The sequence below is a fragment of the Miscanthus floridulus genome, chromosome 12, assembly GCF_019320115.1.
Source record: "Miscanthus floridulus cultivar M001 chromosome 12, ASM1932011v1, whole genome shotgun sequence".
Taxonomy (NCBI): domain Eukaryota; kingdom Viridiplantae; phylum Streptophyta; class Magnoliopsida; order Poales; family Poaceae; genus Miscanthus; species Miscanthus floridulus.
Genome location: NC_089591.1, coordinates 70603425 through 70675513, shown reverse-complemented (window position 1 = coordinate 70675513; position 72089 = coordinate 70603425). Strand labels below are relative to the sequence as shown.

The 72089-nt window shown below is 46.4% G+C and overlaps 1 protein-coding gene across 1 annotated transcript; it reads left to right on the top strand.

Moving 5' to 3' along the window:
• Positions 1-40562: 40562 nt before the first annotated feature.
• On the top strand, positions 40563-41126 carry LOC136496089 (uncharacterized). The gene is made up of 2 exons (XM_066491807.1): positions 40563-40763; positions 41001-41126. The coding sequence occupies exons 1-2, from the start codon at positions 40563-40565 to the stop codon at positions 41124-41126; spliced, it is 327 nt and encodes a 108-aa protein (XP_066347904.1).
• Positions 41127-72089: the final 30963 nt, after the last annotated feature.

The following is a 72089-nucleotide window of genomic DNA, read 5'->3' as shown; positions in this document are numbered from 1 at the left end:
TTTATAACATTCACAGATGATTATTCGCGTTTTGGCTATATTTATCCAATTAAGGAAGATCGGAAGCATTGAATAAATTTAAGATATTTAAGGCTAAAAAAGAAAATTAGCACAACTTAAAGATTAAGGTAGTAAGGTCAGACCGTGGGGGAGAGTACTACAGTCGACACACCCTATATGGCCAAGTTCCTAGACCCTTTGCAAGGTTCTTATAGGAAAATTGCATAGTAGTCTAGTATTCTACACCGAGCGAGCCTCAGCAGAATGGAGTAGCTGAAAGACGCAACCGTACCTTAATGGATATGGTGAGAAGCATGATAAGTTACTCTATCCTACCGATAAGTTTATGGATGGAGGCGTTAAAAATCGTCATTCATATTTTTAATCGAGTGCCAAGCAAGTCGGTGCCTAAAACACCGTATGAATTATGGACATGAAAGGAACCCTCACTTAACTATTTACGTGTGTGGGGTCAGTCCAGCTGAGGCAAAAGTTTTTAACCCAAACATAAGGAAGCTAGACTCCAAGATAGTCAGTTGTCATTTCATTGGCTATCTAGGAAAGTTCAAAAGGTTATCGCTTCTATTGTCTTAACAGACAAACGAAGTTTGTATAAACAAGACATGATGTCTTCTTGGAGGATGATATGATCAGGGGAGAGCATGGTAGCATGAGAAATTAGTCTTGAAGAGAAGCAGGCATACAGTACCCACTCCTATGGTTTAGGAGCCATTCTTCACGCTACCTGTTGTTGTTGTACCAACAGTGCAAGACACTACAGTAACAACACCTGTTGTTAGTTCTCCTATGTCAACAATGAATGAACATGAGGAACCTGTCCTTCAGGATCCCTAAGAACCCATTGTCACACATGAGGGAGAGCAACAACAGCCTCATATAGAACAAGCATCATCTAATGAGGCCCCTTAGAAGGTCTCAAAGAGTCAGGAGATTAGCCATTCCTAATGATTACGAAGTTTATGAATGTGAGGAATTTCAAATGGAGGGTGATCCCTACCTTCATTTGAAGAAGCCATGAGAAGCGCTCACTCATCCAAGTGGCTTGAAGCCATGAAAGATGAAATGAAATCAACTGAAAATCAACTGGTGTTTGGAACTTAGAAACAATTCCTAAAGGAGCCAAGACAGTAGGCTATAAATGGGTCTATAAAACTAAACATGACTCCAAAGGGAATATAGAAAGGTTTAAAGCATGACTTGTGGCAAAAGGTTTCACGAAAAGAGAAGGCATAGATTATAATGAGACTATTTTCTCCAGTCTCATATAAGGATTCTTTTAGAATCATGATGGCACTTGTAGCACATTACGATTTAGAATTACATCAGATGGATATAAAGACGGTGTTCCTAAATGGGGATCCGGAGGAAAATATTTACATGGCACAACCGAAAGGTTTTGTTGTGGAACGAAAAGAACGTATGGGATACCCCCTGCTGAAATCCATTTATGAATTAAAACAAGCTTCATAATAGTGGTATTTGAAGTTTGATAGTACAATAAGAAAGTTTGGGTCTCAAAAAAATGTAGAGGACAATTGTGTTTATGCAAAGTTCAAGAATGGGAAATACATTTTCCTAGTCTTGTATGTGGATGACTATCTTGCTCGCTAGCAGTGATGTTAATCTACTACTATAAATAAAGAAGTTCTTGTCCTTGAAGTTTGATATGAAGTATCTCGGTGAAGCTTCATTCGTCCTAAGGAATAGAGATTCACCGAGATAGAGAAAAGAGGGTTTTAGGATTATCGCAAAAGGCATACTTAGAAAAGGTTCTAAAGAAATACAGTATGCAAAATTATAAGTATTCACCTGCTCCCATAGTCAAGGGCGATAGATATGGAGAATTTCAATGTCCTAGGAACCAATATGAGATCGATCAAATGAAAGCGGTTCCATATAATTCAGCTAGTCGGAAGTTTACAGTATGCTCAAGTGTGTACTCGCCCTGACTTAGCATTTGTTACCGGATTACTTGACAGATATCAGAGTAATCCAGGAATAGAACACTAAAAATTAGTAAAGAAAGTTTTGCGTTACCTGCAAGGTACGAAGAGTCTCATGCTAACGAACAAAAGATCTGATTCCCTGCACATAGAGGGATATACAGATTTTGATTATGCGGAAAGATGACAGAAAGTTCCACGTTAAGATACATATTCACTCTCGCAGGAGGAGCTATATCGTGGAAAAACTCAAAATAAATTATCACTACATCGTCCATAATGTATGCCGAGTTTGTAGCATGTTATGAGGCTACAGGGCAGGTGAATTGGCTAAAGAAATTTATGCCCGATTTGATGGTGATAGACGACATACATAAACCACTTAAGTTATACTATGATAATAATCTAGCAGTATGTCTCACAATAATAAGTCAAGTGGTGCTGCCAAACACATTAACATAAAGTATTATATTGTGAAAGACAAAGTCTAAGATCATATAATTAGTCTTGAGCATATAAGAACAGAAAAGATGCTCATGGATCCACTTATAAAAGGTTTACCACCCAGCATATTTAGAGAACACTTAGCCGACATGGGTTTAAGAGAAAGCCTATGATTCCTGGACAATAAGGACCTAGTTGAGAATCTGCTTCAAAACAGAGAGGTGCATTGTAGCTGTTTAATCTAATGGCAACCGACCATGATGATGAGGCACGCTTTATGCACTGATATGTGATGGAATGGGAACAAGATAAAGTAAGTTGAGTTTAAGTCATAAGGTGAGATCAAGGGGGAGAATGGTAGATGATCTCCAACCAATTGGCCCAACGGCCAACAGCCAATTAGGCCCTTGGATCCGCGCCCTGATCCGAGGTGCCCAACCCTACATGGTTGGAGGGCTCCCATCACACTACGCAATAAAGAGAGATGGGGGCCAGTGGCTCTCTTCATGAGGTTCACCGTGAGCAGCCACAGTCGTCCTACCGACAAACCCTAGCCCGATCTCAAGAGGGTGCACAGTTAGTGACGGGGAGCTCCACTGGACCACTTCACTGCTGCCTCTATGCCACTGTCTTCACTACACCGACCTCAATGCCTTCACCACTTCACCGTCCGGACACCATCGACCATGGACGACTCTAGCTCCTCCGCCAAACCCTCCGACGGTCGGTGATGTCTCACCTCTCACCCTCTCCTCTCTATTACTCTATTTCTTCATTTACTAGGATGAACTACATCTTTTATCATGAATAGAAAGGCTGTACCCACTAGACATATGCCTAGTTGATCGTACAGTTCTATCAATGGTATCAGTCGACCCAAATCTGGGCGTAGATCTAGGCTTTGTGGTAGAAAAAAAGAAGCAATTAGGAGATAATAATAGTTTTGAAAGTTATCTTTGGGAAAAGATGAAAGATACATCTAGCTCTGGTATGTACGTAGATTTAAGAAGTGAGATTTTTAATTCTTCTCTAAATATTGTAAGCTAATATTAATAATATTTTTGCAGTGCTTCTTCTCTTAATGATTGACTTATCATTGTTGTGGTTATATTGCTAGGTCATACGGAAGTACTTAGAATAAGATAATGGACATATGGCTGTTTACATGAACATTATTTGACATTTTAAGCTTCCCAATATATTTTTCCCATGTTAAGAGATGAAAAGAATCCGCTTGAATCCACTTCATGTCCACTCTTGTTCACTTTTACTCTGTACTTGCAGCTACATTGACATAATTATTTATAGTAATTATGGCACAACATAAATTGAAATTGTCTTAGTTTTATATGCTTTATTATTATTTTTTTCAATTATAGTATAGCAACATTCTTACAATAGCCCTTTGTTTCTATCATTGCAGATTAATATTTTGTCACCTTGTTCCAGAGCTCAAGTATGATGGATGATACTTATTTAGTCTCGAACTCTATGAATTCATATACTATATGTAAATGGTCTACGTGATGGTTCATAGTATTCTTGATATCACCTAAAAAACACACTAAAGGGGGTCTCCAAATCACCTCATTCTTTTGTGAAGGCATTTTTTTTTGAAATTGCCTCAACTATTGTTCTTAGACTAACAAGTTGGTTCTTAGACATTGAAATTCCTTTTTTTAATTTAGACATTTTAGAACATTGGTTATGCTCAATTACGACCTTCTTAATTGCCTACCCGTTCCTACTCTAGTGTCATGTGAAGACCACGATGTGATGGCCTATTAGCTACGAAGACACTCCACACATAATGCGACGTCCTTGCAGCTTAGGAATTGGATGTTCACATGTATATATTTCTTTGTAACACTTCAATGGTAACATTATTTTGTGTTACTATAGGGTGCATATTTGTCACACATTTCATGTGTTCCATTAATGTGTTACAATATAGTACCACTATTGTAACACTTTACTTGTAACATTAATTTTGTGTTACTATAATTGTTGTTAGTAACACATTTTTGTAAAACAAGTCATTTGTGTTACAATCCATATTTGTAACAGATACTTTTGTGTTACTATGAAATTTCTTTGGAATACATCAATGAATATGTTACAAGAATGTGTTACAATATCCTTGTTTTGTAGTACTGGTGACAGTACACTTGAGTTGCCTCTGGTGTCTACGGAGTACCTCCTTGACCTTTCTGCATGTGTGTTTCTAACAATGCAACCGCACGATCATGAGGTTTTTTTATTGCCTCAATGTTTGATTACAAGCCGTAGTATTTGAACTCACGCACTAACTCACACCACACACACACCCCACACCTCTAGTGCGCAAGTTAAACCTACAACCTATATCTAAGACTAAGAAAACACGGCTGAAAGATATGACAGTGGTGGCACTTCCGTACACGGCTGGAAGATATGACAGTGGTGGCACATCTGTACAAGACAACTAGAATTATTAAGGGAAACACTGTTTCGGTGAGACACCCGGTGCCGATGCTAGGCATCGAACCCGAGCAGGTGGCCTGCACACCGGCAGCGCACACCAACTGAGCTAGCACTCAGCTCTCGATCTTGAGGTTATCGAGGCAAATTCGTGGGTGAACGGCGACCTGATCTTTCCGAACCTTTGCCATTTGCTGGTCCATTTCAGAGCGGAGACCCTTCTGAAGTTCTAATTCGTTAGCCAGTTTCACATGCTCTGTTTTTTGGGGGGGGGGGGGGTTACAGGGATGCACTTACGACAAATGAACAGATGATCGAGTAGTACGCAGGCCCGGCTAGCCTAGGCGTCCGGAGCGACCGCCAAGGGCCCAAGCCATCGGGGGGCCCAAAAAATTTCATATATATGTATATGAGTATATGTTATATATGTATATTATGTCGTATATACTTTGTTCAGCAGCAGGAAATGCGGTGCCTCCTTGCAGAGAGCGGTGCGGCGACTTGTCGACACTCTCCCCGAATTGCCGCATAGGTAACACCTCACTACTTCTACGTTTGACCATGATCTGAATTTTGAATTTTTGATCTATCTATCTCGAATTTCTCATCTACTTATATACCATTTGTAACCATGTTAGTGATGTTTCTCTAAAATTCTATCCTATTATTTACTTTATGTCGTAATTTTAGGTCTAAGCGCTATGTGTTGTACTGAGAAGGATGTCTTGGATAACATTGATCTCGACATTGCTCTCAATGATTTTGCATCTAGAAATGCCAGAAGATATTTTTTTTCCAACAAGCCTTGAAGAATTATTTACTTATTTGAGGTAATCATAATAGTCATTTTATTTTTCTTTTAGTTTCTTCTAATGTATAAACATTGTGTTTTATGAACTATATATACATGCCCCTATCTACCTCATACTAGTACTAGTGTATGACTTCTCATGATCATAGAAGTGGGGGAAAAAATTAGCCTTAAGGGCCCTTGCTTTCGAATTGCCCAAGGGCCATAAAATCTATAGAGCCGGCCCTGGTAGTACGTAGTGGTCAGTAACTGTCGTATATAGTGGTGATTTTTTTTTCTTCTAAAAGACTGTCTAGCCCTGCCCTGCCGTCTGTCATAAACTGGTTGGTGGTTGCCTAGCTTTTGGGGGAAGAAAACCTACCATTAATTAAAATATTTATAAATGGTGTTTCGGTCGTAGCTAGGGTGATGATCAGCATCAGTAGATATTGTAATTTACTCGTCGTCGGTGCATGATTGAATATTGCTGGATTATGGAAAACGTGTGATTCCTCTGCACAACTGCCGGCCCACAGACACAAGTAGTACTAATAATATACGAATAGTTTTAACGTGAATAGTCATAGGTAATAATAATGAACAAGCTCATTCATCAACTCATGAAACTACAAGGTCATTGGTGCGCTCTTTCGTTATTTTTGGGTTTCCAATTTGACTTCAATCTCGCGTCAGCATTGGTTTATTGTGGCCTCGCTGTGTCCGTCCTGTCGGAAGAGGCCTTACATTAGTATAAAATATATACAGCTAGCCAAAAAGAAAGAAAACACAATTGATCTTTTGATAGATGAAGAATTTGATTTTTATTTTTATGAGTCAAAGCATAAACGTAGACACGTATACCTATGAACACATTTTGAAAAAACAGTCGATGGCCCATTGTTTATATATACACTAAAAGAATAACACTATAAAATCCTAAAACAAACCTAAAAAATTCGAGCATTCGAATCAAAGCATGCCCATGGCCAAAAGAATAGCATCACTAAATTCTTGAATAAATCTAGTAAAATACGAGCATCTTCATCAAGTCAAGAATTAGGGTGAGCAAGTTCCACCACAAATAATCTAACCAACTAAGCTACACTCGGTTCGCATATTGATTTTTTTTATTTATTCATATATATCCCTGCACAACAAGTTTAGATTTCTCGTCGTTGATCAACTCGTAGATATAAATTGAAGGATGTACGCCGTTGCTAGTTGTACTCTGAATCGGAATAAATATTATACTCGTACGTTTCTTTTGGCGGAGAAGATACAATGTTCACATCGTCCAATCACATACTAATGCCGTGGAGTTGATCATATTAGCCGGTCCACTAATAGTTATAGTTGCATACTTTCTTTTCTAGAAAAGAAAAAGGTCACCAGCTCTCGACAAAAAACTCAAAGCAACATTCTCATATGCCTAATTGTAACGCAGACGTACACTTTTGTGTATTGATCAATCAACATGAATCCAGGCACCAGGTCCTCATGTCACCTGTTTATAGTACAAAACACCCTCTTTCCTAGCTAGTTTTTTTGTTGCCTTAATAAGAAACTTCTTCCTTTTTTGCGAAAATAAGTAGCTTTCCTTTGAGTTGGAACTAGTGACCTAACCCTCTCTCAATTTTCTAGCTAGTTTATGTATGTGTTTAGCTCAATCAAACCAGATGTAATATATTTTATTTTGCTTTATTAATTGACCACTCCAATAATGGATGGAGCTAGCCTCGGATTCAGCCTAATTAACCGGCCGGCTGCCGGGCGGTGCGTGTTCAGTACCAGCCTACTAGGACAGGACGACGTACACCGTACAACGGGTTGGGCAGGCAGGCGTGCGTGCGTGCTACAGCGCACGTACACTATTGGGTGTACAAAAAGTACTCGGCCACGATACAACGGCCCATCCATCCATCTCCACGAACCGTGGTGCGTGGCACAGTATACGTGCTGTACTGACCTGCATGTGCCATGTCGTCGACCAACCGCGACGCACTGCCCCAGGACAATACCGGCGGTTCAAAACACTACATCACTACTGAATTTTAAACTGGCACAACCATATCGACAATGATGAGAATCAGCTATCATTGTCGGCCCTACAAACCGGCAGTGTTCTTCAACTTCACTGTCGGTCCTTTACACAACCTTGCAGAGTTCAGTTCCACCAACACTACCAGTTCATAAGACCATCCGATAGTGTAACCTCGAACATCAGTATCGGTTTGTGTTTTAACTGGCCATGTTGTCATAACCAGCACTGTCGATTTGTGACAAGACCCGGCAGTGATGGCTAAGCCAACGCTGCCGATTTGTGGCTCAAGCCGGTAGTGCCATCATGGCCATCACTGTCTGTTTGTTGCTAACTGACAGTGATGGTTACAATAATACTGTCGGTTTGTACAAGACCCGATAGTGATGGCTAAGACAACGCTGCCTGTTTGTGGCTCAAGCTGACAGTGCCATCTTGACCATCACTGTTGGTTTGGCTCGTTCGTATTTTATTATTTTATAATTTATTTCAATTTATATTTTTCGTGGAATTGAGTTTCGCTTTATATACGCTACATAGACGACAGGTCCATCAATATTAAACATTACAAATGTTACGGTTACAAGTTCAAAATTTTTATCAAGATCTTGATCTCTCAAAATAAAAAAGAAATTATTCGATAAGACGAAGCATGCTTCTCGGACTTCTTACAATAATCTAGCGAGCCGCTCTGGACCATACTGGTCCTTGAACTTCACGGATTTTACAATAAAAATACTTTATCTTTTTCTAATACCTCGGCTAAGATAAATTTTGCCAGCTCCGATTGAGTGCGACGATTTCTATGTCTAACAGTCTTTCGTGGTTATATTTCTTGTATCATCGTTCAAAAAAGATGATATCCAAAGAGGAATCAGTAAATTATTTTATTGAATTATTAACAGACAAATGAAATGAGGATTATACACACCAACTTATCTGCTTCTTCCGATTTTCCGCCGATGTAGCGAAGCATTGCCCACATTATATAAAACCCGCATTCATTGTTTCCCGCCAGCTGTTTTAGGTACTTTCTCTCCATTTCGACAACCTTAAATGGGACCTGCGTCCCACCGATATGTCTTCTTCGGATACTGTGCAATATTAAAAGGAGAAATATTAGAAAGCGATATGCATGATTATAAAATAATATATTATTAGGATCGCTTATTAATTCTGCACTGCCAACAGTGCATCCAGATGATGAAATTATTTTTTCTTCGAGTCCTACACCTCGATCAGATTTTTAGCAATATTGACACAAATGAAGATGAAATAGTTGCTGCAATCACATAATCCTAATTATTGAATAATCTTAACGAAAAAAGAAACATAAAATTAAAAGCCGAGAACACATACTCGTAGTTGTAGGCTAGAAATATGTGGGTTTTGTTCTTCATCTTGAATTCATCGAAAACAGCAATCAATCTCTTTTTCAGGTCTTCCACGTCACATCCATGAAGGCTTAAACATGTCTTCTCATTGACTCGCAAGGGGTCTAAGAAGCCTATGTTATCACATTTGCTTTTTAGTATACAAAATTTTGCTTATACACCTACATAAAATCATAGGAAGTGCTCAAAAGTTAGCAATTTGTGTCTCAAGAGAGTAGTTAATTGTAATATTATGCGTGTAGGGTACTTACATAGTCCACAACATCAACATTTATGAATCGAGAGAGCGTTTCTGGTATAGCTGGAACAAACACTTCCACTCGACATCAGACTTCTCTTCTTTAGAATAATGAAAAACATGTGGCGAATGGATAATAACCTCAATACCAAAGTCCTCCTCTCTCCTTCTCTGTTGCTTGAGCCATGTAATATTCATGCAACTGACACATATATGTTGTCAAATTTTTATACTCAGTCATCTAAAACCAAAAGATTGCCCCTTTCATACTTCATTGCTGGTGTTCCCGTCCCTTATACATCATAATAGATGTTCACGGCCTCTTCATGGTTAATTCAGGGTTGTCTTTGACATACTTCTGTATCTTCCTTAAAATCTTCATTGTGTACTTCTTTGGCTTTTATTGTAGCGTACTGATTCTGTGTTTGCCTTTCAAATTTGGACTTCAATAAACACGGAGGCAGTGAGGCACAGAGATTGAAGAAACTAACACAATCTTTCCCTCGAGATGTGTGCTGTAATTTTTTCTTTCATCAAGTTTGTAACACTACCACTGAATGGCCTTTTTCTTTTTTGTTGGTCCACTTTGGGAGCATTAGCGACCGAATCCAAGGATATTTTCTGCGACTGCGAGGATGCCTTTGATCTTATTTTGAGGTGAGGTGGAGGAGGAGAATGACGACAAGAATTCTTTTTTCTCAGGGCTGATGAAGATGGAGGAGGAGGAGGAGGAGGAGGAGGAGAAGGAGTCTTCTCTTTTCTCGGGGCTGATAAAAATGGAGTCGGACGAGGAGGAATAGAAGGAGACCTCTGTCTTCTCGGGGTAATGGCAAGGGATGAGGAGGGGAGTGATCTCTGTTGGGAGATGGTGAGTGATCATTGCGGATGGGCGAAGACTCACTGTCATCCTCATCATCAGAGGACAATTGGTGGTTAAGCTTAATGAAGCGCTTGCGCCAGGCCACTTGAGAGCCCTTTTTATGACCAAGTTTCAGCCTAGTCTTCCGCTGTGGTGTACTCAATGTATATCTTGTTATACTTCTTATCAAGTATTATATCAATGGTGACATGAGCGTACCCCTATGGAATTGGGTGATCATTAATGGTCCTGTTCCTACAGGCTAGCCCTGGCCAAGCACCACATTGTCCTTTGTTCATTCCTAACGGATGTACAACTTGACATTGACGGGTTTAGTGATGCCGTCCACCGAATGAGGCACATTTACATCTTCTTCGTCGAGCGGGGTCAATCTGCAGCCGCCGCAACCCCTCAATTGTGGGCTAAAGGCAGTAGGAGTAGGGTTTTGTGGTACTTCCTGACCCCTTGGACAGCAAAATTTACTAGACTCGTGCTTCAACAGTTGTCTCAATCTGTGCGTCCATTTTGTCTTCCATCTCTTTTAGTCGCCTCAAACACTATGCCTCCTATTTCGCTCTACCCCTCAAGCAACTCCAGTAAGTGTGAGATTCTTCGGGGAATGCTAGTTTCCAAGAAACAACACCGGTTCCTCTAGTGCGACCTAGGGTGCTCCTTGGTTCCAGTGCTTAGGTGAGCACATCTTTCTCCCTATTAGAAGTGCGAGTCTCTCACGTCACCTCCTTAGTTACCTAGGAGATCCTCTGGATGAGTTCGATCATGGGTGGATTTGTGGAGCTAAAGCTCCCGTTCTCGGAGTGGCTGTATATTCCTCCCCATATAGTATATTACCGATCTTGGCTCTCAATGGGCGGTCTTAACCTGAACGCCTTCCTCAGTAAGGTAATCCATCTTTTCAAGTTATGCTTCAAATTCTAGCATCTTTTTGATGTAGCCACGAGAGCTGAGATGAGCATTCATTGCTTTCTGTGAGTTCTCCTTATTCTTTCTCCTCAGTACTTATTACTCCTTGGATAACCTGTATTCCTTAAAATCCTGCCAGAAGTCCTTCTGCTTGCTAAACTGTCCACCATCGAAATCTAGCTCTTTATTTTGGAGGACAAAATGCTTGTACAATGTCCCATTGAAATTCTTGAAGCATGTCCCCATGATTTTTTTTGCTTTTTTCTTGACTACCTCCTTATCATACTCCGTTGGAAAAGTAAAATACTCTAGGATCTTGATATCCCATATGTAATCCTTCTCACTTTTGGGAACCCTCTATGGGTCATTTTCTTTCCAAATCCACTTCCTGTACCTAATCGGGATAAAGTCCCTTACAAGTAACCCGAGGATAGTCTTGTATTTGGTCAAAGCTATAGGCGGTGAGAGTGGATCCTCGAATTCATCGAACTCAGTAATGTGCCAGTGTGCATTCCTACCAACAGGAATCTTTTACATGCCTCGATTGGATCTAGCCTTTCTACTACCCGAACCCTCTAGCTCCTCGGCCGGTGAAGGCTCCTGCTGAAGACACCAAATAAGCTATGACCCTCTCAATTGATTAGCGTGTGTGGCTACATAGTCACATGATACCAAAGTTACCTAGACATCTTGGTCATTTTGACCTAGCTCGAGCAGGCTAGATGGGGTCCATGGCTGCTCGTTCTCACCGTCCTGATTGACACCGTCACCGTTTGTCAGATCATGTAGCTCTACCGTCCTAGCGATATTAGCCGCTACTTGTTGTCGATCTGTTCTTCGGTGATGGGGTAACAGGCGATGATGAGTCATGGCTATGACACGATCATGGTTAGTTTTGGCTACGGACAACTACTAATAGCATATGTTCATAATATATATATATAATATGTTTAATGCAAAGTCTAATAATAAGTCCACAAACAACAAAGTCTAATAATAGCATATGTTCACCTAGAACAAATTCATTGTTTGATTGACCACATACAATAAAGTCCACCTACTGTTCTACGAAACTAAGCCTAGATCAACATCAAAATAAGAAAAGTAATGACCATAGCTATAAATAAAAGTATGACATCTTTCAAAGACCAAGGAGCAATTCTACTAATCTTCACATCTCCGGTGGGTGGCTTCTTTTCAATCTCCAGTGCCATCGGATGGCCATGGTTTGCATTCATTGGACCATAGTAGGCTGGCTACCCATGGTTTGAAAGGTAGGCCAGATGACTATAGTAGGCCCTCAAAGCTTTAGCTTCTGTGTTGTATTTTTGTGGAAATTTCCAGGGTAGCGATTGCCTTGAGCATAACAATCTTCCTAGGTTCGATAAATCCCAGGCATGTGACCAACATGCACTACATACTATGCCATGGTTGCCTATATATTTAAGTAAATTAGGTTGTCATTCAAACATGATGTATCAGAATATTAAGTTCACATACAGCTAATGAACAAATATTATCTAGATAAAGAGGCATGGAGCGAGCTACATTGTGAGAGGAGGTACTTGTAGCATCTAACAAATTAAATTGTTCTTCATGATTTTAGCATGAAAAAGCTTGTCTAACACCGATTGAGATGGTTTGGACATGTCCAACAAAGACCTCCAGAGGCACCGATGTGTAGTCGAATCCTAAGCCAGGATAGTAACGTGAAGAGAGGCAGAGGAAGACCAAAATTGACTTGGGTAGAGACAATAAAAGGAGACTTGAAATGATGGAATACACCCAAAGACTTAACCTTAGATAGGAGTGCTTGGAAAATAGCTAGTCATGTGCCTAGACCTTGATTGCTTCTGCTGGGTTTCAACTCTAGCCTACCCCAACTTGTTTGGGACTTAAAGGCTTTGTTGTTGTTGTAACAAAGACTTTCTCATCTAAAAAGTTAAAACAGCTGTTTAAAATGCCAGCATTCAACACAGAACATGATTCATGAACATAAGAGTCCACTGTCATAGCAAGTTAGCAACCACTGAAAAAATCAGAGATCATATATGACCAATAATGATTCACCCACCAATATAATTAAGTATGATTTCTAATAATGGAATCATGGTAGGCTACTAAATGCAAGCATAAATGCAGATACCAACATCTGGTTAAGCTCATTCTAATTGCAAGCCTTTATAGGTTGTATACTGATGCACAATACCAAAATTATATAGAAACCATGGAGTGGACCATGCTACCATAGTTCCTAGCAAATATTACACTAAAAGTGGAGTTACCAAATACCAAGCACATACCACTCAACATGGCCAATTTAAACAGTTGCTTCCTAAAAGCTAGATCATGCCATCAAGTTAAGTTGCCAAGCAAAAACTGGCACTCTTAAACATTGCAATACCACAATAAGAATGATGTTTATGTGCAGAGTAATTATGCCATCTTATTGAACCCTCATATCTGAATGATAAATTATACAACATGATTATAAGTATATGACAGTGGATGTACAGAGTTTAACCACATTAGGTACTTTTGCTAGTACTCCTGCAATGGATTGGCCTAACATTTTTCCCCGCTAAGTAACTACAGTTTGAAAGCTCTAGTTTGGTTTTGGTTAATTGATGAAACCCTAAGTACTAACCTAGTTTATCAAGATGATTATGAGATAGGTAGCACTACTCCAAGTGATGAAGCAATGATGAAGATCATGACAATGGTGATGGTCAAATGCTTAAACTTGGAAAAGAAGAAAGAGAAAAACAAAAGGCTCAAGGCAAAGGTATAAAATGTAGGAGCCATTTTGTTTTAGTGATCAAGACACTTAGTAAGTGTGATCACATTTAAGATAGATAGCCGTGCTATTAAGAGGAGTGAAACTCATATCGAAATGCGGTTATCAAAGTGCCACTAGATGCTCTAATTCATTGCATATGCATTTTAGGATCAGTGGAGTGCTAACACCCTTGAAAATATTTGGGAAAAATATGCTAACACATGTGTACAAGGTGATACACTTGGTGGTTAGCACATTTGAGCAAGGGTGAAGAAGACAGAGGAGATGCCAGCGTTGATCAAGTGACCGGATGCTGGATCTGAATGCACCAGATGCTGACTGCCTGTGTTCGGTCGCGCTGACTTGGCGGTACAGTAGCTAGGGTATACCACTAGACGCTGGGCTGTGTCTGGTTAAGGTGGACTGGATGCGTCCGGTCGAGGAAAAACGGATTTGGAATCTTACTGTACTCGACCTGACGCTGTGGCTCTAGGGTCCAGTCAGTTTAGCCGGAGCGTTCGGTTAGCACTTAGCCGTTGTGATCTGATGGTTCAGTTTTAACTCAGAGTGACACGTGGCATAAATCAATGGACCGGACGCTGAGTCCAGGGTCCGGTCAGTATGACCGGAGCGTCCGGTCAGAGCGCGTTTTGCCCAGTGAAGGGGTATAACAGCTCTATTCTATGGGGGCTTCTATAAAAGCCCCTATGGCCAGGTTGTAGCTCCAACCCTTGCACATTTTCATTGATATAGCAATCTTGAGAGCTTAGCAAAAGCTCTCCCACTCATCTCCATCATTGATCCATCATCATTGTGAGATTGGGAGAGAATCCAAGTACATTGCTTGAGTGATTGCATCTAGAGGCACTTGGTATTCATGTTGCGCTGCGGATTTCGCTTGTTACTCTTGGTGGTTGCCACCACCTAGACGGTTGGAGCAGCGGTGGAGGATTGGCACGAGTTGGTGATTGTTCGTGGCCTGCCTTCGGTGATTGTGAGGGGAGTTGTACCTTCCCTGGTGGAGTGCCGAAAGGTAACTTTAGTAAATTGCTCGTGTCATTGAGTTACCTCACTTGTGGGTAGGTTCTTACGGTGTCCAATCATGTGGACAAGGTTTGTGAAACACCTCTTAGCCATCGAACCACCAAGTGTTGGTAAACGCAACGGGGACTAGCGTGTTGGCAAGCATGTGAACCTCGGGAGAAAAATCGGTTGTCTCTTGTCATTTGCATTCTCCCGGTGATTAACTTAATCTTTATCTTGTGATTGGTTCATCCCCTACATGGTGGTATAATCACCCTACTCACCTATTTACATTCTTGCAAACTAGTTGATACAAGCTCTTTAGTGTAATTAGAATTGAGAGCTTGCTTTATTATTTACATTCATCTAGTTGAGTTCTTTAGAGTAGCGAGTTTGAGAGCTCTTAGTGAGTAGTTACATAGCAAGTTTGGGTGCCTAAGTACTCATTGCAACTAGAATTGTTGGATAGGTGGCTTGCAACCCTTGTAGAGCTAGAGCAAGTTTGTATTACGCTATTTGTCATACTAATCAAATTGCTCTAGTTGATTTGTAGATTTTTAAATAGGCTATTCACCCCCCTCTAGCTATATTAGGACCTTTCATAGTTCTTCTTATAAGTTGGTTCTAAAAAAATTAATACTAGCAAAGCAGGCTTAAAGGTATTGATCAAGCTTCTAGATAATTGTATACAGGATTGACATTTCCATACTTTGTAGGACTTTCTAAGCATTTTTTGGCCCCTGCCATTCTAAACTCACTTTTCTAATGCATCCAAATTTACTTCAACTACAAACAGGTTACAGTCGCTACACCACTAGCTAAAGCTACAGTGCTTGTTTAGTAGCTCATTACTAACAAACTAAACAGAGCTAACAAAAAATAGCAATGAGAGTGACATTGCCAAAATTAGAATGATGTACACTGAGGTCAGTAGTACAGATAAACAGATCACACCAGCATGCTCAATTCCACACTAGTAAACCATGATACTATCATTTTGCCTTAAAAACCTCCCAATGCCCACCCCTAAAGTCCTATTGGCCCCAACACACCAAATGTCACACGGATCACAAGTCAATGTAGGAGAGGACCTACCAAATCATAGCCGCCGCCACGCACTCACCATAGGGCATTTCATCAAACACATAGTGGGCAGTGAGCCACGCACTCACCATGGGGGGTGGGGAAGCAGTTGTCCATGCGCTCCTGAAGGCCTCGGCGGTGGGAGTGCAGGCAGTAGAGGAGGAGGGGCATGATCAACGTCGTGGACGAGGAATGAGGACACATATGGCATGGTGCTCCGACAGTGGGGCGGTGGACAGCGTCACTGGTGCTGGCGTGGGACTAACAAGGATGCATCGAGGGGATGCACGGGCATCGATGTCAAATAAGAGGAGCACAGAGCTAGGAACGGTGGCGCGGGGGCGATGGACGGGTGCGCGGGGGGCGGTGGTGCCCGTCGGCTGTGGGGTGGTGCTCCGACGGCACGGGAGGAAGGGTTGGCGCGGGGTTGAAATGACTTTGAAAAATTTCATCCTAGCGCCTTACTTTTATCCCAATGGTTCATCACTATCGGTTGTAAGGTCTAAACCGACAGTGATGAGGCAACATCACTGTCGGGCCATTCCTAGACCCGATAGTGATGGAGGTGTAGCAGGTTACGGGTTAAGTAGCATATCTTTTCGCTTTCTTTCGAAATCCACCGACTGGCTCAATGGTTAAGATCGCACAATATAGCACCCGAGACTCGTGTTTGAGTCCCAGGCAACCCAATTTTTTTGGTTTAATTTTATAAATTATTAAGCGCTCTAAAAGATTAAAAACAAAAAATAAAATTAGCATTGACACACCGCCTCTACTAGCGTAGCGTTTAAGATTCAGAACTCTGCTCCTCGAGACCCGAGCTCGAACCCGAGGGTTGGACATAATTTTTTTAATTTTTTTAGAAATCACTGGCCATTTTCAAAATGAACCTGACATTGATAAACAACATCACTATCGATTTTGTCTCATCACTGTCGGTTTTTTGAAACCGATAGTGATGTTTATATATATTAAAAAATTCCTTTTATATGCTGAATAACTAGAAGCATATGTTTTCCTATGTCGAAATGGCTTAAAATTTTTTTGGCAAACATGTACACCCAAATTAAGACCCCACACAGGATCTTAGGTTTTTCTGATCAGTTTTTTTATTTATTATATTTTCTGTGTGTTGAATGAGACAAAAGAGGGTGAATTTCATCTTGGACCCAATAGATTTTTTTCATCGACCTCCACAAAATTCTTATCCCTAGAACACATGAGAGTCTGTGTAAAAGTTTGGCACCATTTTGAATCTTTTTGTGGGTAGACTCCGTTCAACCTATAATTAATCGATGACGTCGCGCGAAAATTCAATTAAACCTCAGAAAGTAGCAAACCATCTCTAGAAAATCCCAAACTTGCTATTTTCTTCACCTATGGAATGTGTAAGCCTAAGAGAAAGTTTGAGACCAATACGACACCAGAATGCATATAAACCACAAAAACCTTGATAACATATGTGTATAGTCATGTTTTGATTAAAGGGCTCATGTACCTCTGTGAAGCATGTATACTTCGCCTATGTCAAAATTATTTGTAATTTTTTGACAAGCATGTATACCCATATTAAGGCCCCACACAAGATATTAGGTTTTTCTGATCATTTTTTTATTTATTATATTTTTATGTGTGCTGAATAAGACAAAAGAGGGTGAATTACTATCTTGGACCCAATAGATTTTTTCATCGACCTCCACAAAATTATTATCCCTAAGGGCACATGAGAGTTTGTGTAAAAGTTTGGCACAATTATAGATCTTTTCATGGGTAGACTCCATTCAACCTACAATTAATTCGGTGACGTCGCACAGAAATTCAATTAAACCTTAGAAAGTAGCAAACCATCTCTGAAAAATCCCTAAATTGGTGTTTCCTTCACCCATGGCATGTGCAAGCCTAAGAAAAAGTTTGAGATCAATATGACACCGGAATGCATATGAACCATAGAAACCTTGGTAATCTATGTGTATACTCATGGTTCGATAAAGGGCTCATATACCTTCTGTGAAGCATGTATACTCCGCCTATGTCGAAATGGCTTGAAATTTTTTTAGCAAGCATGTATACCCAAATTAAGGCCCCACACAAGATCTTAGGTTTATCGGACCATTTTTTATTAATATATTTTTCTCAGTGTTGAATGAGACAAAAGAGCGTGAATTACATCTTGGACCCAATAGATTTTTTCATCGACCTCCACAAAATTCTTATCCCTAGGGTACATTAGAGCCAGTGTAAAAGTTTGGCACCATTCCAGATCTTTTTATGGGTAGACTCAGTTCAACCTATAATTAATCGGTGTCGTCGCGTAGAAATTCAATTAAATCTTAGAAAGTAGCAAACCATCTCTGGAAAATCCCAAACTTGGTGTTTCCTTCACCTGTGTCATATGCAAGCTTGAGAATAATATTGAGACCAACAAGACACCAGAATGTATATTTCTAGTTGCGCAACAAATGTTACACGAATTACATGCATGACAATAATTAAACACGCAAGCCGTACAAATTAAAATTAGAACCCAATTAAACTACAACCTTGCAAACCTAGCTAAATAAATATTAATTACTATCAGAATCACTATCAGGATCGATCAGGCAACGCACACTAACATGCCTCTATAGCCATATGTAGGTAATTGATGTCAAGGATTATGTATCCGCTTGTATCGATGAAGGTCAATGTCCGTATGAGTGCACTCTCTCGTGCCTCATAATACCGAAAGAATGGTCGGCCATAGATGTAACCTACTGAACGACCATTGCCCCTGTTAGTAATCCTTATACAGTACTAGCATCCTTCTATAATGAGCAGGCCGAGGTTTCCATTGCAAAAGTCCCAATCGTACCCAAGTTGCTCCGTAGCTTGGTCTAGAACGACCCACAAGCCACATGCAGCATAGGTAAGGTCCTAGAGCATAATATGCATGCGGAGAAAAAGAAAAAAAATAGAGAATGTTATTACAATAATAAACAACAAATAACCACGACTCAGGTATAAGTGACCATTTTACCACATCTGCACAATTATAGTTCGCAAACCATTCGCTTGCTTGTGGGACGGGGATATCACCAGCATTCAAAGCAAGTGTCTTGAAGTGCGAGATATTAGGCACATCATAGAAAATACGTTGAAGTGCCTCTAAACAGAAGCGCATGGCACTAAATTGGGCGCTTATCACGTCTGGGCTCTGTCTTCCTGTCTCGTGGATATGGTTTCGATGATTTGCACCCCTCAAAGGGATAGAAAAACTGAGTTCACACGTCCATAGCCGACCACTTCCATTAGATATCGTGTTCTCAATGATGTCCAAGATAAAGAACCAGCTAAGTGATGTTCGCCACTAATCTATTAGGGATATAGTCTGCGACATATATTTATGCAACAATGATATTAAACTAATTACACTTATTTGTTAGCATAAAAAACAAAAGATGTTGGAAATTATTTCATACAATAGCTGGAACAAGAAATCGCGGAATGGCCACATTAGGAGCGAATGGCTCATCACCATGGTGGAAACCTGGTTCTTGTGGTGGGGGAGGTCCGTTGTTCATACCACCTGATCGATAAAATACAAAAAAAATATGAATATAAAATATATGCACAAAAAAATTCTTCCAAGTAAAATGTGGCAACATAATTAAATATAGATCGAATGCAAGGAATAAGAATATATATAAATGTAGAATGCAAAGAAACATGAATATAAATATAGATCAAATGAATATAGATAGAATATTGGAGAAGACAACATAATAATACCAATAAAAATGCAGGAGCCGATGACCAAATTACGTAGAAAGAGAGTAAATTTCTTGATAAGTGAGAGTGAAACGTGAAAAATAAGACTGTGAGAGTTCGAGGGTAGGTGGGATCGATGTATGTGGCTGGTGGTTTATTTTATATTGGGGGCTTGGACAACACTGTCGGTTTTCAGTTACAACCGACAGTGAAAGTGAATATCACTGTTGGTTTTTAAATAGAACCGACAGTGAAGGTACATATATGTAAAGGACCATGGGAAAGTTTTAATAACAACGATATATTCATTTAGACAGAGTACATAAATACATAAAAATAACAAAAATATTAGAAATAAATTATATATATGATAACAAAGGCCTTACACTAAAATTCCATATAGATAACAAAGACCTATTTGCATACAGGTTAATGTTATAATTAATGTGTATCAACGCATTATAATTTAACCACTTTAGTAGCATTCTTCTAGCACCAACTAGGATCAAACTAGTAGCAGTCGAGGTGGTCTACAAGCTATACCGGTTGAAGATGAGAAGGTGGTATCGATGAATCCATGCCTCTATTGTACATGGTCTTTTTCTCGGTACAGTCTAGAGCGCACTGTAGTGGATGGCTCTGTGAACCTCGTGGCGTCTCCAATCTTCGGTGTTGCTCTATCTTCAGTAGCATTCTTCTAGTACCTCTTGTGTGCACCATTTTGGTGGACTACGACGCATAATGATATTTGTACGTGGAGGGCTTTCTCCCATAAAGAGGCCATGTATGTGAAAACAACAAACAAACAGACAGTCTGTTCACTGGTTGGTTTTTTGGCTGATAAACTCGGCGGGTGCTGATTTGTTGTTAGAGGAAAATACTGTATCATGGCTGATAAGCCATAACTAAAACCAATAAGCCATGGAGAGGCTCCCTAGCAGGGCGCCATTTTATAGGCTAGTTGTCATGGTAGGTGGGAGCAGTGCTCCTACTGTGGTGATCAGCGGGAGCACTGCTGGCCCATGGAGGGAATATTCTTATCATTGTCGGTTTTGATAAAAAACCGACAGTGATAGGGATCATTAGTGCCAGTTTTTAGAACCGACAGTGATTCCATATATCACTGTTGGTTTGTATGAAAAAACCTGGCAGTGATAGGCCTAGCAAACTGTTGCCACAGGCGCTCAGCTTTTATTTTTTTGAAATCAGAGCCACTACCGCGGGCTCTGGATAAAAAAAATAAAAAAAATTGTCCCGCCTGGGTTTCGAACCGAGGGAGCGACAAAGAGGGATTAGTGGCTTAACCGCTATGTTAAAGGAGGATTTATGTTAGAAAAGTTTTATTATCATTTTTATAGTTTAAGTTGAGGTTCATTTAATTATGTAAAAATATAAAAAAAAAAGTTTGTCGCACATAGGATTCGAACCAAGGGCACGCTTTTCTTCCTTCTTCAATGTCCATGACGCAACCGAAAGTTTGAACTAGCCATTCTCTAGCTCTATGGGATGCAGCTTCTTCCTGATTCCCATGTGTTGCATGTCCAGGCGTGTGGCTAGTGAATTCTTCGATGTCCCCCGGTGTCCATCAAGGTGTTAAGCGTGTTAGCGCACATGTTTTTAGTGATGTGCATGGGATGAAGACAGTGGCATACACTCCGAAATGTTCAGTAAGGTAGTTTCCAGAAAACCATTTTTTCTTCCAAACGCTCCCATCAGGCGCTGCTACTACATTGTCCCACTTCCCAAGGACAACCTCCAGTTTATTGAGTTCTCGATATATTTAGAGCTAAGCGTTTCTTAATAGTACCATTGAAATCTTTTTTGTTCCTACGATAAGGGTGATCCTTAGGTAGGAACTTATGGTATCCCATATAAACTATCTTTGAGTTATTTGGCAGATTTACTATATCGGTGTCGTCCAAGCACTCGACACATCTAGTATAGCCTTTTATCTTCTCTCTAAACAACAAACCTCGACCTGGCAGGTTAGTGATTGTAGTGATAAATACTCCATTGATCGTGATATGTTCCTTTTTATACTCATGCCAAACATTCGGCATACCCTTTTCAAACATCTTGATTAGTTCATCGATCACTGGTTCCAGAAACACATCGATGTCATTCCTAGGTTGTATTGGCCCTTGGATCAGTAGTGGCATCTAGATGTATGATCGCTTCATACAGACCTAAGGTGGAAGGTTGTATATACAGAGCATCACTGGTCAGGTGCTATGATTGCTTCTAACCTGGTCGAAAGGATTCATCCCATCTATGCTCAAAGCAAACCAAAGGTGCCTTATCTCTCCATCGATGTCCTTATAGAACATAGTATTGATAGTCCTCCAGTCATGCCCATCGATGGGGTGCCTCATCATTGTATCTTTCTTACGTTCTTCACCATGCCTGCGCAATACCTTGGCTGACTTTACACATGCAAACAACACATGCACCTAGGGAAGCTATAGGAAAATTCTAAACGACCTTTGCGGGACCTCCTCTGGTCTTGGTACCCTCATCTAACGACTCTTTCTTGTATCGTGCAGCTTCACACTTGGGGCACTTATCCAAATCTTTGTATTTTTTTCCACGGTACAATATGTAATCATTGGAACACGCGTGGATTTTTTCAACCTCGAGGTCGATAGGACAGATCATTTGCTTGGCCAAGTATGTCTTTTCTGGCAACTCGTTTTTAGGAGCATTTTCCTTATTATACCTAACAACTGATCGAAGCCTTTATCGCTCAATCCATTTATCGATTTGAACTCTAACAGCATGATATCGGCTTTCAGTTTGCTCATTAGGACAATTCTTATACAATGGTGTTTGACCATCTTGTCTCATTTTCTCTAGCTTTCTCAGTTGTCTTTCACTAAGACATCCAGTCTCTACATTACGTAGCAACTGAGAAATACCATCGTTATCCTTAGTGTCATCAGCTGCGTGTTCCTAAACACATTATTAAATGTGGCCATAGGTTCTGTGTTGACACCGAGTTTCTCGTCAACATCGTGGATGGCTATGTCAGGCATGTCCACATCATCATCGTTTTCTTGCGGAACATTCACACCAACCTCGACATGCATAGTCCATATCGTATAGTTTGACATGAACCCCCCGGTAATCAAGTACGATCGTATAGACTCAATTTGATGAAAGTTTCGTTGAGTCTTGCAATCTTTGCATAGGACAGAAGATAGGGTTCCCATTCTCAGCATAGGCTTTGGCATCGGTGATAAACTGGCTGATGCCATGTATGTATCGCTTGTCCATTCAGGACAAGTGCATCCACTCTCGATCTATCTCTGCACAAAAAATATTGAGACGGTAATTACAAAGAATTAATAAGAAATCGAGCTTCATGAACAACAATTGTAGCTCCAAAGTACCATTTTTGGAAAACATTATTATACACTAATTATTGGAAAATTGAAATTGGTAGCCCTGGTCCTGTATATTGAAAATTATAGTAAAAAAACAATTATTGCACAATAATGAAGAACAACTATTCTATTCTACTTCTAGGAACTAATTATAGCATCACATACTAACAATGATGATCTTGACCACCATGGAATAATTAGCTAAGAATTTAAATATGTTCATAGACACCAACCTTTTGGATGATGGATTCACCATAATTTGAGCCTTGCACAAATATCCAATTGAAAAAGTGCTCTCTAAAATGGAGAAATAATTAGAATAAGAATCAGGCAATGTAGCCATCAAAACAAAGCTAATTAAGCAACAAAATCAAAGGAGTGGATGTTTATTACTAACCTTAAAGCAAAAACATCAAGCCATTCTTCAAAATCCAAGTGCTAGCTTCATGATGAAGAGCAGCCGCAACAATGGAGGGAAGGGCCCAAACGCGCGTCTCTGTTCTCGGGATGGAAGAGATGAGGAAGGAGAGGACGGCTGCAATATTTTTGTGATGTAGGCCTATCACCGTCGGTTCTTGCTAGAACCGATAATGATAGAGTCCAATCACTGTCGGCTCTTGGCTTGAACTGGTGGTGATAAGTGGCCACCAAAACACTATCGGTGCAAGCCACAAACCGGCAAGTGATGTGGTCCTTCACTGTCGGTTTTTGCCCAGCTCCAATTATTTTCTTATTTTCAAGCTCAAAACCGACAGTGAAGGTACATCACTGCCGGTTCTCATAAAACTGACAGTGATATCCAAATCTTACAGTAATGATCTAAGAGGTTGGGATCGACAAAGTCACCATAAACAGTCGAGGACCCATTGTTTATATATACACTAAAAAAAATAACACTATTAAATCCTAAAACAAACCTAAAAATTCGAGCATTCGAATCAAAGCATGCCCATCGCCAATAGAATAGCATCACTGAATTCTTGAATGAATCTAGTAAAATACGAGCATCTTCATCAAGTCAAGAATTAGGGTGAGCAAGCTTCCACCACAAATAATCTAACCAACTAAGCTACACTCGGTTCGCATATTGATTTTTATTTATTTATTCATATATATCCCGCACAACAAGTTTAGATTTCTCGTCGTTGATCAACTCGTAGATATAAATTGAAGGATGTACGCCGTTGCTAGTTGTACTCTGAATCGGAATAAATATTATACTCGTACGTTTCTTTTGGCGGAGAAGATACAATGTTCACATCGTCCAATCACATACTAATGCCGCGGAGTTGATCATATTAGCCGGTCCACTAATAGTTATAGTTGCATACTTTCTTTTCTAGAAAAGAAAAAGGTCACCAGCTCTCGACAAAAAACTCAAAGCAACATTCTCATATGCCTAATTGTAACGCAGACGTACACTTTTGTGTATTGATCAATCAACATGAATCCACGGCACCAGGTCCTCATGTCACCTGTTTATAGTACAAAGCACCCTCTTTCCTAGCTAGTTTTTTTGTTGCCTTAATAAGAAACTTGCTTCCTTTTTTTGCGAAAATAAGTAGCTTTCCTTTGAGTTGGAACTAGTGACCTAACCCTCTCTCAATTTTCTAGCTAGTTTATATGTATGTGTTTAGCTCAATCAAACCAGATGTAATATATTTTATTTTGCTTTATTAATTGACCACTCCTACAATGGATGGAGCTAGCCTCGGATTCAGCCTAATTAACCGGCCGGCTGCCGGCCGGTGCGTGTTCAGTACCACCCTACTAGGACAGGACGACGTACACGGTACAACGGGTTGGGCAGGCAGGCGTGCGTGCGTGCTACAGCGCAAGTACACTATTGGGTGTACAAAAAGTACTCGGCCACGATACAACGGCCCATCCATCCATCTCCACGAACCGTGGTGCGTGGCACAGTATACGTGCTGTACTGACCTGCATGTGCCATGTCGTCGACCAACCGCGACGCACTACCCAGGACAATACTGCCGGTTTAAAACACCACGTCACTATCAAATTTTAAACCGGCACAACCATACTAATAATGATGAGGAATAGCTATTACTTTCAGTTCCTATAAACCGGTAGTATTCTTTAACTTTACTATCGGTCATTTACACAACCCTACAGAGTTCAGTTCCATCAACACTGTCGGTTCATAAGACCACCCAACAGTGTAACCTTGAACATCAATGTCGATTTGTGTTTTAACTGGCCATATTGTCGTAACTAGCACTGTCGATTTGTGACAAGACTCGACAGTAATAGCTAAGCCAACACTGCCAGTTTGTGGCTTAAGCCGGTAGTGCCATCATGGTCATCACTGTCTGTTTGTTGATAACCGACAGTGATGGTTACGACAATAGTGCCTGTTTGTACAAGACCCGATAGTGATGGCTAAGACAACGCTGTCAGTTTGTGGCTCAAGCCGGTACTGCCATCTTGACCATCACTGATGGTTTGACTCGTTCACATTTTATTATTTTATAATTTATTTTAATTTATATTTTTTCGTAGAATCGGGTTTCGCTTTATATACGCTATGTAGACGATAGGTCCATCAATATTAAACATTACAAATGTTACGGTTACAGTTCAAATTTCTTATCAAGATCTCGATCCCTCAAAATAAAAAAAAATTATTCGATAAGATGAAGCACGTTTTTTGGACTTCTTACAATAATCTAGCGAGTCGCTTTGGACCATACTGGTCCTTAAACTTCACGAATTTTGCAATAAAAAATACTTCATCTTTTTTCAATACCTCGGCTAAGATGAATTTTGTCGACTCCGATTGAGTGCGACGATTTCTATGTCTAACAGTCTTTCGTGGTTATATTTCTTACGTCATCATTCAAAAAAGATGATATCTAAAGAGGAATCAGTAAATCATTTTATTGAATTATTAACAGACAAATGAAATGGAGATTATACACACCAACTTATCTACTTCTTCTGATTTTCCGCCGATGTAGCGAAGCATTGCCCACATTACATAAAACCCGCATTCATTGTTTCCCGCCAGCTGTTTTAGGTACTTTCTCTCCATTTCGACAACTTTAAATGGGACCTGCGTCCCACCGATATGTCTTCTTCGGACACTGTGCAATATTAAAAGGAGAAATATTAGAAAGCGATATATATGATTAGAAAATAATATATTATTAGGAATCGCTTTGTAATTCTGCACTACCAACAGTGCATCCAGATGATAAAATTGTTTTTTCTTCGAGTCCCACACCTCGATCAGATTTATAGCAAGATTGACACAAATAAAGACAAAATGGTTGCTGCAATCACAAAATCCTAATTATCGAATAATCTTAACGAAAAAAGAAACATAAAATTAAAAGTCGAGAACACATACTCGTAATTGTAGGCTAGAAATATATGGGTTTTGTTCTTCATCTTGAATTCATCGAAAACAGCAATCAATCTCTCGTTTAGGTCTTCCATGTCATATCCATGGAGGCCTAAACATGTCTTCTTATTGACTCGCAAGGGGTCCAAGAAGCCTATGTTATCCCATTTACTCTTTAGTATGCAAAATTTTGCTATACACCTACATAAAATCATGGAAAGTGCTCAAAAGTTAATAATTTGTGTCTCAAGAGAGTAGTTAATTGTAATATCATGTGTGTAGGGTACTTATATAGTTCACAATGTCAACATTTGTGAATTGAGAGAGCATTTCTAGTATAGCTGGAACAAGCACTCCCTACTCGATATCAGACTTCTCTTCTTTAGGATAATGAAAAATATGTGGCGAATAGGATAATAACCTCAAAACCAAAGTCCTACATCTCTGTTGCTTGAGCCATGTGACATTCATGCAACTGACACATATATGTTGTGAAATTTTTATACCCGTCATCTAGAACCAAAAGATTGCACCTTTCATACTTTATTGCTGGTGTTCCCGTCCCTTGTACATCATAATAGATGTTCGTGGCCTCTTCCATGGTTAATTCGGGGTTGTCTTCGACGTACTTCTGTATCTTCCTTAAATCTGCATTGTGTATGTCTTCGGCTCTTATTGTAGCATACTGATTCTGTGTTTGCCTTTCAAATTCAGACTTCAACAAACACGGAGGCAGTGAGGCACAGAGATTGAAGAAACTAACACAATCTTCCTTCGAGATGTGTGCTGTAATTTTTTCTTTCATCAAGTTTGTAAAGCTGCCACTGAACGACCTTTTTCTTTTTTGTTGGTCCACTTTGGGAGCATTAGCGACCGAATTTAAGGATATTTTCTGTGACTGCAAGGATGCATTTGATCTTGTTTCGGGCTGAGGTGGAGGAGGAGGAGGATGACGACGAGAATTCTTTTTTCTCAGGGCTGATGAAGATGGAGGAGGAGGAGGAGGAGTCTTCTCTTTTCTCAGGTCTGATAAAGATGGAGTCATACGAGAAGGAATAGAAGAAGACCTCTATCTTCTCGAGGTGATGGCAAGGGATGAGGAGGAGAGTGATCTCTATTAGGAGATGGTGAGTGATCATCGTGGATGGGCGAGGACTCATAGTCATCCTCATCATCAAAGGACAATTGGTGGTCAAGCTTAATGAAGCGCTTGTGCCAGGCCACTTGAGAGCCCTTGTTATGACCAAGTTTCAACCTGTCTTCCGCTACGGGGTACTCAATGTATATCTTGTTATACTTCTTATCAAGTATTCTATCAATAGTGACACGAGCGTACCCCTATGGAATTGGGCGGTCATTAATGGACCCATCTCCTACAGGCCAGCCCTGGCCGAGCACCACAGTGTGCTTTGTTCATTCCTGACGGATATACAACTTGACATTGACGGGGTCAGTGATGCCGTCCACCGGATGAGGCACATTCACATCTTCTTCATCGAACAGGGGTCAATCTACAGCTGCTGCGACCCCTCAATTATGGGCAAAAGGCAGTAGGAGTAGGGTTTGTGGTACTCCTGACCCCTTGGACAATAAAATTTGTTGGACTCGTGCTTCAACAGTTGTCTCAATCCGTGCATCCATTCTGTCTTCCATCTCTTTTAGTTGCCTCAAATGATATGCCTCCTATTCCGCTCTACCCCTCGAGTAGCTCGAGTAAGTGTGAGATTCTTTGGGGAATGCTAGTGTCTAAGGAACAACACAGGTTCCTCTAGTGCGACTAAGGGTGCTCCTTGGTTCTAAGTGCTTGGGTGATCACATCTTTCTCCTTATTAGAAGTGCGAGTCCCTTGCGTCACCTCCTTAGTTACCTAGGAGATCCTCTGGATGAGTTTGATCATGGGTGGATTTGTGGAGCTAAAGCTCCCATTCTCAGCGTGGCATACATTCCTTCCTATATAGTATATTACTGGTCTTGGCTCCCAATGGATGGTCTCAACCTAAACACCTTTCTTAGCAAGGTGATCCATCTTTTCAAGTTCTGCTTCAAATTCTGGCATCTTTTTGATGTAGCCACAAGAGCCGAGATGAGGATTCATCGCTTTTTGTGGATTCTCCTTATTCTTCCTCCTTAGTTCTAATTACTCCTTGGATAACCTGTATTCTTTGAAATCCTGTCAGAAGTCCTTCTGCTTGCTAAACTATCCACCATTGAAATATGACTCTTTATTTTGGAGGACAAAATGCTTGTACAATGTCCCATTGAAATTCTTGAAGCATGTCCCTATGATTTTTTTGCTTTTTTCTTGACTACCTCCTTGTCATACTCCATTGTGAAAGTAAAATACTCTAGGATCTTGATATCCCATATGTAATCCTTCTCACTTTAGGGAACCCTCCATGGGTCATTTTCTTTCCCAATTCACTTCCTGTACCTAATCAGGATGAAGTCCCTTACAAGTATCCTGAGGATAGTCTTGTATTTGGTCAAAGCTATAGGCGATGAGAGTGGATCCCTAAATTCATCGAACTCAGTGATGTGCCAGTGTGCATTCCTACCAACAGGAATCTTTGACATGCCTTGCTTGGATCTTGCCTTTCTACTACCCGAACCCTCTGGCTCCTCGGTTGGCGAATGCTCCTGCCGGAGACACCAAGTAAGTTATGACCCTCTCAATTGATTAGCGTGTGTGGCTATATAGTCACATGATACTAAAGTTACCTAGACATCTTAGTCATTTTGACCCAGCTCGAGCAGGCTGGACGGGGTCCATGGCTGCTCGTTCTCACCATCCTGATTGACACCATCACCGTTTGTCAGATCATGCGGCTCTCCCGTCACAGCAATATCAGCCGCTTCTTGTTGTCGATTTGTTCTTTGGTGATGGGGTAACAGGCGATGACGAGTCATGACTATGACACGATCATGGTTAGTTTTGGCTACGGACAACTACTAATAGCATATGTTCATAATATATATATAATATGTTTAATGCAAAGTCTAATAATAAGTCCACATACAACAAACTCTAATAATAGCATATGTTCACCTAGAACAAATTCATTGTTTGATTGACCACATACAATAAAGTCCACCAACTGTTCTACAAAACTAAGCCTACATCAACATCAAAATAAAAAAGTAATGACCATAGCCATAAATAAAAGTATGGCATCTTTCAAAGACCAAGGAGCAATTCTCCTAATCTTCACATCTCCGGTGGGTGGCTTCTCTTCAATCTCCAGTGCTGGCGGATAGCCATGGTTTGCATTCATTGGACCATAGTAGGCCGGTTACCCATGGTTTGCAAGGTAGGCTAGATGACTATAGTAGGCCCTCAAAGCTTCAGCTTCTATGTTGTATTTTTGTGCAAATTACCAGAATAGCGATTGACTTAAGCATAGCAATCTTCCTAGGTTCGATAAATCCCAGGCACGTGACCAACATGCACTACATACCATGCCATGGTTGCCTATACATTTAAGTAAATTAGGTTGTCATTCAAATATGATGTATCAGAATATTAAGTTCACATATAGCTAATGAACAAATATTATCTAGATAAAGAGGCATGGAGCAAGCTACATTGTGAGAGGAGGTACTTGTAGCATCTAACAAATTAAATTGTTCTTCATGATTTTAGCATGAAAAAGCTTGTCCAACACCGGTTGAGATGGTTTGGACATGTCCAACAAAGACCTCTAGAGGCATCGGTGCATAGTAGAATCCAAAGCCAGGATAGTAATATGAGGAGAGGCAGAGGAAGACCGAAATTGACTTGGGTAGAGGCAATAAAAGGAGACTTGAAAGGATAGAATACACCCAAAGACTTAGCCTTAGATAGGAGTGCTTGGAAAATAGCTAGTCACATGCCTGAACCTTGATTGCTTCTACTGGGTTTCAACTCTAGCCTACCCCAACTTGTTTGGGACTTAAATGCTTTGTTGTTGTTGTTGTAACAAAGACTTTCTCGTCTAAAAAGTTAAAACAGTTGTTTAAAATGCCAACATTCAACACAGAACATGATTCATGAACATAAGAGTCCACTGTTGTAGCAAGTTAGCAACCACTGAAAAAATTAGAGATCATATATGACCAATAATGATTCACCCACCAATATAATTAAGTATGATTTCTAACAATGGAATCATGGTAGGCTACTAAATGCAAGCATAAATGCAGATACCAACATCTGGTTAAGCTCATTCTAATTGTAAGCCTTTATAGGTTGTATACTGATGCACAATACCAAAATTATATAGGAACCATGGAGTGGACCATGCTACCATAGTTCCAGTAAATATCACACTAAAAGTGGAGTTACCAAATACCAAACACATACCACTCAACATGGCCAATTTAAATAGTTGCTTCCTAAAGGCTAGATCACACCATCAAGTTATGTTGCCAAGCAAAAACTAGCACTCTTAAACATTGCAATACCACAATAAGAACGATGTTTATGTGCATAGTAATTATGCCATCTTATTGAACCCTCATATCTGAATGATAAATTATACAACATGATTATAAGTATATGACAGTGGATGTACAGAGTTTAACCACATTGGGTACTTTTGTTAGTACTCCTGCATTGGATTGGCCTAACATTTTTCCCCGCTAAATAACTGCAGTTCTTCTCATAAGTTGGCTCTCAAAAAAATTTAATACTAGCAAAGCAGGCTTAAAGGTATTGATCAAGCTTCCAGATAATTTTATACAAGATTGACATTTCCATACTTTGTAGGACTTTCTAAGCATTTTTTGGCCCCTGCCGTTCTAAACTCAAACTTTTCTAATGCATCCAAATTTACTTCAACTACAAACAGGTTACAGTCGCTACACCACTAGCTATAGCTATAGTGCTCGTTCAGTAGCTCATTACTAACAAACTAAACAGAGCTAACAAAAAATAGCAATGAGAGTGACATTGCCAAAATTATAACGATGTATACTGAGGTCAGTAGTACAGATAAATAGATCACACCGGCATGCTCAATTCCACACTAGTAAACCATGATACTATCATTTTGCCTTAAAAACCTCCCAATGCCCACCCCTAAAGTCCCATTGGCCCCAACACGCCAAATGCCACATGGATCACAAGTCAATGTAGGAGAGGACCTACCAAACCTGGCCGCCGCCACCACACACTCACCATGGGGCATTTCATCGAACACATAGCGGGCAGTAAGCCACGCACTCACCATGGGGGGTGGGGAAGCAGCTGTCCATGCGCTCTTGAAGGCCTCGGCGGTGGGAGTGTAGGTGTGGAGGAGGAGGGGCATGATCGGTGTCGTGGACGAGGAATGAGGGCACGGACAGCACGGTGCTCCGACATGGGACGATGGACAGCGTTGTGGGCGCTGGCGCATGTAACACCCCTAGTGTTACGAGCTTGTTTAGCACCGCAATTTAGGCCTAAGAAAAAAATTCTAAAATGATTTTTCTCGGATTTTAAAATTTGACTTATGTGGGTCTGATAGCAAATAAAGGGTGAATGGCTTGTTTATTTGATTAAGCGTGAAAAACAATTTTTATAAACAAATCGTTGTTCAAATCCGCGTCGCTAGATATCGCCGACGGAGCCATACCGTAGTCTGCCTCCGTTGTCTCGTCGCGTTATTGTCTTTGTCGCCATGCCGTGGTCTGCCTTCGCGTCCTGCCAGGTTGAGTCTTCTTGGTCTGCGCTGTGTTCTAGCTATCCCTCCCTCATGCTGCTTCCCATGCCTTCTTTTCTACCGCCATGTAGGAGGCGTCTCAACTCCGGTCTATCCATTCGGCCATGTCTTGCCGTGTCATCCCGTCCTGCTCCCCTCGTCGTGTTTGAAATGTTTAGCATCCTACGTGTCTCCTTGTTTTTCCTATGGCCTCTGTATGCCTCTGCCCTACTTATTTTTGTGGGCCGAGTCATGTCATGCCTAACCTATCTCTGATTGCCTGCCTCGGCTTGTCACTGCGCTGCCCTACTGCGTCTCATCTAGTCACATTGTTTTTCCCCTCCTTTTTCTACTGCTGTGGGAAGAAGCGCCCCTGCTCCTATGTTTTCCTCCCCGCCCGATGCTAGCCATTCCCCCACACGTGCCCCTCGGTCCGCTACTATCGCGCCCCGGGTGCCATAGCACCAGCTAGGGCCGTGTCATCGTTCTCCTCCCTCTTCCGAACCCTCGCGTGGCTCTGCACCACCTCACCTCACACACGGTAGGACGCAACCCGCTCGTTGCCCTGCAGCAACCGCCTAGGGCCATACCCATCGTGGAGTCGCACTACAGCATCACCCTCCTCTTCCTTCCCGTGTGGACCCATAGCTCCTCCACGCACCGAGCCATAGCGTGGCTCTTCGCTCCCTCTCCCGCATGGGTGCTGTAGCCCGCAGCGCTAGGCCATGGTGCCGGGCCTGCTCGGTGCCGAAGGTGGGTCCTACCTGTTGCCAGCCATCGCGCGCAGGTGTGCCCGGTGCTCGCGCCATGTCTCGTCGTGGTCACGCCCGCAGTTGCAGCGTCTCGCACCTGCTGTCGCTGCATCTCCACTGGCCACCGCCGATGTCATAGCCCGGCATGCCCACAGCCACCCAGAGGCGCTCGGGGTCACGCCATGTGCCGTACGCCCTCCTTCCTAGGTACCCGTAGCACCTTGCCACCCGCCTGGTTGGCACCGCCACAGCTGGTGTGCCCACCTCCTTGGTTTGTGCGGGCTAGCTTCCGGGGGCCAGCTCAGCTCTTGCCGCGGCCAACCCGGGGACGAGCGGGTCCTCATGCGGCTCACCGGCGGGTGGTCCACCGCCGTCGTGCCTTCTCCGGCCCCATCATGCCGCTCCCATCGTCGATCGGTGCTTGCTCTGGTTTGGAGGATGAAGACAAGCGTATGAGTCCAAGAAGATGTTTTATACAGGGTCTTTACTGCGAAATACGTGTCTCATTTAAATAGTGCCTGTCGATCTTGAGTGGAATAGAGGTAAACGTAGGGATGTTTTTGCATAATCGCTGGCTGGTTTGGGCAGGCAACGCGCTGGGCTGGCCTGTTGCTAGCTACCATGCCTTGCTGGGCTGCCCGTGCTATTGTCGAGATTTGATGGGCCGTCGTCTGCTCCGCTGGCCGTTCGCCACCGCTTGGGCCGGCCTGGTGCCACCCATGTCTGGGCTATTCGTGCCACGGTGGGCCATGTCCATTACTACATCACGTTTGGGCCACAGCGTGTGCACTGGTAGGCCGCCGGCCTGGATACCTGTGCCGCGCGTGCCTGGGCCTTTTGGCTGCCCACGTGGGCTGCGCTGCCCGAAGTCGGCCCAAGTGCCTCTTTTCTTTTTCTAGTTTTGTTTAAAATGGCTGCAACTTGTGAAAGCAATATAAATATGAGTAGTTGTCCAAAAACTATGTAACTAGTTTTGTTGAGTCTTTAAAATCATGATCTACCTGTTAGTATATTTTGTTCACATAGTTTGATAATATTCTTGAAAGCTATATAATTAATTTAGGGTACTTAATATTGTAAAAAGATAACTTATGGGAATTGTTATGGTAAATTGGTAATAGTGTTGGATCTGAAATTTATACATTACGCTCCTAGCAATATTAGGTCCTCACTGTAATTTTTGTAGCTCTAGAATAATTAGTTTGCTAAATAGATAATGATGTCCTATTGCGAATAAAGATTAAATTGATAGAATAAAATAAAGAAATAACCTTGGTTTATACAACTAAAATAATTATTGGGAAATAACGCCTTATCCGATAATGTGTATATGTAGCCTAAGTATGGACATCGTTAGAACTAGCTCGTTAGCTTAGTGCGGCATGATCGGGTTTCTAAGTATTCGGCTATCGTTGATTATTTATATCTATGCATTTGCGTCAATGCATATCATATAGGTACGATGATGGATCAATGGATCAATTGAAGGATGATCGGGAATCTGCAGATGGTATTCTATCCAGGATATGATGCAATGGGCTTTCTATTCAATTGATGGTGGATGATCTGACGATGCAGATATTAACTTTTTAATATATATCTTACCTAGGAAAGCCCCGGTACATAACCCCTACTTTTCTGCAGTTCAAATTATATTTGTGCATTAAGTTTTAAGGACTTGAATGAAACCCACTTGCATATATATATATCTTTATCCTATGAGTCTTACTAGTATGACAGGATCGTGTAGATTGCTATGCTACAGGACTCCAGTAGAAGTCGAGTGATTGCCTGTCACTCGTGAGAGATAGAAAATATATTATTGTGTTATTATCACTTGGAAAATATAAATGGTGGGAAGGAAAAATAGTGATCGAGCAGGGATATGGTTTAGGTATTGGTGGGTGTAAGAGGTTATGTCACTGTGGACACAGGGCATGGCTTGGTTATATTGTTTTCCCTATCTGTGTTGGTTAAGGACCGGTCGTTGCATAAGCCATCGAGGCAAGTCATATACTTATTATCCCAAGCACATACTTGGGTATGGGCGCTTAGAAGACTTGTTGCTCTCTTGTCGTAGATCTGGCTCTTTCTGGACTGACTATCATGGTTTTATTTTGGTGGAGGAGGTCCTTGCACCGCCCTGAGTCCGGGACTCAAGGGCGGGAGCTTGAAGTCCCAATTTGGAAGGGACCTAGACACCCAGGATAGGAGAGTGATGGGTTGGTCCTGCTTGTGCCTTGGGTACAAGCAGGGCGTGTGTTTTTGGGGTACCTAGCTAAGGGCATTGATTTGCAAATCGTCGGGCAATCCGGTACGTCTTGTCTTATGTCTAGCACCATAGTAAGAACTGAAAGATGAAAGATGGAAAAAGGACGTCTTATTGCTTACCACCTGCTTGAAAGTAGCACAGGTGCTTACATAGAATGGTTAGTTAATGAACCAATGCAGCTATTAATAAAAATTGAATATAAGGACGCACGCTTAGTAATGCTTCCTGCAAATGCAATAAACGCACAAGCCAGATAGCCTTGCATATCATTAGAGTCTTTTCTTTCCTCCTATCAGGTAAGTCTTGCTGAGTACAATTTAGTACTCAGGGTTTTATTCCCCCTATTGTAGATGACAGGTGGATGCTAGAGCTGACCCTTGTGTGTGGATACCTCCTAGAGGGCTCAGCAAGGATTTCTTTACGCTGCGATCATAGTTGTTATTTATAACTCTCACCAAATACTTTTATAAATAAAAGTTTCATAATCTGTTGCCATAGGTTATATATCAATATTTCATCATGTCATGATTAGATATTCATTTCTGCTGTAATTCTGATCACATGTTTATATTCCACTGTTCAATTAAATTATTCATAACTCTAATAATATGATTTTATTCTGCTGTTATAGTAATAAATAGTATACTCGGATGTTGTATTAAAAGTGATGTAAGAAATGGTTAAGAATGATGTAAGCTTTATTCTCTCATTTGTGATCCTGATGACAAAAATGTGGATTTTCATGTTCTCCCCTAGGGTGTGCCCGACGGAACTGAGTAATTTAGTGTTCTTCTTTGGGTGCTTAGCGTCTAATGGAAGACAAGCACTCCTGGAAGGTATTAGATTAGGTGGTTCTGCCATAGCGCGGGACTAATGGTGTCAGATACCGTGAGAAGGGGTACCCTAAGCAAGATCCAAAAAACGACTGCTTAGACTTCATAAAGATCGAAACCAGCTAAACGCTGCTGGCCTCGGCCAATTGTCCGACTCGCCCGAGGCCCCATCGCCGCGAGCCTCGGTCGACCCTCCGCTTCGCCCGAGGCCCCTCACCACGGGCCTCGGCCGATTCCCCGTCAAAGGCCTCGGCCGGGCCACCGACCCTCTGTCTCGCGCAAGGCGGACTCGGCAGCACTCCGCCACCTCTTCCTTCTCCCGTCCCTCTGGCAAAACGTCGTGTCACGACAACTCAGCCAACTGCTGCCCCTGACAATAGCCGCACGCCCGGCACAGTACAGCAGAATGGCCAATGGGACAGGAGGCAGGACTGGGCAGGGGTTACCCGCCACTATACTAACCACCGAGACGCCCATGCCTCACTATGCTGCCAACTCCTGCACCGAGGACAATGCAGCGTGGGGAGCCACATCTGGGCTACTGTAGCCTCGGAATCAGTACCCAAGGCCAATAACTCCCCCCAAGGACCTCGACAGTTTGCTTCACGGGCTCGGCAGCCTGAGGGTCCACGACCACCGAGCCCCTCGCGATGGCTCGGCCTCGGTATAGCCGCCGCCCCCTACGACGTCATTACACGGCAACCCGCACGTCGCCCGCCATGTCCTGCATCAAGCCGTACTGGAGCCCCACAACGCACAAGACCGAGTACGACCAGCATGTCACTGACCAGACGTCCGTCACGTCAGCACCCTGCCATCCACGACGGGACTGTGCAAAGGTTACCGGCTACTGTGCTGCCTAAACTCCTGCACCAAGGACGGACACGACGTGGGGAGTCAGAACCGGGTTCCTGTGACCTCGGGGCCAGCGAACCGACCGCTCCGCCCCGCTCGAGACCCCCGATGAGCCTCGGATTCCGCCTCGCCCGAGACTCCCGGTAGGGCCTCGGGCGAACTGGCCATGCTCCGCCTCGCCCGAGGCTGGGCTCGTCCCGCAATCTCGTCACCTCCACCTCAAAAGTCACTCTGGCAGGCTATCGCATCCAATTAATGCACCCAGCTGCCCTCACTACGAAAGCCACGATCGGCAGTATGCCGCGACAGGACAACGGTCAGATCGCCTTTTTACCATCCCTTACTGACGATACAGGGCACCGTATCCTGTAGACGCATGTTCGGCACTGTTCCGCCCAAATCAACTATCGACGATGGCCGCCCAGACCTCACATTGCCACCCGCTAAAGGCCTCGGCACAGCAGGCCTCAGCACAGTGGGTCTCGGCCTCAGCGCGATAGGTCTCGACACAGCCTACTACAGCAGCCACCAGGCCTCGGCATTTCACCAAGTCAACAAAAGTACAAGAGCGCAGCATGTCGTCAGCCTTGAAGACCATACCGACTAGACATCGACTGGAACTCCCACGACGCCATACTGCTTCAGGGAGCGGAATACGTCAGCAAATAGTAGCCTTCTCATGTACCTCTCGCTTCCTCCTTGTAACTATAAAAGGAGGTAGCCAGGGCCATTTCTGGGGGGGGCAAGGAAAAACACACCGATAGAATCACGCACTTCCACGCTGCTTGGGAGCAACGTCCCAAGCAGTTTGCACCACCCTCGCCGAGACCTGGGGCTAGCTCCCTCTCTCACTCAGCTTGTAACCCCCTACCACGAGCACTCCGGTGCAAGGAATACAAGATCAATCTCCCAGACTGGACATAGGGCCTCGACTGCCCGAACCAGTATAAACCTTGTGTCTCTTTGCATCACCACCCGGGATTAGGGACACGCAGTACAAATTCACTCGTTGGTTGAGGGACCCCCGGTTCCAAAACACCGACAGTTGGCACGCCAGGTAGGGGCCTCTACGTGTCAGCTTCGTCATCCTAGCAAGTTCCGGATGGCAGACCACATACGACCATTGCGCCTCGGCACCATAGTTTGGTTCGGGAGCCTAGAGTTCATGTCTCTAGGGCATGAGTACGACATGGTGCTCCTCGCTCCTCGAACCCCACCGTCCGACGACGAAGTCACGCCCCAGCAGCCCAGGCGTAGGCGGCGTCCGGGCGGCCGCTCTCGCCACGCTCGCCGGGCACGGCGTGAGCAAGGCCACCCCGACGCTACGCGAGCCCGGGGCAGCACGACACTCCCCGCCGATATCCTGCGACCAGCTGTTGGTACGGGGTCCCTGACTGGGGACCTGTCTGACCTGAGCCTGGACAAAGGAAAATCGCCGGGGGCTTACGACGATGCCCAGTCATCTAACCCCGCTCCGCCACTCCCTGAAGAACCGACCCCGGCGGGGCAGAATCTAGAGACGGCCCCGTTCCCATACCCCTTTGGGTTGAGAAATGCCGCCACCTCCTACGCCTACGCTTACGCTGCCGCTCACGAGCACCCCTCGGAACGCCGCCAGCGCTTCGCTCTCGACCTGAGCACCCACTCCGACCCCCCGGACGAGGACGAGGCGTGGCCCGGGGTGGATTTCTCCGAACTCCACAACCCTGGGGCTTTACGCCAATTCTTGGCCGCAAGCGACTACTGCCTCGGCTATTCTGACTCCGACGACGAAGGGACTTACGATCCATCCCGTGAGTGCTTCCACGTCGGGCTCGGGATGCCAACGGTGGGCGAAGAGGAAGAAGGGACAGGCACTCGTTCACCGCCCCGGGCGGGGACGGGTGGTGCCACGCCTCCGCGTCTCGCAGCCCCGGCAGCACGGAACGAGAATCTCGTCCACGGGGGGCATCGTCGCCCAGACCTGGAGCAGCTCCGCGAGCTTCAGGCCAAGGTCGAACAGGACCGACTCCTTCTGCAACAGCTCCGGGACACTCTCGAGCAGGAGCAGCGAGGGCGCGGTGAGGGCGGAGGAGCCTGAGGGCGGGCCCGCGACGTTCATCACCGCATCAACGACAACGAGGGCGGAGAGCCACCCCCAATCTTTAACCGCGCTAGCCAGAATGTCGCAGCTGCTGCGATGCTGATCCGAGCGATGCCCGAGCCCTCCACCACTGAAGGGCGACGGGTCCGCGGAGAGCTCCGCGACCTCCTCGAGACCGCAGCAGTGCAGCAGGCCGAAAGTTCCACCTCACGCCGGCGCGGAGGCACTTCGGAGCAACCCACGGCACGACCTCGCCAAGGCCAGGATGCCTCGATCCGTCCCGAGCCCGCTCGCGCGCCGACGGTCAACAGGGCCCCCTCGGTGCGCGACCGACCTGGACACCAACGCGAGGTACAAGGCGACCACGAGGTAGTTGGCAGGCGACAGCGCCACGACGACGGAGCCGCCCAAGGCTACCACCCGCACCGAGGCGGTCGCTACGACAGTGGTGAGGACCGCAGCCCCTCCCCTGAGCCGCCAGGACCTCGGGTCTTCAGCAGGGCCATCCGCGTTGCTCCTTTCCCCGCCCGGTTCCGACAGCCGGCCAACCTCACCAAGTATAGTGGCGAGACGAACCCTGAGCTATGGCTAGCCGATTATCGCCTGGCTTGTCAGCTGGGTGGCGCGGACGATGATCTGCTCATCATCCGCAATCTCCCTTTACTCTTGACGGACTCGGCGCGAGCCTGGCTTGAGCATCTCCCCCCCTCGCAAATCCACGACTGGCGCGACTTGGTTAGGATCTTCGTCGGGAACTTCCAGGGCACTTACGTGCGCCCTGGGAATTCCTGGGATCTCAAGAACTGCCGCCAGAAGCCGGACGAGTCTCTCCGAGACTTCATCCGGCGCTTCTCCAAACAGTGCACCGAGCTACCCAGCGTCGGTGACTCGGAGATCGTCCAGGCTTTCCTCTCCGGCACCACTTGTCGGGACTTGGTCCGAGAGTTAGGGCGCAACGTCCCGCGCTCTGCCGCCGCGCTCCTCGACATCGCCACCAACTTCGCCTCGGGCGAAGAGGCGGTGGGGGCCATCTTCCCCAACAACGACGCCAGGGGGAAGCAGAAGGACGAGGCCCCCGAGGCCTCGCCCACCCGCGTCCCTAAGAGAAAGAAGAAGGGCCGCCCGGGGAAGCAGGAGGTCCTCGAGGCCGTTCACGTCGCCACAACAGATCGCAGGAATCCCCGAGGCCCCCGCGGCCCCGGGCTATTTGACGACATGCTAAAGAAGCCCTGTCCTTACCATCAAGGCCCGGTGAAGCATGCCCTCGAGGAATGCACCATGCTCCGGCGTTACTACGCCAGGCTCGGGCTCCCCGACGACGATGAGGCCAGGAAAAGGGGCGCCGGCGAAAGGGACGGTGATAAAGATGATGGGTTTCCTGAGGTACGCAACGCTTTCATGATCTTTGGCGGACCCTCGGCATGCCTCACGGCGCGCCAGCGAAAGAGGGAACGCCGGGAGGTCTTCTCGGTCAGGGTAGCCACCCCCCGGTACCTCGATTGGTCTCGGGAAGCAATCACCTTTGACCGGGATGACCACCCTGATTACGTTCCAAACCCTGGGCAGTACCCGCTGGTCGTCGACCCGATCATCGGCAACACCCGGCTCACCAAAGTACTCATGGACGGAGGCAGCGGCCTCAACATCCTCTACGCCAACACTCTGGAGCTCCTGGAGCTCGACCAATCACGGCTTCGGGGTGGTTCCGCGCCCTTCCACGGCGTCGTGCCAGGGAAGCGCACACGACCCCTCGGACGCATCGACTTACCCGTCTGCTTTGGCACCCCATCGAACTACCGTAAGGAAGCCCTCACCTTCGAGGTAGTTGAATTCAAGGGGGCTTACCACGCCATCCTAGGGCGCCCGTGCTACGCCAAGTTCATGGCGATCCCCAACTACACCTACCTCAAGCTCAAGATGCCAGGCCCCAACGGCATCATCACCATCGAGTCCACATACGAGCACGCATACGACTGCGACGTCGAGTGCATCGAGTACGCCGAGGCCATCGTGGAGGCTGAGACCCTCATCGCCGATCTCGTCCAGCTTGGTGGCGAGGTTCCCGACGCCAAGCGGCGCGCCGGGGCCTTCGAGCCCGCGGAGGCTGTCAAGCTCGTCCCCGTCGACCCCGCCGTCCCTGACGGCCGAGGACTGAAGATCAGCGCCACCCTCGACAGCAAATAGGAGGCCATGCTCGTCGACTTTCTCCGTGCGAACGTCGATATGTTCGCATGGAGTCCCTCGGACATGCCAGGCATACCAAGGGAGGTCGCCGAGCACGCCTTAGATATCCGGCCAGGCTCCAGGCCGGCAAAGCAGCGCCTGCGCCGGTTTGACGAGGAGAAGCGCAGGGCCATCGGCGAAGAAGTACAGAAGCTCGTGGCAGCCGGGTTCATCAAGGAAGTATCCCATCCAGAGTGGTTGGCTAACCCTGTACTAGTCAGGAAGAAAAGTGGCAAGTGGAGGATGTGCGTGGACTACACTGGTCTAAATAAAGCATGCCCGAAAGTCCCATTCCCACTACCACGAATTGACCAAATCATCGACTCCACTGCAGGATGCGAAACCCTCTCCTTCCTTGATGCGTATTCCGGTTACCACCAAATCAAGATGAAAGAGTCCGACCAGCTCGCGACTTCTTTCATCACTCCATTCGGCATGTACTGCTACGTAACCATGCCGTTTGGCCTCAGGAACATAGGGGCCACTTACCAACGGTGCATGATCCAAGTCTTTGGCGAACATATCGGACGAACCGTTGAGGCCTATGTGGATGACATCGTAGTCAAGTCCAGGAAGGCCGGCGATCTCGTCGGCGACCTGGAGGTTGCCTTCACATGTCTCAGAAAGAAGGACATCAAGCTCAACCCCGAGAAGTGTGTCTTCGGGGTCCCCCGAGGCATGCTCTTAGGATTCATAGTCTCGGAACGTGGGATCGAGGCCAACCCGGAGAAGGTCTCGGCCGTGACCAACATGGGCCCGATCCGAGACCTCAAAGGCGTGCAGAGGGTCATGGGATGCCTTGCGGCCCTGAGCCGCTTCATCTCCCGCCTCGGCGAAAAAGGCCTGCCCCTGTACCGCCTTTTGAGAAAGGCCGAGCGCTTTTCTTGGACCGCCGAGGCCGAGGAAGCCCTCGCCAGGCTCAAAGCACTGCTCACCAACCCCCCCGTCCTGGTTCCGCCCACCGAGGGCGAACACCTCTTACTCTACGTCGCCGCGACGACCCAAGTGGTCAGCGCGGCCGTAGTCGTCGAGAGGCAGGAGAAGGGACACGCTCTGCCCATCCAGCGACCTGTCTACTTCATCAGCGAAGTGCTCTCCGAGACTAAGACACGTTACCCGCACATCCAGAAGTTAGTTTACGCCATAGTCTTGGCTCGACGCAAGCTGCGTCACTACTTCGAGTCCCACCCGGTGGCTGTGGTGTCGTCTTTTCCTCTGGGAGAGATAATCCAAAACCGGGAGGCCTCGGGTAGAATAGCCAAATGGGCTGTCGAACTCATGGGGGAGACCTTGTCTTTCGCGCCTCGGAAAGCGATCAAATCATAGGTCCTGGCCGACTTTGTAGCCGAGTGGACCGACACACAGCTGCCACCCGTTCAAATCCAATCAGAATGCTGGACCATGTACTTCGACGGGTCTCTGATGAAGACTAGGGCCGGCGCGGGCCTGCTCCTGGTCTCGCCCCTCGGAATACACATGCGCTACATGATCCGGCTTCACTTCGCCGCCTCCAACAATGTCGCCGAATACGAGGCCCTCGTCAACGGCCTGCAAATCGCCATTGAACTTGGAGTACGACGTCTCGACGTACGGGGTGATTCGCAGCTCGTCGTCGATCAGGTGATGAAAGAGTCAAGCTGCCACGACCCCAAAATGAAGGCGTACTGCGCGATGGTACGTCGTCTGGAGAACAAGTTCGACGGTCTCGAACTCAACCACGTTGCACGAAAGTTCAACGAGGCCGTGGACGAACTGGCAAAGATGGCGTCGGCACGGACCCCGGCCCCTCCGAACGTCTTCGCCAGAGACCTCCACAAGCCGTCCGTCGACTACGCCTCGGCGACGGAAGAGGACCCATCGGCCGAGCCCACCGCAGGGCTCGAGGCCCCCTCTGCTGCCGAGACCCCGCCAGCCGAGCCCGAGGCGATGGCGATTAACGAAGAGCCTCCCAAGATCGACCAAGGAACGGACTGGCGAGTCCCTCTCCTTGATCGCCTCGTCCGAGGAGAGCTTCCTGCTGACAGAACCGAAGCCCGACGGCTTGCGCGACGCGCCAAGACTTACGTCCTCTGCAACGGCGAGTCATATAGGCGCAGCCCATCTGGTATTCTCCAACGATGCATCACCACCGAGGCTGGCCAATCCTTACTTCAGGACTTACACGCGGGAGTCTGCGGGCACCACGCGGCGCCTCGGACGCTCGTAGGTAACGCCTTCCGCCAAGGTTTCTATTGGCCAACAGCGGTGGCCGACGCCACAAAGCTAGTACGCACCTGCGAGGGATGCCAGTACTATGCTCGACAGACGCACCTCCCGGCCCAAGCCCTCCAAACCATCCCCATCACATGGCCATTCGCTGTGTGGGGACTGGACCTGGTTGGGCCTCTGCAGAAGGCACCCGGGGGCTATACCCATCTGCTGGTAGCTATCGACAAATTCTCTAAATGGATCAAGGCTCGTCCGATCGCTCAGATCAAATCCGAGCAAGCGGTGCTGTTCTTTACGGATATCATCCACAGGTTCGGGGTTCCTAACACCATCATCACTGACAATGGGACACAATTCACCGGGCGCAAGTTCCTAACGTTTTGCGACGACCACCACATCCGGGTGGCCTGGGCGGCCGTAGGGCACCCAAGGACGAATGGCCAAGTAGAGCGTGCCAACGGCATGATCCTACAAGGCCTTAAGCCAAGAATATTCAACCAGTTGAAGAAGTTTGGCAAGAAATGGCTTGCCGAACTCCCGTCAGTCATCTGGAGCCTAAGAAATACCCCGAGCCGAGCCACGGGATTCACACCGTTCTTCCTGGTCTATGGAGCCGAGGCCATCCTCCCCACTGACTTAGAATACGGCTCCCCGAGGCTACAGGCGTACAACGAGCAAAGCAACCGCACTGCCCGCGAAGACGCCCTCGACCAACTGGAGGAAGCCCGCGACGTCGCGCTACTACACTCAGCCAGGTATCAGCAAGCCCTACGACGCTACCAAGCCCGGCGCGTCCCAAGCCGGGACCTGAAGGTGGGCGACCTAGTGCTGAGACTGAGGCAGAGCAACAAGGGCCGCCACAAGCTGACCCCACCCTGGGAGGGGCCGTATATCGTCGCTCAAGTGCTGAAGCCCGGGACCTACAAGTTAGCCAACGAGAAGGGCGAAATCTTCACCAACGCTTGGAACATAGAACAGCTACGTCGTTTCTTCCCTTAAATTTCCAAACGTTGTTTACATTGTTCCTCGAAATAAATAAAGAAGCGTTCTTTAATTGTTATAATCTTTCGAGGAACCCCCTTATAGACAAATCGGCTGTATAGAACCCAAGGACCGAAAGATCGTCTCAAGGGCGAAAAGGCCGGCCGAGTCGTGAGAACGGCCTATGCCTCTGGGCTACGGCAGCTCCCTCACCACCGTTTCGCCCAAAGGACAGCTTAGGTTCCGAGGAAGTTCTTTGCAGAGAGGTTGTCTATCGATAGGGGCTCGACGTCACTATAACGCAATAAGGGAGACTCGGCTCTGCCTCTGCAAAGTCGAGCCTCCCTCGGGGGCTAAAAAGGGGGAACCCCCCTAAGTCCCGGACACCATTTCTCAACCGTTTTTCCGAAAATTTCCACGCCAAACTCTCTCGCGCTCCGACGGGACCTTCGCAAGAAACCCAAAGACCGAAAGCCTGTCTGGAGGCCAAAGGGCCGGCCGGGTCGTGAGAACGGCCTACGCCTCTGGGCTACGGCAGCTCCCTCACCACCCTTCGCCGAAGGACGGCTTAGGTTCCGAGGGATTTCTTCGCGATCGAGACAGAGGGCACGAACTTAGAAATAGAATGGAAAACGGTTAAGAAGCACACATACGCAAATACTTTAAGGGCCTCGACGGCCACAAAAAACGTCACGATTCGGCAACTAACTCGATCCGGTTACATGGCCCCTTTTGGCCCAGGTCAAAGCTCAAGGATCGGCGGCTGGCGCGGGAGGGACCACCTCTTCTTCGAACAGCTTGGCCAACGCGGTGCCAGGTGCCTCGGCCGCCTCCAACAGCCTCACGACCTCTGCATCAGCCTCCTCGTCATCTTCTGGCAACACGTAGCCGTCGCTGACAGCCTCGAGGTTGATGGCGTAGTGCGAGGAGACGACGGCCAGGGCGCGCTTGACACCCGTGTGCAACGCCCCTCGGAGTCTCTCGCGGACGTGGCCGCTCAACGCGATGAGGCGGCTCCCAAGGGAGCTAGCTGATTGGACCTCCTCGACGTCCAGAGCCTCGCAGGCAGACCGGACAGCGCTGCGCAGCGCCTCGTGCTCCCGGACCTCGACATCCAGCGCTGCTTGCGCCGCGACGGAGGCCTCAGCCGCCTAGGAGGCCTCTTTCTCCAGATCTACGTCGCAACAAGGGGTCAGGAGTCAAGCGCGAACCAGGACAAAAAGAGCAAATGGAACGAGGAACATGGTTCAGCGGAACTTACCCTCGGCCTTGCCCTTCCAGGCTGAGACCTCGACCCGAGAGGCCTCGACCGCCTTGGTAGCCTCTGCCAGGGCGACTTTTGTCGCCTGATGCTCGCTCTGCTCCACACCCAGCTGCCCGGCTGTAGCCTTCGCAGAGGCCGTCGCTTCTTGGGCCCGAAGCCTGAAGGAGTCTCGCTCCTCCTCCAGTTCCTTGATCTTGGCCACCAGAGGGGCGGACTGCTCCTTAGCCATGGCCAACTCCGCCTGAATGTCAGCACAACGAAGGCGGAGGTCCTCCACTTCCGCACTCCGCGCCGACAATAGTCCCTGGGCATCGGCAAGCCAGCCCTTCTGGCGCCGGAGCTAGTCCCAGATATCCCTCTCATTTCACAGGAACACCGATTTCCCAAGGGATCGGGTCTCGAGCTCCTAAGGAGGCAAAACAAAAAACACACGTCAAAACACTGCGAGCGGGCTCGGAGAGAAAACAACGCGGCACGAGAGGGGAAAGTACTTACCCGCGTGACACCGGGCAAGTCCTGACCCATAATGGTCATCGCTGTCTGCAGCGACCGCACTGCCAATTGGCGATACTCCTCGAGGGTATCCCAACGCCCCCCCTCGGCGACGTCCTCAAGGGCGAACACAGGCTCCCCCTCGGGATCAGCCTGGTCCCGCCAGAAAACACGCGGGAAGTTCCACCCGCGAGGCTCGGGCCGTAGCCGGACAAGAGCCGAACTCCCCTCGGCGGGATCTGGGACTGGTTGCTCCGCGGTACTGGCCGCCTCGACGTCCGCCGCCTCCTTCCCTCGGGAGGAATCATCAGACGAGATTGTCTGAACCAGGGGCGGCGCCAAAATTTGCCCCGTCTCCACCTCCATCACCTCGGTCTCGACGGACCCGAGGGCTCTGGCCTCCGCCATCTCTACCTTGATGGCCTCGGCGTCCACCGCCCTGACGTCGGAGGTCTTGGGGGCTCCGGCCTCGCCCTCAGTGGCCTCGGCAATGGCAGACGCCCCAGCCTCCTTCGCGGCCGCCTCGGCCCCCTGTTCCTGGGCAGCCTCCTCCTCCACTCGCTCCGCGGCCGCCTCGGCCCCCTGTTCCTGGGTAGCCTCCTCCTCCACTCGCTCCGCGGCCGCCTCGGCCCCCTGTTCCTGGGCAGCCGCCTCCTCCGAAACGGCCTCACCCGACGCCGCACCGCGTCGCACGCCTGCCTGCGCCTCCGCTGCCTGATGGGCGGAAGAGCTAACGTTCACCTTGAGCGCCTTACGGGGCGCCAAGGGAGGGTCTCCCACCAGAAGCGTCTGGCTGCAAGAAAAGACACTCCCAAGGTCAGCATGCAACCAAGGGGCAAACAAGAAGCGGACTCCGCCAGGAAAGACGCTTACCGCGAACGGGGATGCAACCGCTTCGACACCGTCCGCCTCCTCTGCAACGGCGGCGGTGGTGGCAGCAGCGCGGCCTCGGTGTCCACCAGCGCCAGCTGGTCCCCGTCGGACCCCGGCACCTCCTCGACCCTTCGCGGAGATAATGGGGTCGCCCCCACCGTCACCCGCTCAACCTCCACCGTCGAACCCATCGGGCCGACGGCACGCTCCTCCGACACCCGCGCCTCGGGTGTGCCGGCCTCGGTGCCGGGACGGGCCACCACTGGCCCCAGGACACCTCCTCCTCCTCCTAGGGGCGTCAGGCTCCTTGCCGGCGCCCCGGGAACCATCTCCCTGATGTCGGGGAGGTGTTCCAGGCAGGCCGTCCCCACCTCGCGCCCACCGCCGTCGCTCGAAGAATCTGACACCGACGACGAGGGAGACGGCTCCAAAGGGAGACCGTCGAGCCTCTGGCGCCGGCGACGGGCGTCCAGCTTTTCACGCGCGAGGATCTTCTTCGTGCGCTTCGCCTCCTGGGCATCTTTCTTCTTCTCCTCCTCCTCGGCACGCGCCCTGTTCACGGATCGCCGCCGGGCGTCCTCAGGAACGGGCGGCGGGGAGCCTCGCACGTCTCTTATCCCCTGTGAGAACGACGAAGTAAGACAACAGACCAAAAAGGCGAAAAACAAGAAGGACGCGAAAGCCTCGACAACATCCAACTTACCAGCGAGACATACCCCCGCGACGGGCGCATCGGGAACGGCATCAAGTCATCGAGCCTCGGCTTCCCGTCTACCGCCTCCCTCACCCGACGCAGGGTCTCGTCATCGGTAAGGGCGAAGGCGGACATCTTGATACCGGCAACCGGGTCGCTCGGCGTCATCTCGAACAGCCGCCGCCGCCGGGCCGTTAGCGGCAACACCCTCCGGCGGTGAAAGGCCGCCACGACCACGGCCGCCGAAAGGCCGCAGTCACGCAGCTTCCCCAAGGCCCTCAAGAGCGGTTCCAGCCTAGGCTGGTCGACCTTGATGACGCCGTACCCCCATTTCTCCGGTTGACTCTCTACAACCCGCCCGGTATAAGGGGGAAGTCCTCCGCCGTCGTTGCGGAGGTAGAACCAGCCGTCATACCAACGACGGTTGGACGTTGACAGCTGGGCCGGGATGTAGAGGGACTGCCGGTCTTGGCGCACGTGGAGGGTGCAGCCGCCGGCCCTCTGCGCCTTCCGAGCCCCCCTCGTTCCCCCCGGCTTGGAGGTGAACGTCGCTCGGAACAAATGGAGCCACAACTCCCAGTGGGGAGCGATCCCCAGATACCCCTCGCAGACGGCGACGAAGATGGCCGCCTGCGCGATGGAGTTGGGGCTGAAATTGTGCAGCTCCACGCCATAGTAGTGCGGGAGTGCCCGCATGAAGCTATCCGCCGGCGACCCGAAGCCTCGCTCGTGGAAGACGACGAAGCTCACCACGTAACCGTCGCGCGGCCTCGGCTCCGACTCGTCCCCCGGAGCAATCCACTCCGGCTCGTCGGGGTCGGTGATCGGGCGAAGAAGACCGGCCTCCACGAGCGACTGCAGCTTCTCCTCGGTGACGTCGGACCGCTCCCAGGGATCCGCCGGGAGGATGACGGGACCACCAGCCATTGCGCGGCGGAGGACGCTGCTACGGCGGTAATCTCTCTCCCTCTCTCTTTCGATCTCTCGCCCTCGCACTTCTCTTCCCCGGTGCTCTATGCTCTCAGCGACGGCACGGAGGCAGCAAAAGCGAACGCGGAAAAGGTAAGGAGGGAGAGGGCGAGGCTGTTTGCGTATTTATGCAGGGACGAATCGAAACCACCGGGCGACGAAATCGGGGAAGTTTCCCCCAGGAAATCCGGCGCGGTTATCTAGATCCGGTCTTACCGCCCACTCCCTCCTCATTAATTGCACGTGCAGTTACGTCCCGTCGACTGACGCCACGTCACGCCCAACCGCAGCAGCAGCAGGCGCCGTTCCACCTCCCCGAAAAAGCTGCCTCAAAAGGCGCGCCTGCCGTTGCTAACCGCAGGGAGAGAGGTAACCCCCACCCGATTCCTTTCAGGCAAAGGAACCAGGCACCGAGCCCGTTACGGTCCAGGGGTTCGAAGGCTGGGCCCTCAGGGGTTTCGACAGCCGCCCCAGGACAACAGAGTCAGGGGCGACTACGGGCGAGCCTATGCGAGGCCGAGGCCCAAGCAAGCGAGACACTTGGGATGCCCTGTGTCGTGTCCGAGACCGGCAGGGAAGTCTCCGAATGGGATCCCACCGTAGGGAGGCACCGAGCCACCGAGGCCCAGCGAACGGCCTCGGCACCCACTAGAGAAACCCTCCGGTACTCTTGGAGCACGTCTCCGGACCGCTAGCCGACCCCCAGCGAACGGGGTACGGGCCTCCACTCGGACTTACCCGATAATAGCTCACCGGAAATGCCGTCGCTCGCGCCCACCGAGGGTAGCGTGGCATCTTCCACCCCTCCTTCCGAGCGAAAAGGAAGCGCGAGGGTCGAACAAAAAGTCAGGAGAATCCCTGACGGCCCTCTCGCCCCGCGCAGAGGCTAAGGGACTCTTCCTGCAAAACATTGCCGAGTCCCAGCGACTTGGGCTCGCACACGAGGGGACTCGGCAATACAAACCCTCCTTCCGAGCGAAAAGGAAGCGCGAGGGTCGAACAAAAAGTCAGGAGAATCCCTGACGGCCCTCTTGCTCCGTGCAGAGGCTAAGGGACTCTTCCTGCGACACATTGCCGAATCCCAGCGACTTGGGCTCGCACACGAGGGGGCTCGGCAATACAAACCCTCCTTCCAAGCGAAAAGGAAGCGCGAGGGTCGTTCAAAAAGCCAGAAGAACTCCTGACGGCCCTCTTGCTCCGTGCAGAGGCTAGGGAGCTCCTTCTGCAAAAAGACGCCGAGACCCCGCGACCTAGGCTCGCACCTAAGGGGGGCTCGGCAGTCAGACCCTCACACGCGAGGGGCGAACCAAAAGCCAGGGGACCTCTGACCGCTCTCTCGCTCCGCGCGAGAGACTCGGGGGCCCTCCTGCAACTTTGCCGAGACCCAGCAGCTCAGGCTCGCACACGAGTGGGCTCGGCAAACAGCCCCCCCCCGTCCGAGCAAAAAGGACGGGCGGGGGACGGGCAAAAAAGACGGGAGGACCCCTGACCGCCCTCTCGCTCCGTGCGGAGGCTCGGGGGCTCTTCCTGCACCCGAGATAAAGACAAGCGACCCAAGCCCGTTACGGTCCAGGGGTTCGAAGGCTGGGCCCTCAGGGGTTTCGACAGCCGCCCCAGGACAACAGAGTCAGGGGCGACTACGGGCGAGCCTATGCGAGGCCGAGGCCCAAGCAAGCGAGACGCTTGGGATGCCCTGTGTCGTGTCCGAGACCGGCAGGGAAGTCTCCGAATGGGATCCCACCGTAGGGAGGCACCGAGCCACCGAGGCCCAGCGAACGGCCTCGGCACCCACTAGAGAAACCCTCCGATACTCTTGGAGCGCGTCTCCGGACCGCTAGCCGACCCCCAGCGAACGGGGTACGGGCCTCCACTCGGACTTACCCGATAACAGCTCACCGGAAATGCCGTCGCTCGCGCCCACCGAGGGTAGCGTGGCATCTTCCACCCCTCCTTCCGAGCGAAAAGGAAGCGCGAGGGTCGAACAAAAAGTCAGGAGAATCCCTGACGGCCCTCTTGCTCCGTGCAGAGGCTAAGGGACTCTTCCTGCGACACATTGCCGAATCCCAGCGACTTGGGCTCGCACACGAGGGGGCTTGGCAATACAAACCCTCCTTCCGAGCGAAAAGGAAGCGCGAGGGTCGAACAAAAAGTCAGGAGAATCCCTGACGGCCCTCTTGCTCCGTGCAGAGGCTAAGGGACTCTTCCTGCGACACATTGCCGAATCCCAGCGACTTGGGCTCGCACACGAGGGGGCTCGGCAATACAAACCCTCCTTCCAAGCGAAAAGGAAGCGCGAGGGTCGTTCAAAAAGCCGGGTGAACCCCTGACGGCCCTCTCGCTCTAGGCGGAGGCTAAGGGGCTCTTCCCGCAGCATCGTCGAGGCCCTACGATCCGAACTCGCACCCACGGGCCCGGCAAACACAATGTAACTCCCCACTCGAAAGAGAAAAAAGCCCCTGGAGAAGTGAAATCACTCCTCCAGGGCCTCGGGGGCTACACCCGGCGGGTGCGCTCGCGCGCACCCACCGAAACCTCGAAGACAAAACACCATCCCGACAGGAACTATCAAGAGCCAATTCTCGTCAGAACCTCAGGGGGAGTGCCTCCACTCCCCCCAAGGCTCGGGGGCTACTGTCAGATACCGTGAGAAGGGGTACCCTAAGCAAGATCCAAAAAACGACTGCTTAGACTTCATAAAGATCGAAACCAGCTAAACGCTGCTGGCCTCGGCCAATTGTCCGACTCACCCGAGGCCCCATCGCCGCGAGCCTCGGTCGACCCTCCGCTTCGCCCGAGGCCCCTCACCACGGGCCTCGGCCGATTCCCCGTCAAAGGCCTCGGCCGGGCCACCGACCCTCTGTCTCGCGCAAGGCGGACTCGGCAGCACTCCGCCACCTCTTCCTTCTCCCGTCCCTCTGGCAAAACGTCGTGTCACGACAACTCAGCCAACTGCTGCCCCTGACAACAGCCGCACGCCCGGCACAGTACAGCAGAATGGCCGATGGGACAGGAGGCAGGACTGGGCAGGGGTTACCCACCACTGTACTAACCACCGAGACGCCCATGCCTCACTATGCTGCCAACTCCTGCACCGAGGACAATGCAGCGTGGGGAGCCACATCTGGGCTACTGTAGCCTCGGAATTAGTACCCAAGGCCAATAACTCCCCCCAAGGACCTCGACAGTTTGCTTCACGGGCTCGGCAGCCTGAGGGTCCACGACCACCGAGCCCCCCGCGATGGCTTGGCCTCGGTATAGCCGCCGCCCCCTACGACGTCATTACACGGCAACCCGCACGTCGCCCGCCATGTCCTGCATCAAGCCGTACTAGAGCCCCACGACGCACAAGACCGAGTACGACCAGCATGTCACTGACCAGATGTCCGTCACGTCAGCACCCTGCCATCCATGACGGGACTGTGCAAAGGTTACCGGCTACTGTGCTGCCTAAACTCCTGCACCAAGGACGGACACGACGTGGGGAGTCAGAACCGGGTTCCTGTGACCTCGGGGCCAGCGAACCGACCGCTCCGCCCCGCTCGAGACCCCCGATGAGCCTCGGATTCCGCCTCGCCCGAGACTCCCGGTAGGGCCTCGGGCGAACTGGCCATGCTCCGCCTCGCCCGAGGCTGGGCTCGTCCCGCAATCTCGTCACCTCCACCTCAAAAGTCACTCTGGCAGGCTATCGCATCCAATTAATGCACCCAGCTGCCCTCACTACGAAAGCCACGATCGGCAGTATGCCGCGACAGGACAACGGTCAGATCGCCTTTTTACCATCCCTTACTGACGATACAGGGCACCGTATCCTGTAGACGCATGTTCGGCACTGTTCCGCCCAAATCAACTATCGACGATGGCCGCCCAGACCTCACATTGCCACCCGCTAAAGGCCTCGGCACAGCAGGCCTCAGCACAGTGGGTCTCGGCCTCAGCGCGATAGGTCTCGACACAGCCTACTACAGCAGCCACCAGGCCTCGGCATTTCACCAAGTCAACAAAAGTACAAGAGCGCAGCATGTCGTCAGCCTTGAAGACCATACCGACTAGACATCGACTGGAACTCCCACGACGCCATACTGCTTCAGGGAGCGGAATACGTCAGCAAATAGTAGCCTTCTCATGTACCTCTCGCTTCCTCCTTGTAACTATAAAAGGAGGTAGCCAGGGCCATTTCTGGGGGGGGCAAGGAAAAACACACCGATAGAATCACGCACTTCCACGCTGCTTGGGAGCAACGTCCCAAGCAGTTCGCACCACCCTCGCCGAGACCTGGGGCTAGCTCCCTCTCTCACTCAGCTTGTAACCCCCTACCACGAGCACTCCGGTGCAAGGAATACAAGATCAATCTCCCAGACTGGACGTAGGGCCTCGACTGCCCGAACCAGTATAAACCTTGTGTCTCTTTGCATCACCACCCGGGATTAGGGACACGCAGTACAAATTCACTCGTTGGTTGAGGGACCCCCGGTTCCAAAACACCGACAAATGGGGACACATTGAGGGGATGCACGGGCGTCGACATCCAATAAGAGGAGCACAGAGCTAGGAACGGTGGCGTAGGCGCGGTGGACAGGTGCGTGGGGGGCGGTGGTGCCAGTCAGCGTGGGGCGGTGCTCCGGTGGCGCAGGAGGAGGGGTTGGCATGGGGTTGAAATGACTTTAATAAATTTCATCCCACGCCTTACTTTTATCCTAATGGTTCATCACTGTCGGTTGTAAGGTCCAAACCGACAATGATAAATAGCATCACTATCAATTTTATCTCATCACTACTTGTTTTTTAAAACCGACCGTGATGTTTATATATATTAAAAAATTTCCTTTTATATGCTGAATAAATAGAAGCATATGTTTTCCTATGTCGAAATGGCTTAAAAAATTTTTGGCAAGCATGTACCCCAAATTAAGACCCCACACAGGATCTTAGGTTTTTTCTGATCAGTTTTTTTATTTATTATATTTTTTGTGTGCTGAATGAGATAAAAGAGGGTGAATTTCATCCTGGACCTAATAGTTTTTTCATCGACATCTATAAAATTCTTATCCCTAGGGCACATGAGAGTCTGTGTAAAAGTTTGGCACCATTCCGAATCTTTTCGTGGGTAGAATCCGTTCAACCTATAATTAATCGGTGACGTCGCGTGAAAATTCAGTTAAACCTCAGAAAGTAGCAAACCATCTCCGGAAAATTCCAAACTTGCTGTTTTCTTCACTTGTGGAATGTGCAAGCCTAAGAAAAAGTTTGAGACCAATACTACACCAAAATGCATATAAACTACAGAAACCTTGATAACATATGTGTATTGTTATGGTTCGATTAAAGGGCTCATGTACCTCTGTGAAGCATGTATACTTCGCCTATGTCAAGATTTTTTGAAATTTTTTTGGCAAGCATGTATACCCATATTAAGGCCCCACACTAAGATACTAGGTTTTTCTTATCATTTTTTTATTTATTATATTTTTCTGTGTGCTAAATGAGACAAAAGAGGGTGAATTACATCTTGGACCCGATAGATTTTTTCATCGACCTTCATAAAATTCTTATCCCTAGGGCACATGAAAGTTTGTGTAAAAGTTTGGCACAATTATAGATCTTTTCATGGGCAAACTCCATTCAACCTATAATTAATCGGTGATGTCGCACGAAAATTCAATTAAACCTCAAAACGTAGCAAACCATCTCCAAAAAATCCCAAAATTGGTGTTTTCTTCACCCATTGCATGTGCAAGCCTAAGAAAAAGTTTAAGACCAATACGACACCAGAAATGCATATAAACCATAGAAACCTTGATAATCTATGTGTATAGTCATGGTTGGATAAAGGACTCATGTAACTCTGTGAAGCATGTATACTAAACGCCTATGTCAAAATGGCTTGAAATTTTTTTGGCAAGCATGTATACCCCAATTAAGGCCCCACACAAGATATTAGGTTTTTCTGATCATTTTTTATTTATTATATTTTTCTATGTGCTAAATGAGACAAAAGAGGGTGAATTACAACCCTATTTGGTTCAACGCATCTGAGTCTCGCTTATAAGATGAGTAGGATTATCTACTAATTTGCGATACGTAAAATATAAGCTGAGCATTTGGCTGGCTCGATTATTTTGAGATAGACATTTTGCACTAGGAATCTTGACTTTTCTCAAACTATGTAGCACTGTTTACTACTATTCCTATGAGTCTATAGCCTTACAACTAGACCCAAATAAAAGTTCCTATTTACATCTAGGTCCTTCTTTGAGGGGGAGAAGCTACTGGCTGTGGGCTCTGAGGAGGAGGAGCTCCAGGCAAGGAGGAGCTCTGACGACCAGCGGATCTACGGGTGGGCGGGGCAGGTGGAGCTACTGGCGGTAGGGGAAGAAGCGAGCAGGCAGATCCGTTGGCAGAGCTGCGGGCAGGCGGATCCACCGACGAAGCTACGGGTGGGCGTCATGGGCCGATAGTGTCAACCTCTGGCGCTAGCGGATTTGAGGGTGTGCGGGCGTGTAGAGCTACGAGCAGGCGGATCTAGCGCGGCGATGTGGTAGCCCATGAGAAAACAATAGGAGGGAGGGCGAGCGCTCAGGAACGCGGCTCATGTTTTCCAAATTGCAGCCCTTCCATCATGTTTCCAATCGCCGTTGCGGGGAGGAAATCAAACGTGAACGCCATGTTTGCGATGGAGACCGTCGTGAGCCATTTGGCGAGATTCCCATCGTGAATGCGCATATGAGCGGAACCAAACAGGGCCTACATCTTGGACCCAATAGATTTTTTCATCGACCTCTACAAAATTGTTATCCCTATGACACATGAGAGTCTATGTAAAAGTTTGGCACCATTCTAGATCTTTTCAGTAGCTAGAATTCATTCAACCTATAATTAATCGGTGGGTCATGTGGAAATCCAATTAAACCTCAGAAAGTAGCAAACCATCTCTAGAAAATCCCAAATTTGGTGTTTCCTTCACCCGTGGCATGTGCAAGCCTAAGAAAAAGTTTGAGACCAATACGACATCGGAATGCATATGAACCACCGAAACATTGATAACCTATGTGTATAGTCATGGTTTGATGAAAGGGCTCATATACCTCTGTGAAGCATGTATACTCCACCTATGTCGAATGGATTGAAATTTTTTTGCAAGCATGTATACCCAAATTAAGGCCCCACACAAGATCTTAGGTTTCTCTGATCATTTTTTATTAATATATTTTTCTCAGTGCTGAATAAGACAAAAGAGGGTGAATTTGGACCTAAAAGATTTTTTCATCGACCTCCACAAAATTCTTATCCCTAGGGCACATTAGAGCCTATGTAAAAGTTTGGCACCATTCTAGATCTTTTTGTGAGTAGACTCAATTCAACCTATAATTAATTGGTGTCGTCGCATGGAATTTCAATTAAACCTCAGAAAGTAGCAAGCCATCTCTGGAAAATCCCAAACTTAGTGTTTCCTTCACCTATGTCATGTGCAAGCGTGAGAATAATATTGAGACCAATGCGACACCAGAATGTGTATTTCTAATTGCCCAACAAATGTTACACTGAAATACATGCATAACAATAATTAAACACACAAGCCATACAAATTAAAATTAGAACCCAATTAAACTACAACCTTACAAACATAGCTAAATAAACATATATTACTATCGGAATCACTGTCGAGATCGATCAGGCCACATACACTAACATGCCTCTATAGCCATATGTGGTAATTGATGTCAAGGATTATGTATCTGCTTGTATCGATGAAGGTCAATGTCTGTATGAGTGTACTCTCTCGTGCCTCTCAATACCGAAAGAATGGTTGGCCATAGACGTAACCTACCTGAACGACCACTGCCTCTATTAGTAATCCTTATACAGTACTAGCATCCTTCTATAGTGAGCCAGGTCGAGGTTTCCATTGTTGAAGTCCCAATCATACCCAAGTTGCTCCGTAGCTTGGTCTAGAACGACCCACAAGCCACATGCAGCATAGGTAAGGTCCTAGAGCGCAATCCGCATGCGGAGAAAAAGAAAAAAAAATGTAGAATGTTATTACAATAATAAACAACAAATAACCATGACTTAGGTATAAGTGACCATTTTACCACATCTGCATGATTATAGCTCGCAAACCATTCGCTTGCTTGCGGGATGGGGATATCACCAGCATTCAAAGCAAGTGCCTTGAAATGCGAGATATCAGGCACATCATAGCAAACACGTTGAAGTGCCTCTAAACAGAAGCACATGGCACTAAATTGGGCGCTTATCATGTCCGGGTTCTGTCTTCCTATCTCATGGATATGGTTCCAATGATTTGCACCCCTCAAAGGGATGGAAAAATTGAGTTCACACTGTCCATAACCGACTACTTCCATTAGATGTCGTGTTCTCGACGATGTCCGAGATAAAGAACCAGCTAAGTGATGTTCGCCACCAATCTATTAGGGATATAGTCTGCGACATATATGTATGCAACAATGATATTAAACTAATTACAATTATTTGTTAGCATAAAAAAACAAAAGATGTTGGAAATTATTTCATACAATAGCTAGAACATGGAATCACGGAATGGCCACATTAGGAGCGAATGGCTCATCGTCAGGGTGGAAACCTGGTTCTTGTGGTGGGGGAGGTCCGTTGTTCATACCACCTGATTGATAAAATGCAAAAAAAATATAAACATAAAATATATGCACAAAAAAATTCTTCCAAGTAAAATGTGGCAACATAATTAAATATAGATCGAATGCAAGGAATAAGAATATATATAAATATAGAATGCAAAGAAATATGAATATAAATATAGATCAAATGAATATAGATAGAATATTGGAGAAGACAACATAATAACACCAATGAAAAATGCAGGAGCCATGACCAAATTACGTAGAAAGAGAGTTGATTTCTTGAGAAGTGAGAGTGAAACGTGAGAAATAAGACTGTGAGAGTTTGTGGGTAGGTGGGATCGATGTATGTGGCCGGTGGTTCATTTTATATAGGGGGCATGGACATCACTATCGGTTTTCAGTTACAACCGACAGTGAAAATGAATATCACTACCGGTTTTTAAATAGAACCGACAGTGAAGGTACATATATGTAAAGGACTGTGAGAAAGTTTTAACAACAACGATATATTTATTTAGACAGAGTACATAAATACATCAAAAAACAACAAAAATATTAGAAATAAATTACATATATGATAACAAAGGCCTTACACTAAAATTCCATATATATAACAAAGACCTATTTGCATACAGGTCAATGTTACAATTAATGTGTATCAACACATTATAATTTAACCACTTTAGTAGCATTCTTCTAGCACCAACTAGGGTCAAACATCAGCGTCGAGGTGGTCTACAAGCTATACCGGTTGGAGACGACAAGGTGGCATCGATAAATCCATGCCTCTGCTGTACATGGTCTTTTTCTTGGTACAGTCTAGAGTGCACCACAGCGGATGGCTCTATGAACCTCTTGGCGTCTCTAATCTTTAGTGTTGCTCTATCTTCAGTAGCAATCTTCTAGTACCTCTTGTGTGCACCATTTTGGTGGACTATGACGCATAATGATATCTATACATGGAGGGCTTTCTCCCATAGAGAGGCCATGTATGTGAAAACAGCAAACAAACAGACATCCTGTTCGCTAGTTAGTTTTTTGGCTGATAAGCCCTGACTAGTGCCGATTTATTATGAGAGGAAAATACTATATCATGGCTAATAAGCCATGACTGAAACCAACAAGTCATGGAGAGGCTCCCTAGCAGGGCGCCATTTTATAGGCTAGTTGTCATGGTAGGTGGAAGCAGTGCTCCTACTGTGGTGATCAGCGTGAGCACTGCTAGCCCGTGGAGGGAATATTCTTATCACCGTCGGTTTTGATAAAAAACCGGCATAGATAGGGGTCATTAGCGCTGGTTTTTAGAACCGACAGTGATTCCATATATCACTGTTGGTTTTTATGAAAAACTGATAGTGATAGGCCTAGCAAATTGTTGCCGCAGGCGCTCAACTTTTATTGTTTTGAAATCAGAGCCACTGTCGCGGGCTCTAGATAAAAAAAATAAAAAAATTGTCCTACATGGGTTTCGAACCGAGGGAGCGACAAAGAGGGATTAGTGGCTTAACCGCTATGTTAAAGGAGGGTTTATGTTAGAAAAGTTTTGTTATCATTTTTATAGTTTAAGTTGAGGTTCATTTAATTATGTAAAAATATAAAAAAAAAGTTTGCCGCACCTAGGATTCGAACCAAGGGCACGTTTTTCTTCCTTCTTCAATGTCCATGATGCAACCGGAAGTTTGAACTAGCCATTCTCTAGCTCTATGGGATGCAGCTCCTTCCTGATTCCCAAGTGTTGCATGTCCAGGCATGTGGCTAGTGAATCCTTTGATGTCCTCCCTATGCCCATCAAGGTGTTAAGCGTGTTAGCACACACGTTTTTAGTGATGTGCATGAGATCAAGACAGTGGCGTACACTCTAAAATGTCCAGTAAGGTAGTTTCTAGAAAACCAATTTTTCTTCTATACGCTCCCATCAGGCACTGCTACTACATTGTCCCACTTCCCAAGGACAACCTCTAGTTTGTTAAGTTCTTGAAGTATCGCATGCCCGTCTCGATATTTTAGAGCTAAGCGTTTCTCAATAGTACCATTGAAATCTTTTCTGTTCCTGCGGTAAGGATGATCCTTAGGTAGAAACCTACGGTGTCCCATATAAACCATCTTTGAGTTATTTGGCAGATTTACAGCATCGGTGTCGTCCAAGCACTCGACACATCCAGTATAGCCTTTTATCTTCTCTTTGAACAACAAACCTTGACCTAGCAGGTCAGTGATTGTAGTGATAAGTACTCCATTGATCGTGACATGTTCCTTTTTATACTTATGCCAAACATCCGACACACCCTTTTCAAACATCTCGATTAGTTCATCGATCACTGGTTCCAGAAACACATCGATGTCATTCCTAGGTTGTCTTGGCCCTTGGATCAGTAGTGGCATCTAGATGTACGATCGCTTCATACAGACCCAAGGTGGAAGGTTATATATACAGAGCGTCACTGGTCAGGTGCTATGATTGCTTTTAACCTGGTCGAAAGGATTCATTCTATCTGTGCTCAAAGCAAACCAAAGGTGCCTTACCTCTCCATCGATGTCCTTATAGAACATAGTATTGACAATCCTTCAGTCATGCCCATCGGTGGGGTGCCTTATCATTGTATCTTTCTTACGTTCTTCACCATGTCCGCGCAATACCTTGGCTGATTTTGCACATGCAAACAGCCTATGCACCCGGATGCTATAGGAAAATTCCAAACGACCTTTGCAGGACCTCGTCTGGTCTTGGTACCCTCATCTAACGGCCCTTCCTTGTACCGTGGAGCTTCACACTTGGGGCACTTGTCCAAGTCTTTGTATTTTTCTCCACGGTACAATATGCAATCAATGGATCACGCGTGGATTTTTTCAACCTCGAGGTCAATGGGACAGATCATTTGCTTGGCCAAGTATGTCTTTTCTAGCAACTCATTTTTTCTAGGAGCATTTTCCTTATTATACCTAACAACTGACCGAAGCCTTTATCACTCAATCCATTTGTCGATTTGAACTCTAACAACATGATGTCGGCTTCCAGTTTGCTCATTGGACAATTCTTATACAATGGTGTTTTGCCATCTTGTCTCATTTTCTCTAGCTTTCTCAGTTGTCTTTCACTAAGACATTCAGTCTCTATATTACGTAGCAACTGAGAAATACCATCGTTATCCTCAGGTGTCATTAGTTAGCGTGTTCCTAAACATATTATTAAATGTGGCCATAGGTTCTGTGTTGACACTAGATTCCTCGTCCAGCATCGTGGATGGCTATGTCAGGTATGTCCACATCATCATTGTTTTCTTGCGGAACATTCACACCAACCTCGCCATGCATAGTCCATATCGTATAGTTTGGCATGAACCCCCTGGTAATCAAGTGCGATCATATAGACTCAATTTGATGAAAGTTTCAGTTGAGTCTTGCAATCTTTGCATGGGCAGAAGATCGGGTTCCCATTCTCAGCATGGGCTTTGGTATCGGTGATAAACTGTCTGACGCCATGCATGTACCGCTTGTCCGTTCGGGACAAGTGCATTCACTCTCGATCTATCTCTATATAAAAAATATTGAGACAGTAATTAGAAAGAATTAATAAAAAATTGAGTTTCATGAACAACAATTGTAGCTCGTCGTTATCAACTCGTAGGTATAAATTGAAGGATGTACGCCGTTGCTAGTTGTACTCTGAATCGGAATAAATACTATACTCGTACGTTTCTTTTGGCGGAGAAGATACAATGTTCACATCGTCCAATCACATACTAATGCCGTGGAGTTGATCATATTAGCCGGTCCACTAATAGTTATAGTTGCATACTTTCTTTTCTAGAAAAGAAAAAGGTAACCAGCTCTCGACAAAAAAAAAAAACTCAAAGCAACATTCTCATATGCCTAATTGTAACGCAGACGTACACTTTTGTGTATTGATCAATCAACGTGAATCCAGGGCACCAGGTCCTCATGTCACCTGTTTATAGTACAAAACACCCTCTTTCCTAGCTAGTTTTTTTGTTGCCTTAATAAGAAACGTCTTCCTTTTTTGCGAAAATAAGTAGCTTTCCTTTGAGTTGGAACTAGTGACCTAACCCTCTCTCAATTTTCTAGCTAGTTTATGTATGTGTTTAGCTCAATCAAACCAGATGTAATATATTTTATTTTGCTTTATTAATTGACCACTCCAACAATGGATGGAGCTAGCCTCGGATTCAGCCTAATTAACCGGCCGGCTGCCGGCCGGTGCGTGTTCAGTACCAGCCTACTAGGACAGGACGACGTACACCGTACAACGGGTTGGGCAGGCAGGACGTGCGTGCGTGCTACAGCGCACGTACACTATTGGGTGTACAAAAAGTACTTGGCCACGATACAACGGCCCATCCATCCATCTCCACGAACCGTGGTGCGTGGCACAGTATACGTGCTGTACTGACCTGCACGTGCCATGTCGTCGACCAACCACGACGGGCTTACGTGCGTATACTGTATACGAGGTGGTCTCGCCCTCTGCTGCTGCTCTCTCCATTATCTTCTTCTTCTATGGGCCAGGCGTGCAGCACCTTCACATGTGCTGATCGATCTCGCTCATCTGCACGAAACAAAAGACGAACACGTACTGTCGTGATATAAACTACAAATAGATTGCATGGAGGTCTACCACAGTCATACATCATAATATTTTTTTTTTGTCTATGCGCTTCAAATGACGTTTGCATTTGGTAGACCATGGTTGACAGCAGCGCATGCAATTTCATGCAAGGAGACATACTACTCCCTCCTTTTCAAACACACATGGTACCATTGATTTTCTTTTCCTCAAAGTTTGACCAACAATATATATTTATTCAGTTACTTAGCTAAATAAAATGAAAAGAGTACCACTAGTACATAGGTGGGCTTCAATCCCGATTGCGCGGGACCTTTAGTTCTGGGTCACGCAACCAGGACTAAAGTCTATCCTTGAAACTAAAAAATAGTTTAAATCCTGTGAGACCACTCTTGCAATGTGTGAGATTCGAACCCAAGACCCCTTATCTCGTGTAGCTTCCTTACCAACTGAACTGCACATCACATCTAACAAAATCTTAGACCGTCGATAGAATATCGTCGGCAGCCCTCCGAGGGATATCCCATGAAGGTAGATTGATCAGCAGAGGTGCTCGTAATCAAGAACAAGAAGGCAATAGAGACACAAGAGTTAGACAGGTTTGGACCGTCAGCACGACGTAATACCCTACTCCTGTGGTCTGTTGGTTTGTATTGGTTATCATATAATCTTGCGTGTGATCCGATGCCTTAGGCTAAGCCTAGGATCCGTATGGGGATGTCGACTAGGGAACCCCTGCCCCTCCTTATATGCTCTAGAGGGACAGGGTTACAAGGAAAATATCATATTTGGTATTATACAATATCTTATTGTAGCCTTACGGTGTACGCCGATCAGTGCTGTGCGCCGCACGCCTTGATCTTGTGGGCTAGACCACTTCTAATGGTGCAGCGCATGTCTTGTCTTATGGATATCGGAGGGTATATCCCCCACAACAAGTCTTCGAGCGTCTTGTATCCTTTGAGCAACGCTGTCTTGAACAAGTCCGAACACTTTGACATGAAGCCAATCAGTTTAACTGGTGATCCAAGCAGTGAAAGTCAAAGCCGACCAGTTTAACCGGTGCCCTGGGCGATGAAAGTCAAAACCGACCAGTTTAACTGGTGACCTAGGCGGTGAAAGTCAATACCGACCAGCTTATCTGGTTAGAAGACCTCGGACTTAGCCAAGTAAGGCTTGCTAGAACGATGTAAGGGGCTCAAGATAAAATTTGAAAATTCTCCCTCTTAGGAGAAGTGTAGCCACTTAGACTCCATCAATAAGGAGGGCAATTCAAGAAATAAGCAAAAATTTCACCACCAGGTGAAGTGTAGCCACTTAGCCTCCGAGCCTGCTGGAAGATGAAGAATGAATCTTGTAGCAGGGTCAAAGAAAAGAAGTCTAAAAACTTGTCGACGTCATCTAACATGCGCGTATCAAGACCCCAGACGTGCTGCCTAAGATCAGCACCCTGATCCGAACAGCATGGAGCAACTTGATAGCACACCGATGAGACATAGCAAGATCCGACCACCAAGGAAGTCTCTAGCTTAGCTGGCGATGCTTGCACGAAGAATTCAAACACTAAGGAGTCCCTAGATTAGCTAACGAGCCCCTAGCGTAGCTGACAATGAAGCACAAGCAATGAACAGTCTGGCCAACTAGTCGACGGCAAAGTGGGCATTGAGTAGAAGTGACCGACAAATAGTCCGATCAACTGGTTGGCCACGAAGTCCATAAACCTAGCGGTCCAACCAGTCAATCAGTGGAGAAGTCCGAGCACCAGGTGGTCCGACCACCTAGGTGATGATCCACCAAGGGAGTCCCCAGCTTAGCTGATGACTCTTGCATGAAGAATCCAAATGCTAAGGAGTCTCCGGCTTAGCTAGTGATGCTTGCGCGAAGAATCCAAACACTGAGTCCCCAGCATAGCTGGCGATGAAGCCCATGCGATGAGCAGTCCAACGAACTAGTCGATGGCGAAGTGAATGCCGAGTAGGAGTGAGTGCCGAGCAGTCCGACCAGTTGGTTGGCAGTGAAGTTCATCCGATAGGTGGTCCAACCACCCAAACAATGATCATCTTGTCTAGTCCCTGAGCGTAAGCTCATTGATCGAGCCATGCCCCTATGAAATAAATGTGTAGAATATGTAGTACATGATGTAAAAATAAAATATATGAACTCCAAAGAAGAATCATCAATGGTGATGAAATAGAGTATGCAGCTCGGCGATCAGTTGATGTGAACACTTAGTGTTATTCTAAAGATTTATTTATATTTAATATAAACCGTCCAACCAGTTAGTGTGTAGCTGAGTCTCCAGCCCTAGCTATCCTATTAACCATAACATGGAGCGTGGGGCCCATGTGCGTGTAGGAAGAGTAGGGCGTTGCTAAGGAGCCGCTATCGACCACCCCTAACGCAGAGGGCAGGCGCTCGTGCATATGTATGGAGAAGCCAAAGACAGGGTTGTCTCTAGAAACATCCAAGCATTAACATGACTGTTCAGAGATTTGCTTTAGGTGTAGTTTGTATGTCATCTTTAAGAAGATATACGTGAAAGAAAATTGTTTGTAGAACAAACATGGAGAAAACAGCTCGGAGAAACATCATAGAGATATATAAAGGTTGGTGAATATTTAGAAAAATATTAAAGCGTGACTTAGCTTTAGACAGAACATCTTATCGGTGGCGTATGGCGTTATCTGATCGGCATTGATGAAATTGCTCGGCCCTTGGGCTTTCTAGCCTGTTGTCGTGGCAGTGTTCGTGGTTGTCACAGCACCATTCTTCGTGGCTATCATCGTTGCGACGCGGTGGTGGTTGGATTGGGTAGATCGTTGTTGCTGACCTGCTTCCTCGAGTAGCGGGACAACAGGCGGCGAGTTGTTGGTGAAGACGACCTTAGAGGTGATTCCGAGATTGAATCTACTATTGCAGGCTTTGGTATGGTCATCGTGGAATCGATCTGCACTAGCTTGGAGATCTCTCTCTCCATCAGCATTGATGACCCAGGAGATCGATCCGATCGTAAAGATTTGGCTAGGCTTTGGAGAGGATGAAGAGCTTAAAAAGTGTACCATCTTGTTCATCATAGAAACAACACACACACCCCTACCTAGCGCACCAACTGTCGACAGAATATCATCGGCAGTCCTCCGAGGGTTATCCCACAAAGGTAGATTGATCGGCAGAGGTGCGCGTAATCAAGAACAAGAAGGCAACAGAGACACAAGAGTTAGACAGGTTCGAGCCATCAGCACGACGTAATATCCTACTCCTGTGGTCTGTTGGTTTATATTGGCAATCATATAATTTTGCGTGTGATCTGATGCCTTAGGCTAAGCCTAGGATCCATATGGGGATGTCGACTAGGGGACCCCTACCCCTCCTTATATGCTCTAGAGGGACATCATTACAAGGAAAGTATTATATTTGGTATTATACAATATCTTATTGTAGTCTTACGGTGTACGCCGAACAGTGTCATGCGCTGCTTGCCTTGATCTTGTGGGCTATACCACTTCTAATGGTGAAGCCCATGTCTTATCTTATAGATACTGGAGGGTATATCTCCCACAGCTAGTCTCCGAGTGCCTTGTATCCTTTGAGCAACATTGTCTTGAACAAGTCCGAGCACTTTGACATGAAGCCGATCAGCTTAACTGGTGATCCGAGCAGTGAAAGTCAAAGCTGACCAGTGTAACCGGTGCCCTAGGCGATGAAAGTTGAAACCGACCAGTTTAACTGGTGACCTAGGCGGTGAAAGTCAATACCGACTAGCTTATCTAGTTAGAAGACCTCGGACTTAGCCAAGTAAGGCTTGCCAGAACGATGTAAGGGGCTTAAGATAAAATTTGAAAATTCTCCCCCTTAGGAGAAGTGTAGCCACTTCTATCAATAAGGAGGGCAATTCAAGAAATAAGCAAAAAATTCACCGTTAGGTGAAGTGTAGCCACTTAGTTCTTGAGCCTGCTGGAAGATGAAGAATGAATCTTTTAGCAGGGTCAAAGAAAAGAAGTCTAAAAACTTGCCGACGTTATCTGACATGCGTGTATCAAGACCCCAGACGTGCTGCCCAAGATCAGCACCCTGATCCGAACAGCATAGAGCAACTTGATAGCACACCAATGAGACATAGCAAGATCCGACCACCAAGGGAGTCCCTAGCTTAGCTGGCGATGCTTGCACAAAGAATCCAAACACCGAGGAGTCCCTAGATTAGCTGATGAGCCCCTAGTGCAGTTGATAATGAAGCACAAGTGATGAACAGTCCAGCCAACTAGTCGACGGCAAAGTGAGCATTGAGTAGAAGTGATCGACAAACAGTCTGATCAACTGGTTGGCGACAAAGTCCATAAACCAGCGGTCTGATCGGTGGAGAAGTCCGAGCACCAAATGGTCCAACCACCTAGGCGATGATCCACCAAGGGAGTCCCCAGCTTAGCTGATGACTCTTGCATGAAGAATCCAAACGCTGAGGAGTCTCCAGCTTAGCTGGTGATGCTTGCACGAAGAATCCAAACACCAAGTCACCAGTGTAGTTGGGGATGAAGCCCATGCGATGAGCAGTCCAATGAACTAGTCAACGGCGAAGTGAACGCCGAGCAGGAGTGAGTGTTGAGCAGTCCGACCAGTTGGTTGGTGGTGAAGTCCGTCCGATAGGTGGTCCGACCACCCAAACAATGATCATCTTGTCCAGTCCCTGAGCGTAAGCTCATTGACCGAGCCATGCTCCTATGAAATAAATGTGTAGAATAGGTAGTATATGATGTAAAAATAAAATATATGAACTCCAGAGAAGAATCAGCAATGGTGATGAAATAGAGTATGCAGCTCGGTGATCAGTTGATGTGAACACTTAGTGTTATTCTGAAGATTTGTTTATATTTAATATAAATCATCCAACCAGTTAGTGTGTAGCTAAGTCTCTAGCCCTAGCTAGCCTGTTAACCATAACATGGAGCACGAGGCCCGTGTGCATGTAGGAAGAGCAGGGCATTGCTAAGCAGCCGCTACTGACCACCCCTAACACAGAGGGCAGGCACTCGTGCACGTGTAGGGAGAAGCCAGAGATAGGGCTGTCTCTAAAAACATCCGAGCATCAACATGACTGTTCGGAGATTTGCTTTAGGTGTAGTTTGTATGTCATCTTTAAGATGGTATACGTGAAACAAAATTGTTTGTAGAACAAACATGGAGAAAACAGCTCAGAGAAACGTCATGGAGATATATGAAGGTTGGTGAATATTTAGAAAAATATTAAAGCGTGACTTAGCTTTAGACAGAACATCTTGTCAGTGGCATATGGCGTTATCTGATCGGCGTTGATGAAATTGCCCGGCCCTCGGTCTTTCTAGCCTGTTGTCATGGTAGTGTTCGCAGTTGTCATAGCACCGTTCTTCACAGCTATCATCGTTGCGACGTGGTAGGTGGTTGGATTGAGTAGATCATCATTGCTGACCTGCTTCCTCGAGTAGTGGGACAATAGGCGGCGAGTTGTTGGTGAAGACGACCTCAGAGGTGATTTCGAGATCAGATCTGTTGTTGCAGGCATTGGTATGGTCATCGTGGAATCGATCTACACTAGCTTGGAGATCTCTCTGTCTTCATCAGCATTGATGACCTAGGAGATTGATCCGACCATAAAGATCTGGCTAGGCTTTGGAGAGGATGAAGAGCTTAAAAAGTGTACCATCTTGTTCATCATAGAAACAACACATACCCCTACCTAGCGCGCTAACTGTCGATAGAATATCATTGACAGTCCTCCGAGGGGTATCCCATAAAGGTAGATTGATCAGTAGATGTGCGCGTAATCAAGAAAAAAAAGGCAACAGAGACACAAGAGTTAGACAGGTTCAAGCCATTAGCATGACATAATACCCTACTCTTGTGGTCTATTAGTTTGTATTGGTTATCGTATGACCTTATGTGTGATCTGATGCCTTAGGCTAAGCCTAGGATCCATATGGGGATGTCGACTAGGGGACCCCTGCCCCTCCTTATATGCTCTGGAGGGGTAGCTTACAAGAAAAGTATCATATTTGGTATTATACAATATCTTATTGTAACCTTGCGATGCATGCCGACCAGTGCCATGCGCCGCACGCCTTGAGCTTGTGGGCTTGGCCACCTCTGATGATGTAGCCCATGTCTTGTCTTATGGATATCGAGGGGTATATCCCCCACATGGACGCTCTCCTTTTGAATTCACTCGTGGGGACCTTTAGTCTTGGTTTTTTTTGGACTTACCTTTAGTCTCGGGTGGGAGACCTTTAATTCGAATTTGTGACACAAACTAGGACTAAAATGTCACCCTTTAGTCCCAATTGGTGTTACCAACTGGGACTAAAGGTTAGACGACCTTTAGTTTAGGTTGGTAACACACCTTTAGTCCCAGTTGGTAACATCAACCGGGACTAAAGGGTGGCTTTTAGTTCCAGTTGATGTTACCAACTGGGATAAAAGAGCCTTTGGTGCCTCTAAAATTTAGATCCGAGACTAATGCTCATTAGTCTTAGATCCCAACACAACTGAGACTAAAAGTATGAACCAAAAGTCATTTCTCTACTAGTGTACCCAAGGCCACTAGATCTATCATAAAATGATTTTAAGTGTGTGTGTGTGTGCTTGTATGTTCTATTAGAGCAGCTCCAGTGTCGTATCCGAACCATGGAAGCAGAGTTCGATTTACTCTTGCACTGCTCAGCCATCATAGTGTAGACATTGATTTTTGGACCCCATATTGAACAAAGAATCGCTTTAAGCTTGTAGGTCTCGGAATTTGCATGTCCACCACACACCTTATCTAATATCTTTAATTCCCCAGCAACTAAACCATCATTGAACTCCGATTTTAGATTCTAACACCATGGTTCGCTTGTTGCAGTGTGCATTGTTCGATTTCACCTACCCACGGTTCATTTTCACTCTACATTGGAGCTGCTCTTAAATTGTACACTATGTGAAAAATAGTTTGTAGCAACAGAGCTTTTTTTAGGGGCAGCTGGCATTGGAGTAGCCCCGGTAGCATGCTCGGGCTCCAGCACAGTAGCCGCCCCTATAAATGGCACAGTAAAAAAGGCTGGTAATACGAGCTGTCCCTACAAATACGTCGATTTATAAGGGCGGCTGGTATGTAGAGGTGGCTATTACCAGCCGCCCCTGCTGTGTCCATTTATAGGGGTAACTGAATCACCAGCCGCCCCTACAAATGCTCGTTGTATATATAGCAGACACCTTCTTCCACCTCCCAAAAATTGCTCTACTAAGGGAGGGAGGTTTTGATCTCAAATACTTTGATGGAGAGGTTGGACAAGGTAAGAAAATGCTATTCCAAGCCTTTATTTGAAGTTTTAATGGTTGGTTAGTGATCGTAATTAGAGTTTTGTTTTTCTCTCTCTTCTATGGTGCTTGAACTTTGTATAAAGCAAATTAGACTCTAGTTTTGAAGCTATTAGTGTAAATTAGTTAGATAAATGAGATTAGACCATTTATTAGTCGATCTTGCTTGATTTTAGTTGAGATTACACCCTAGTTTTATGTATGCTTCATGTACATGTAGATTTAGATCTAGATCTAGGGTTTTTTAATTTTAATTTTGTAAATTTATGTTTCATGAAATTGGAATAGGGTTTGCATGAAAGATAGTGGGTAAAATATTAATTGTTGCAAATTATTGTCTTTGAAATTATTTATTTTAATTAATAAATATATATTTTGAATTATTTATTGATAAATAGGCCATTAATTAATTACCCTCTACCATGGTGTGTGTTTGATACGCTTCATGTAATTTTATTTTATATTTATATTTATATATATCTAAAGTATATAGAATTATTATCAAGTAATTAATTATTAATTTGATTTCTTTACATATATATCTGAATTAGTAGTTCTTTAATGTATTTTCTTTGATTGATTTATTTTAAAAGATGGAGTACAGAAAGTCTTGGATGTATGGTTCGTTAAGGTTCAAGGCAGGTTTTCGTGAAAAGGTGGATAAATTTATTGAAGCCGCAAAGAAGCATGCAACGACATTGACAAAGAATAAGGATACAATTATTTATCCCTGCAAAGATTGCAAGAACTTTATGCTATGGACATATGTGAGTATCATTAGAGAACATTTGATTGTGCGAGGATTTATTGAGGACTACACAGTGTGAATTCATCATGGTGAAACAACGGTTGTTGATAATGACGACGATGAAGAAGAAGACGTCGAAACCCTAGAATACATGTCCCAATACTCAGAAGAGCTTGATGTACAAATGGATCCTGAGTTTGGTAATGAACAAGATGGCGATGCTGGTGGTTGGGATGGTAACAATGAAGGTGGTGCCAATAATGATGGGGGAGCACGTGTTGGTGATGAAGATGATTTTGATGATTTGGTGGAAATTATTCGGATCCTTAGACCAGAGATTTTACTAAAGAGCTCGAAAGGTCTAGAAAATTTGGAAAGGGTGGCAAAAGCATCAAATGACACTATGTATGGTGTTGAAAAAGGTTGACCGACACATTGGACATTGCTACATTTTGTGCTTGAGCTACTCATCCTGAAGGCTAAGTATGGCTGGTTAGACTGTAGTTTCAATGATCTATTACGTCTCCTATCATGGGGGCTACCACAACCAAACTTAGTTCCCACCAACACATACCAAGCGAAGAAGCTCATAAGTCCATTGACCATAGGATTTTCCCCACCGTTCCACATTCAAGGGTTTTTTGGGAACCGTTCCCGCATCTGCGGCTTTGATTTCTCTGATGCGGCATATGGGCCGTTACCTAGGCTTCTGTGCAACCGCAGCCCATGTCGCTCATTTATCGCTGCCATCAGTTGCTACTCGCTGAAATATCACTGACTTCTTCGCCATTTATTGAGGCTCAGTAACCGACACTGTACAGCCGTTACTCCAATTTTTTCTCCACGGTTCGATTTCTCCGATGACTCCACCTGCAACTTGGGGACTGGTGGCCTACTCTGTTGATCTTTGATTGTTTTTTTGTTTTTAACCCTAGCACCATGTGACTGCATCACCTACTGTTAGGCTCGGGGACTAAGTGGGCACACTTCACCTTGCGGTGAATGTGCTTTGTCTCTTTTTGGGCCACGCCCGAGGACTGGCTGCCTGCTCGGCTGGTTTTCTAGCAGACTGGTTTTCTACTATTCTTCTAGTTTCTAACCCTGGTACCACATGACTATATCATCTGCTGTTAGGCTCGGAGACTAAGTGGGCACACTTCACCTCGCGGTGAGTGTGCGGGATTTTTTCTCTCAAAGACTATATGCCTATAGAAGAAGATTGACTCCTACAACTTTATTCGGACTCTAAGTGGGCACACTTGGTCCACTATGGAGAAATTTTTTATTCTAAACTTGAGATCCTTACACCCTTATGGCAAGCCGTACTTGGGTCACACTGCTCGGTGATAGGTCACACTACTCGGTGGTAGTTCACGCTGCTCAACGACAGGTCACGCTGGTCGGCAACGGTTCACATTGCTCAGCGATGGTTCACGTTGCTCGGCAGTTCAGCATAGTGGTTGGACCATGAGCTTGACTACTCGGCATTATTCGCACCTGCTCGGACGAGCTCAAGACAACGTTGCACAATGAGTATAAGGCGCTCGGGGACTAGCTGTGGGGTGTATGACCCCGGATACCCACGACAGGCCACATGGGCTGCGCCCCTAGGGGTGGCCCAGCCCACAAGAAGAAGCCTTGCGGGGCACGACTCTGCTCGTCGTCTCCCGCAAGACATCAGGAAGATATCCTGAAGATACTACAAGATCTGTTAGGATATGTATAATCCCAAGATTCCTATAATCAGTTATTACTTTCCGGTTATCTCTCAGATCTAACCAACTTGTAACCCTACCTCTTGGACTATATAAGGCGGGCAGGGACCCCCTCTAAAATCATGGCATATTATATGATAGATAATACAAACCAACAAACCATAGGAGTAGGGTATTACGTCATACTAATGGCCTAAACATGTCTAACTCGTGTGTCTCTGTTGTCTTCTTGTTCTTGACCTCACGCTCCTCTACCGATCAATCTACCTTTGTAGGATACCCCTCGGAGGACTATCGATGATATTCTATCGATAACATCGCCAACAGCACTCTATTATATGGCTACCATACAACTTCGAGTAAGTTCAACTCTATACTTAAAGCTTTGTTCGATATATTTTATTTAATGCAAAAGAGCTTATCTAGTTCTATGATTAAATTCATGCAGCAACCA

Bases quoted from the DNA above. Each gene is read 5' to 3' on its own strand.
- LOC136496089 (XM_066491807.1), top strand. From the start codon at position 40,563: ATGGACGGAGGCAGCGGCCTCAACATCCTCTACGCCAACACTCTGGAG. The intron at 40,764-41,000 runs GTAGTTGAATTC...CTTGGTGGCGAG, and splicing joins AGGAAGCCCTCACCTTCGAG to GTTCCCGACGCCAAGCGGCG.